This window comes from Anolis carolinensis, chromosome 2 (genome assembly GCF_035594765.1).
Source record: "Anolis carolinensis isolate JA03-04 chromosome 2, rAnoCar3.1.pri, whole genome shotgun sequence".
Classification (NCBI taxonomy): Eukaryota; Metazoa; Chordata; class Lepidosauria; order Squamata; family Dactyloidae; genus Anolis; species Anolis carolinensis.
Window position 1 is genome coordinate 5377459 of NC_085842.1, and position 70619 is coordinate 5448077.

The 70619-nt window shown below is 44.7% G+C and overlaps 4 protein-coding genes across 4 annotated transcripts in view; all 4 read right to left on the reverse strand.

Moving 5' to 3' along the window:
- Window positions 1–1744: 1744 nt before the first annotated feature.
- On the reverse strand, window positions 1745–16954 carry LOC134297175 (uncharacterized). Its single transcript, XM_062974302.1, has 6 exons — window positions 16894–16954; window positions 12905–15032; window positions 11173–11313; window positions 8094–8199; window positions 6336–6531; window positions 1745–3654 (listed from the first exon to the last, which is right to left on the reverse strand). Exons 1-6 carry the CDS (start codon window positions 16952–16954, stop codon window positions 3197–3199), a joined length of 3090 nt encoding a protein of 1029 aa, XP_062830372.1. The 3' UTR covers window positions 1745–3196.
- Window positions 16955–18543: 1589 nt separating this feature from the next.
- Window positions 18544–32911, reverse strand: LOC103281719 (uncharacterized). The gene is made up of 6 exons (XM_062974303.1): window positions 32851–32911; window positions 28862–30989; window positions 26974–27114; window positions 23922–24027; window positions 22148–22343; window positions 18544–19466 (listed from the first exon to the last, which is right to left on the reverse strand). The coding sequence occupies exons 1-6, from the start codon at window positions 32909–32911 to the stop codon at window positions 19009–19011; spliced, it is 3090 nt and encodes a 1029-aa protein (XP_062830373.1). The 3' UTR covers window positions 18544–19008.
- Window positions 32912–33513: 602 nt separating this feature from the next.
- Window positions 33514–54119, reverse strand: LOC134295927 (uncharacterized). Its single transcript, XM_062969424.1, has 5 exons — window positions 50776–54119; window positions 49044–49184; window positions 45992–46097; window positions 44175–44370; window positions 33514–35368 (listed from the first exon to the last, which is right to left on the reverse strand). Exons 1-5 carry the CDS (start codon window positions 54078–54080, stop codon window positions 34965–34967), a joined length of 4152 nt encoding a protein of 1383 aa, XP_062825494.1. The 5' UTR covers window positions 54081–54119; the 3' UTR covers window positions 33514–34964.
- Window positions 54120–65609: 11490 nt separating this feature from the next.
- The window catches only part of LOC134297176 (uncharacterized), a 6450-nt gene continuing 1440 nt past the window's right edge, over window positions 65610–70619 (reverse strand). Inside the window, exons 2-3 of the mRNA XM_062974304.1 lie at window positions 69062–70619; window positions 65610–67091 (exon numbers count right to left, since the gene is read on the reverse strand). The exon at window positions 69062–70619 is cut by the window's right edge and continues 867 nt beyond it. Of these exons, the coding sequence (XP_062830374.1) occupies window positions 66688–67091; window positions 69062–70619 (1962 nt within the window). The 3' untranslated portion in view covers window positions 65610–66687. The remainder of the gene's footprint in view (window positions 67092–69061) is intronic.

Consider the following 70619-nt stretch of genomic DNA (forward strand, 5'->3'; position numbering starts at 1 on the left):
ATCAAACAAAATTTTATTTTCACAAAATCTTTGGAAGACTTGGCACACGTAATTAAGGTTGCAAATATAAACAGTCAACTTATAAAACCTTGCAGATGTTCCTTTTTTGCTTTTCCCCTTTAGTTGCTGGGTTAACTTCCACCAAAGGCGAAGAGATCCTGAGATCCTCTTTACCCTCGCCCTGAGCTATTATCAAAAAGGTCTATAACTATCTAAGCTCAAAGCTAGTTTTTTGAGGCGAAGTTGGTAGGGCTTCTTCCAGTGGCAAAGAAATCCGGAGATGTTCTCTGCCCCAATGCTAAGCTACTATTTTTAGAAAGAACAGGTCTTTCCCTATCTATGCTCGGCACTGGTTCTAAAGGCAGGTCAGTACTTACGATGGCTTTGTCAGAGTTGGCCTGGCTTAGCCACTCAAGCACATCTAAGTTCTTTCTTCTTCAGTCTAGAAGGCAAGAGGCTTCTCAAAATGGAGCCTTCTTTCCCCGGGAAAAGGGGCGGTCTCCAGAACAAATAGATACATTTGCAAGCTACAAGCAGCAAAGCTTAGCAAACTGGCTATAAACTCTGCTAATGGCTAAACTATCAGGTTGCTGCAGAATCTGCAACAGCCCTGGAAGAAATGCAAACAGGTGCTGTTCCTACAACTATGAGCAATTTGTAAAATCAAACTCCTGGGAGATGGAACATGGGGTCCCCAGATGTTTTTGGCCTTTGACTCCCAGAAATCCCAGCCAGTTTACCAGCTGTTAGGATTTCTGTGAGTTGAAGGCCAAAAACATCTGGGGACCCCAGGTTGAGAACCACTGCTCTGGAGCATCAGAGAACAAGCCTGCTGCCCTCTCCTCCCTGTAGCAGCCCTTGAGGTATTGAAAGACTGTGATTATGTCATGCAATGGCTGCAACCTCTCCTTCTACTCCATCCTCCACCCAGCCAAGAGCACCCTTCACTCCCAAGAAAGCCCTGCCACCTTTGAAACATGCTCCCATCAACTCCAATGGCTCTAAACCACTCCTTCTGCTCCTGTTTACTCCCTCCATCACTTTGGTGCCATCGTGCTGGCTCAGAGGTCAAATGGACCCACCGCACAAAATAGGCGAGAAGAACATGACATAATCAGGCAATTCTTCATGGATTTCCCCCATCAATAGCAATTATAGGGAGGAGGAAGACTTGCAATGAGATGAGAACAGCACCATGCAATAGAAGTAGAAAGGCCAGCTTCAAATCTGGTTTGCCTCCTTCATGTGATAGTAGAGTTGCAGTACCTTGGTCAAGCCTCTGGGGTTGTAGATTGATTAGGCACTGCCACTCTGGCTATGAAAGCTAAATATCTTGTAAAACTACAGCTCCTTTGATTCCATAGCACTGAGCCACAGCAGTTAAAGTGGGGTCATTTTGGAAGGGGCTCGAACTTGAATCTGTCGAATCAAAAAATCGGATGAGCAACAGTTTGGAAGCCGAAAAGCCCGTTAAGTAGAGATGCTCATAAGTCAAGGTTCCACTGTATGCATGTGTGAAGATAGATACATAGATAGATAGATATTGGCAGTCATAAAACGTGGAATTATTGAATAATAAATATGGAATAATGGAGCCAAATATTTCCTTACAGAGTTTTTTCTCAGACCAAAACTTGAGTGAACCCAACTCGAAACAATGGTATTTTATTCTGCCTGGGTGAGGCATAAGGCTTCTAAAATTCTGGAACAACAGAAAGAAAGACAAGACTCAACAACCCCAAAATTCACAGCATTGTTGGCATTTATTTCATCACCCAACTAAGGCACATGATGGAGAAGACTTCCCTTTTCTGAGAAAACAAGAGGATATAAATACATATGAAGTAAGCAGTTCCTTTTAAAAAGAAATTAACTTCAACTATTCATCCAGAGTGCTAAAACATGTCATTTAAAATAATCATTATCTTATTCATTGTAGGTTCAGTATTTGTTAACCGAAATGTTTAGGACTGAATGTGTTTTGGATTGTGGATTTTCGCCCAAATGTTGGAATACCCATATATGCATCATGAAAAACTTTGAAGATTGATCCAAGACCAAACCTAAAATGAATTTATCTTCCATATACATCTTATGCACATGGCCTGGAAGTGATTTTATACAACTTTAAAAAAAATTCCGCATGGAATAAAAGTTGTATAAATGGAAAGCAAAGGAGTCACTGTCTCAGCCACCCTACGAGATACTAAACGTGTACTTTTCTGTATTTTTTTTTTAAACAAGAATAGATTATATCTTATAAACCTCTGTTAAAAATTTCTCTAAAAGATATACAAAAGTAGCATAAAAGTAATTAGAAAACATTATTACATAGCAGTATTGCTTGAGTATCTTCAGTAAAAATCCTGTAAGTGAACTCCAATAGGAGAATATTTTAAAATGAGCAATTTCGGGTTAATTTTGATGAACTTTTTCCCGAATGAGAGACAGCCTGAATGAACAAAATACAAATGCAAAGATGACAACAAAGGAATGAGATTGTCTCCCTGAACCTATGCGGGCAATGCCCTCACCCCCAAAAGATGGGTGCATGCCACGTATCTGATAAAATATTACCTGGGACTTTCCACTTGAGAAAATAAACTTTGAATCCATTAATGACTTGGTCAAAGCAAGACAAAGTTTCTTTTTTTTATGAAATATCATTGATTCCATTAAGGAATAATGGATTGGAAGATACAAACGTATAAAAAGCAGTTATTACATCCAACTCTTGAAGACACAGAAAAACTGTTTTTGCAATGAATAAGCAAAAGGCTAAGCTGAACTGGCTTTATAATGTTTGGTCAACGTAGCCCAGTGCTCTCAATTCTGACCAGCACCCATTCTCTCCTGAGCTCCAGGGAGGATTCTTTTCCTAAGAATGGCATCCCTGAGATCATTTAATATAGTCAAGATTTTAAAACAGAACAGTATATGCAGAACAGTTTGTGGGCTTCTCTAGGTCCTCTTCGTGCAATTCTATGGTGTGTTCATGGCCAAAACAAATAGCGTTTCTTTTTATCCACCGTTTTAGGAATCTACACTGGGGTTTTTGAACATATCCCCAGTGCATACAAGGGTCATGCTGGACAGTATTAGTAGAGACAAATTCCTTTCCTAATTTCATGTCTCTAGATTTCTTTCTTAGGTATACAACCCTACCCCCAAACCCATTCAACACCCCAGATTTATATCAGGCATCCTCAAAGAAGGACTTCGAAAGTGCCTGAGCTTTTTCCAAAGCAGCCATCAGGGCTTTTGCTTCTTCTGTATCCTTTAAGGCAGTGCCATGCAACCTGCTCACTACATCGCTCACTTTCTCCATATTTTGGTTTATAGTAAGGGCAACATGCTTTTGGAGAACAGCAAACAGTTCCCAAGTCAAAGAAGGCTCTTGGGTCCCACTGGCAGGATTCACCTTCTGTTTTTTACGGGGAGGTTCTGAATCCTCTCCTTGCAGCGCTGATTCACAGCCAGCAAGACTCTCCCCAGAACTCTCCACACACGTCACCTCTTCTGGCTGTGGTGGGTCCCGTCTCTGAGGTCTCTTTAGACTGGTGGGCTCTTGTATTTGAAGGGCTTTGCTTGGATAGTCTGCCGCCTCAAGTTCGGAAGGAGGTCTCTTCTGAGCTGCAGCACTGGGAACACAGCCTGGTTTTGAGGAAAACACAGCACATGAGACTTCCACAAAAGGAGCCCGCAAACCCTTTTAAGTTTGTAGACATATTAGGCAGCAGCACAACTGGCAAACAAAGCAGTGTGAGAAGTAAATATCACCTGGCCAAAAGACCTTCCCAGATCAATTGTTCTCACTGAGGGCCTTTCCAGACAGGGCCCAAATGATGCCTCCAGTAAAAAAGGATTAATTCGGGACAAAGCAGGTCCCAGGTTTTGATCCCCATAGCCCAGGGGTCCCCAAACTAAGGCCCGGGGGCCGGATGCGGCCCTCCATGGTCATTTACCTGCCCCCCGCCCTCAGTTTTAGACTTAGGCTCGCCCAAAGTCTGCAGTGACTTGAAGGCACACAACAACAACAATCCTAATTAACTTGAGTATCTCATTGGCCAGAAGCAGGCTGACACTTCCCATTGAAATCCTGATAGGTTTATGTTGGTTAATTTTTTAAAAAAATTGTTTTTGTTGTTGTTGTTGTTTTTGCACTACAAATATGACATGTGCTGTGTTCATAGGAATTTGTTCATTTTTTTTCCAAATGATAATTTGGCCCCTCAATAGTCTGAGGACCATGAACCGGCCCTCCACTTAAAAAGTTTGAGGATCCCTGCCATAGCCCATTTTGCTCTTTCCTGGTATGTCATTTCTATGTGCCAGGAGGCCTGTCACAAAGGTGTCATGGCACCCAGTGAGTTTTTACTTATTTTAAGGGCTTTGGGGGAGGAGGGGGTGATCCCATGCCCAGGGCCAGCCCTAGGTAATTTTCAAGTGTAAGCAAACAATATTTTGGTGCCCCAATCCAATCACTGAAAAATAAAAGGTAGAAGGTAGAGCTGAATAGAATAGATAAAAGAGTTACCTTACAAACCAGAAGTTTATTTACATCATTATGTTCATATAGTTACATTACATAGAATTAACACGGCCATCCCCCCGTATCCCGATTCAATGCCAAGGCCTGGCCGTCACTGCTTGGCTCAGACAGCTCAGTGTGGAAGGGAAGGGGGCGGAGCCGCCTGAATGACAGACAGCCAGGGGCTGCCCGTCATTCAGGCAGCTCCTCCCCCTTCCCTTCCAGGCTGAGGCTGAGTGCTCTGAGCCGAGCACTGAGGACCAGGCCTTGGCGCTGAACCGGGATGCAGGGAGGTACCCTCGCAACCCTCCCTGGGCACTCCAGGCTTCGGTGCCTCAACAGCGCCCCTAGCAGATTTTGTGCCACCTGCAGTTGCTTAACCGGCTTATAGGTTCTGCCGCCCCTGCCCTTCCGGGAGAGCATGGGAACACTGAATCAGGAAAGACTGGATTTTTTGGGCAGGTATGGGGATGAAAAACCATATCGAATCGGATTTTTTTTAAACCTGCTTTGGCGTGAGTATTCCCCATGTCTGGAAGCGCCCTGAGTTGAGTTCTTCCCAAATACACAAGGAGCCAAAAGAGGCAAAGGAAATCCCATGGTACCATCTTATGCATTCAGTCTTGAGGGATAAGGAGGAAACTGGCTTATTAACAGTACAGGAGAAACCCTGCACCCATGTGGCTGCTATCTGAGTTTCATCTACCAACATCTAACACAATACGTCCTTTCTAGGAATTTCCTTGGTCTCCAGATCATTCTATGACTGGCTTTGAGCATCCCCTCATGAAGCCGGAAGCTGGAAATGTTAAATTGCCTCTGTGTTTGTCTATATATGTTGCATCTCTAATGGCATTGAATCTTTGCCATGCATATGTGCATTGTGATCCGCCCTGAGTCTCCTTCGGGGTGAGAAGGAAGGGCGGAATATAAATATTGTAAATAAATAAATAATACATAAATAATTCTTCAGGAGTTTTCACAGAGATGTTATGGAGGACCTAATACATTCTTAGAGAGAAAACCGCAAAGAACTGTCTAGGTCTTCCAGGGTAATTTATTTCAGTCGGGCCCATGTTATTCATCTAGACAGAATGATTCACCGTACAAGGCATTTGGATGCTTCTGGTGGATGTAGAAGTCCGTCCTGCAAAACACACCAGACCATGGCTGGCACACTGAGTGTGATCAAGCAAGGTGGGGATCACTTAAGTGTGACAGTACCCATCATTCAGGGGGAGAGGCTAACATGAAATTGAGAAGAAGGAAAACCTCTCTTGCTCCTCCTCTGAAGAAAACAGCAGTGAAGGAAGGTCAAGAGACGAGAAGACTTCCCAGTATTTTCCAAAGCAATGTTTCCATGCCTGGAATCACCTGTCCACTGGACCAAAGACTGAGCCAGTAATGTCAGCAGGGTAGACACCAGTCCCGAGAGCCACTAGAAAAGCAGAGACCAGCAAGACCCAAGCCTGGCAAACACTTTTGCCAGAATAAAATAATCCCTCTGCAAGAAGAGCCAGAAGAGCTGAAGAAATGCTAAGTTCCAATGCAAGGGTCTGATCGTGTGAGGATTTGTGGAAAGGGAAAGAGAGTATAGAAGGGGAAGTCTGGCCCCAGAGAAATAAACACCAGAGCCCACTGCTCACTCAGGCCTGCAAGCCTTGGCCTGCTTTCCACCCCGTGGGCTTCCCCTTACCAGTATCAACATGACCCTGTGAAAAGTGGGAAAGGGCTGCACCATAAGTACAAACAGCAACATGCCGGTCCATTCACCAGTTTATCCAACCCTTCGTTCCAGGCTTACTGGGCAGTTCTGGAGGCTGGACTCTCCCTGTGGTTGTTGCCACTGATGTGACACCAGGAGGCTGAATCCAAGGGCCCTGTAAAGGTGGCTGCTCGTTCCTTCTGATGCCGTGGTTAGATGAAGGAGACCTCAAGGTGTCATCTAGCTTCCTATTCATCGCATTAAGCTTCTCTGCCATTAAATGGTGATATTCCATCTAGAAAGAGGAAAACGTGTGAGAGGGAGGGAGTGAACATTAGACAGTATTGCAGAGTCTTTTAGCAGGTATGGGGTCAGAAGGAGAGGAGGTTAGCAGTGAACAGAGCCTTGAGAAATGCCTGGCAATGGACTACTCCCTCCAATACTCCTTCCAGTAGCACATATCAAAGGAAAACTGCCCATTCAGGTGCAGGAAGCTCAAAACCCATGGATGCACATGCCTCATGATAGATAATCCCATAGTAAAATGGATATATATATATATATATATATATATATATATATATATATATACACACACTAGCTGTGCCCGGCCACGTGTTGCTGTGGCGAAGTATGGTGGTATGGGAAATAAAGTATTGAGGAATTGGTGGTAGTTAAGGTAAAGGGTATGCAAGCAATGTAAACCCATACCTCACAACCTCTGAGGATGCCTGCCATAGATGTGGGCGAAACGTCAGGAGATAATACTTCTAGAACATGGCCTCACAGCCCGAAAGACATACAACAACCCTAAAGGGTAAAGGTTTTCTCCTGACATTAAGTCCATTATAAATGGGTTATATAGCTGTGTGGAAGGGCCTTGAGTCTACACTGCCATATAATCCAGTTAAAATCAGATAAATCTGTATTTTATAGGCAGTGTTGAAAGGCCTAAGTGAGGCCTAACTCTGCCTATCCCCTGGGCTGAGTGGGTTGCTACGAGACCAAGTGGGCGGAGCTTAGCCTTCTAACTGGCAGCAATTGGATAAAAACAATTATTCCTCTCCCTCTAATTAGGACTTTATTTTTCTTTTCTTTTTGTTGTATGAACGTAGAGACATTGATGAGGGGTTGTGCTGCCAAGTTTAGTATTTCTGGGATGTGTAGTTTTGTTGTTTTGTCCTAGGCCAAAATTTCATTACCCGTATGTATGTGTGTGTGTGTGTATATATATATATATATAATGCCAAACCAACAGTCTGCCTTCTGATTCTGGTGGGATCCATGAATATAGGAAGGCCAACCATACTTTTCTTTCCTCCCAAGATCTACCTCTGAACATGCTATTGCCATCGCTTGCAGTGTCTCCCAGGACTGTAGGGTCCTAAGGTAAACCTATCAAAGAGTTTTCTTGGTAAGATTTATGCAGAGTTAGCTTGCCTTTGCCTTCCTCTGAGGCTGAGAGAGGGAGACTTGTCCAAAGTCACTGAGTGTCTTTCCATGGCTAAGCGGGGATTCAACTCCCAGAGTCTTAGTCCAGTACTCAAACCATTACACTAGGCAGGCTCCCAATGCCAGATGCTGAAAAATAGTGACAACTGCCTCCAGGACCGCTCTCGGTTAAGCACAAGGATAAATAGCAGCAGCTAAGGAGACAGAAAGGGAAAAGATGGGAAGGGGAGGAGAGGAGGAAAATGAAGCAAAGGGTCGGGCAGTGGGGTATCACAAGGTCAAGCAGAAATGGCAGGATGAACCTGTGGCAATGCCAAGGAGTGCTGTCAAAAGTGGGCAATATTCAGGAAAACCTGGACTACTACTGTTTCTGAATCCTTCCGTTGCGTGTGGCATATAACATACCTTACTGTCAGCCAAATTGTATACCTCCTCTTCTATTTGCCTGGCATAAGCCTCCAGGATCTTCTTTGCTGCTTCTGAGTCATTATCAGGAGAGATGGTTTTTGCACTGCCAAAAGCAGAGAGAACAAACGCCATTACAAAAAACTATTGGAAGATAATAATAATAATAATAATAATAATAATAATAATAATAATAATAATAATTTATGTATACCCTGCTCCATCTTCCGAAGAACTTGGGCAGCTTACACTGGGACAAGCCCAAAACAATATTACATCAATAAAACCAGTAACACATTAAAATCACAGTATAATAACATATCTTGCTGCTGCTGCTGCTGCTCAGTCGTTTAGTCATCGACGACTCTTGGTGACCTCCTGGACCAGTCCCGGCCAGAGCTCCCTGTCGGCCGTCACCGCCCCCAGTTCCTTCAAGGTCAAGCCAGTCACTTCAAGGATACCGTCCATCTATCTAGCCCTTGGTCGGCCTCTCTTCCTTTTTCCTTCCATTTTCCCCAGCATCGTGATCTTTTCCAAGCTTTCCTGTCTCCTCATGATGTGGCCAAAATACTTCATCTTTGCCTCTCATCTCCTTCCCTCCAGTGAGCAGCCATTGGGCATGATTTCCTGGAGGATGGACTGGTTGGATCTTCTTGCCAAGGTCCAAGGCACTCTCAGGATTTTCCTCCAGAACCAGAGTCCAAAAGCGTCTCTCTTCCTTCGCTCAGCCTTCCTTATGGTCCAGCTCTGGCATCCATAGGTCACTATGGGGAAGACCATTGCTTTGACTATGCGGACCTTTGTTGCCAGTGTGATGTCTCTGCTCTTCACTATTTTGTCAAGGTTGGCCATTGCTCTCCTCCCAAGAAGGAAACGTCTTCTGATTTCCTGGCTGCAGTCTGCATCTGCAGTGTTCTTCACGTCTTGAAATATAAAGTCTGTCACTGCCTCCACGTTTTCTCCTTCTATTTGCCAGTTATCAATAGGTGTAGTTGCCATGATCTTGGTTTTCTTGATATTTAACTGCAACCCAGCTTTTGCACTTTCTTCTTTCACCTTGGTGATAAGACTCCTCAGCTCTTCCTCACTTTCAGCCATCAGAGTGGTATCATCTGCATATCTAAGGTTGCTAGTGTTTCTTCCAACAATTTTAACTCCGGCCTTGGATTCCTCAAGCCCCGCATGTCGCATGATGTGTTCTGCGTACAAGTTGAATAGGTTGGGTAAGAGTACACAGCCCTGCCGCACTCCTTTCCCAATCTTGAACCAGTCTGTTGTTCTGTGAACTGTTCTTACTGTGGCTACTTGGTCTTTATACAGATTTCTCAGGAGACAGACAAGGTGACTTCTTACAAAAGTTAAAATAACGTAAAACATCGGCACTAATCCCAATCAGTAGTCAAGTACCATAGGACATGGGCTATTTTAAGGGGAAATGGAAAACCTAAAGTGCATATTCTTCGGTGACTAGGGATGGGAACTGCTAAAGGTAATAAAGTGTATGGAATGGCCAAGGCCTAGGTAAAGCTCATGGACAATTAATTATGAGTTACGAGAAGGCACCTGTGAACATCCACGTTTTCAGATTTTTCCGGAAGGAATTCAGGGCGGGAGCTAATCTAATCTCCTGTGGGAGGGAGTTCAAGAGCCGGGGGGGCACCATCGAGAAGGCCCTCTCATCCCCACCAACCACGTTTGAGACAGAGGTGGGATCGAGAGGAGGGCCTCCCCAGCAGACCTTAGAGCCCGTGTGGGTTCGTGGGGAAAGATGCATTCATCAAGATCTAAATAAAGATCTAAATAAAGATCTAAATAAAGTTCACATCGACCCAAATCATTCCAAATGATTAAAAAAAACCCCTACAGCCTGAAAATTATTCAAAAGACTGGTCTTCCCTTAGGAATCTATCATCAAAATCTATGAGAGAACCTGGGAGAGAAAGGCTAGAGGGTGGGGCAAAGAAGGAAAACTGGAGCTGTATTTTTCTCCCAAAATACCTTCCAAACAATGAGGTACAAATTAGCCTCGTGTACCTAGTGGCTGTCAGGCGCCCTGACTGATGAGTCAGGTCTCACCTTCTGCGCTTCCGTCAGACCACTTTGCAACGGCTAAAGTGGTACCGACAAAGAACGACAATTTTGTTGATCTTATCTGCTGAACCCAGCGGCACTAAATGCTTTATTTTACAAGATATTTACAATGCTAATAACCAAAGCTGTCTGGACACATCATGCCTCCGCAAGATCAAATCATGGAGTTTTTCTGTGTCTCTCAGAGTCCGTTATCAGTGAACTGAAGCACCTCCCTGCATTCCACAGTCCATGACATATCTTCCTGTCACATAGCACACAAACAGAAGTCTTGGTCCTTTGCCCTTCTAGCCATCAATCAGGGCTCGCTGCAAATAACCTCTTGACTACTGGAATGCTTGCCGGAATGAATACACACACTTCCACAGCAACAACAGATTAAACATTTCACTACACATTACAAATACAGTAACGGTGACACTACCTGAGATGGTGACACCAAAAGGACTGTTTATAAACATGATATATTTCAGTAGAGGCATTTTATAAAAGTATTCCTTGAGTTAGGCACAACCATAAGAACATTTTTCGTAAGCCCTCCTTATATGTTCAATATCAATATACTGATAAGGCTAAAACTCTGTGTTAACTGACTTTTTGAGCCTTCTATTATACCTGCACTCTGGTCAGAACTGTCCTTATTGCCCACTGAGAAGGACACTTCAAACCACACAGTTTCAGCTGCATGTGCTATAAGTACACATTGTTTCTGTTGTTGCTGTTTGGTTAAAAAAGTTTTTGCTACTGTAGTTGCACTATTGTGGTCCAGTATGATGCAGGAGGAAGCCCATGAGGAAGACATCATGGCTGTACTGGATGGCACTAATGCCAATGATGCCACTGGATGCACAAACCAACTCTCAGCTGAAATGTTTAACTTTCCATAATCTGTTCAAAATACACAAGCCACAAAATTCAAGGCCCCACCCTGCCATTTTGGCATGAAACAATGACAATTCCAAAGCATGTGGTGTTCACAAATACTTACAAATTTTGTACTAATAAGCTGCGCTCCTCTGGAGTGACTTCCCTGTGCCAGGTATTCCTCGATCCAGTACACGAATACGATATAAAAGGTGGCACAGAATCATTGAGGTTTCCAGCTCTGCCAGAACATCCACCTGCACTTCTGAAGAATAATTGAAGAAAAGCAATTAAGAAAGCTTTTTTTTTCTTTTGCATTATAAGTTCTTTTTGCACCTTAAGTATCCTCCCTCATTGCTACGAAAGTGGAGAGTAACTGATTGCAACCAAGCACACAGTGACAGTCAATTGCAATTATGCTTTTGGAGAAATAAAAAAAAGTTTGACAAAATGAGAGCTTTTTCAGACCCCTTCTACACTGCCATATAGAATCCACATTACAGTAGAGTTTCGCTTATCCAACGGCAGAACGTTGGATAAGCAAATATGTTGGATAATAAGGAGAGATTAAGGAAAAACCTATTAAACATCAAATTAGGTTATGATTTTACAAATTAAGCACCAAAACATCATGTTATACAGCAAATTTGACAGAAAAAGTTGTTCAATACGCAGTAATGCTACGTAGTAATTACTGTATTTATGAATTTAGCACCAAAATATCACGATGTATTGAAGACATTGACTACAAAAATGTGTTGGATAATCCAGAACGTTGGATAAGTGAGACTCTACTGTATCTGTTTTGAACTGGATTGTATGGCAGTGTAGACATATAATGCGGCCTCACTTCTGCTTTTCCCATCTTTGCATTCAGACCACTCTCTACTCTGTGTGACTGAAGAAATGTCATGTTTGAAGGTTTTTTTCCTCTTGTTTTTGAAACTTAGAAGAAATGGAGTAAGAGCTTAAATCCAATTATTTTCTATCTAGAAATGTAGTTCTTACATATATTTTAAATAAACCTTTTGAAACTTTAAAGACTGAATGCTGCATCTTTGCCTCCTAAAATGAATAATTATTTTACAGCTGTTAGACATTACAGGAATTATGACTAAGCAAGTAACAAGAACGAACAAACAAAAGGACATTACACATAGATGGAAGGACTACTTCAACTGGGTGAAAAATGGAGAAGCCAATGATTACATAAAAGAAAAAATACAAAGACTTTATCTGTGGCTGGACCTGCAAGATTAGTAGGAATATACTGTGGTTGAGGAGGAAGGGTGAGGGAGAGAGGGAAAAATATAGGAAGATTTAGAAGGCAAATGTTAAAGAAAGGGAAGTACAGTAGAGTCTCACTTATCCAACAGGCCGGCAGAATGTTGGATAAGCGAATATGTTGGATAATAAGGAGGGATTAAGGCAAAGCCTATTAAACATCAAATTAGGTTATGATTTTACAAATTAAGCACCAAAACATCATATTATATAACAAATTTGACAGAAAAGTAGTTCAATACGCAGTAATGCTATGTAGTAATTACTGTATTTACGAATTTAGCACCAAAATATCACGATGTATAGAAAACATTGACTACAAAAATGCGTTGGATAATCCAGAACGTTGGATAAGTGAGACTCTACTGTACTACTGTTATGACTATGAATATAAAATCCAATAAAATATTTTAAAAATAATTATTTTATAGCCACAATAATTCACCTTCCGCTTGCTGTAAGCGGACTGCTCAATTCAGTATCCTGTGTGTTCTTTTTGGCTACACTGCTGTTTTGGAGATTTCCCTAACACATTTAACCTTGTTATCATGTCTAGTATTCTGTCCACTTACATCTCTCCATCATCCACCTCAAGGGAGGCATCCGCCTTGTGCAGGGCATTCATCTCCTTCTGCAGGGCAGCCATCTTCCTATGCAGGGCAGCCATCTTGATTTCCCGATATTTCAAATGTGGATGTCTCTGCATGAAATCTAGGTCTTTTTGTAGTTCATCCAGCTCTTCCTGCACCTTGTCCAGCTCTCTATGAGAGGAAACCTCCGAGGACTTCCATAGGTAATTCTGCAACATATCCTCCACCTTCCTAATACATGCATTCACTTTCTCTTCCAGCACCACCAGTTTCTCCACTGGGATATCATGAAGGATGGCCTCCAGGGAAGTCGCCTCCCCCCACAGAAGATGCCGTTCTTCCCGTGGGACATCCTTCAGGTGAACCTTGAGGGGAAGGGCAAGATCACATGCTTTCTTCCATATGGTGTTCCCTTTTTTTGTGGGGCGTGAGGACCATATACGGTATGGCTCATATGTCATTGACAGCAAGGCCATCATCTCCTTCAGGGGGGCTTTCCACAGAAGATCCATGTGTTTCTGAAGAGCGCCCATCTTCACCTTCAATTCACCTGCCTGCTCCGGAGAGATACCCTGCACCGCGTCCACCTTCACCTGCAGGGCATCTGTCTTCTCCCAACTCTGCTCCAGTAGCACAGAGCGCCAGGCATCTATTTCCAGCATGATGTAACCCCCTTCCTTCAGTGGATCACCATGTGGAAGGCCCTTCTTCGGCAGAGGGAGGCCCTGTAGAGCATACACTAAGGTAAAAAGATGGGACAGCTTCGCTAATGTGTCTTGGCTCCAGGCAACATCCACGAAGCCCTTTAAGGAATCAAACTCCACTTTCAAAGCAGCTGCCTCCACTGGCGAAAATTGGCTCAAGGTTTCCCGAAGGGCAGTCACTGCCCGCAATGTATTAAGCCATAGGGCTGACCACAACTCAATCACTATCTTGTTTACAGCTGTTGCCATGTCAAAACAGATGTCATGGTACTCACTCCTCAGATCTTCTGCCTCCTTCCTCCACATGTCCACCGTCTTTTGCGAGGGGTCCTGCAGTGCCTCCATCTCCCGCTCCAGTTTGTTCGTCTCTTTCAACAGAGTATCACACCTGTCACCATTCTCTTCCTCTTCATCACTGTCCTCCCAGAAACTGCCCTCCTGATCCTCATCTCCATCATGATGCTCACCACCACTGCTCCCACCACTTTCTCCATCCCCTTCATGACTGCCACCTCCCTCACTGTCGCTCTCATGCTGGGTGGCTTCGTTCACCTCTTCCCTCAGGGCATCCCACCTGGCATCATCTTTCCCTACATTGTGGTCACCATCACTGTGTTTGCTTCCATCTCCATCCTTACCATGATCTTGACCACCTTCACCACAGTCCATATTTCCTCCTTTGCCGCCTGGCTGTGGGTCTCCCATCTCCAGCTGGCTCCTCTGTGGTTGCAAGGCCCTGCCTTCTCCTCCCTTGGGGCAGATCTCCTCCGGAGCAAAGTTCTTGCCCTGATGTTGCCCTTTCTCTCTTGCTGCATCATGCTTGGCACGGCTCTCTTTTCCCTCATCACTGTTGCCATCACCATCGACTTCATGGTGGTCATCATCTCCAGTTTCCTGACTGCTGTCCTCATCACTTTCATCTCCATCAGAGTTGTCCTCAAGGTCACCCTTTCCCTTGTTTTCCTGAAGTGGGGACTGATATGGTCCTTCCTCCTCCTCCACCTCCAAAGCATCCAGCCCGACACTGCTTGCTTTTCCTTCCTGCCAGTCCTTTCCCTTGCTGTGTTGGGTACCTGGTCCCTCACTGGCTGCACCCTTGTCTTCCTCTCCATCACCATCTCCATCATGAGGCTCATGCTCACTGTCCCCACCGCTGTCTCCATCCCCTTCATGAGTGTGGCTCTCATGGTCCCCATCCTCCTCTCCAGGCTTTTCCTCTGCTTCCTTTTCCTTTCTGTATTTGGTCCCAGGTCCATCCCTGGCTGCACCCTTGTCTTCCTCTCCATCACCGTCTCCATCATGATGCTCACCCTCATTGTTCCCACCGCTGTCTCCCTTCCCTTCATGAGTGTCACCTCCCTCACTGTCTCTCTCATGGTGCCCTTCCTCCTCTCCAGGGTCTTCCTCTGGGCGCAGACAGAGATGGCACTTGGACTCATCTACTCTATGGCATTAATGTTGCTCGATACCATTTGAACTATCCTGGCTCAATGTATGGATCCAGGGGAGTTGTAATTTTACACGGTCTTTAGCTTTTGATGTTGGTGCCTCTCCACACAACTCCCAGGACCACATAGCACTGAGCCACAGCTATTAAAGCGGTGTCAAGATGCCCCACTGGGAGGATTGGGCAGGAAGAGAAATCGAAAGCAATCCTTGAGTAGAAGCAACTCTGCTGCCCCTAGTGGGCAAATCAGGAATAACAAGGTTATAGAGCCACAGAGTTGGAGGAGGCTCAGTGGAGTTCAGTCTTCTGCTCAGTGCAGAATCTCCCATTACAGCATCCCCAGCAAAAAGCTGTCCAGGCTCCTTTGCAGGCATCCAGAGAATGAAGGAGAATCTACCACCAAACTGGAAAAGTGGATCCTTTGCCAAACTGCTTTCAGTGCCAGGAAGTTGCTTTTACTATTCAATCAAAATCTACCTTCCTCTAACTCAGTGGTTCTCAACCTAGGGTCCCCAGATGTTTTTGGCCTTCAACTCCCAGAAATCCTAACAGCTGACTCGAAACCTTTAGACCTGGTCCTACCCTCTGGAGCAGTGGTTCTCAACCTGGGGTATGGCGTCACACCCAGGCACCTTTTAAAGTTTTAAGATGTGCTTTTTCCTTTGCCCAGGTGAACTGCAAGGGCCTTACTTAGAAGCTCTGGAAATCCCAGTAACCAAAGGCACTTCAAGTTGAACAATCAAACAAAATTTTATTTTCACAAAATCTTTGGAAGACTTGGCACACGTAATTAAGGTTGCAAATATAAACAGTCAACTTATAAAACCTTGCAGATGTTCCTTTTTTGCTTTTCCCCTTTAGTTGCTGGGTTAACTTCCACCAAAGGCGAAGAGATCCTGAGATCCTCTTTACCCTCGCCCTGAGCTATTATCAAAAAGGTCTATAACTATCTAAGCTCAAAGCTAGTTTTTTGAGGCGAAGTTGGTAGGGCTTCTTCCAGTGGCAAAGAAATCCGGAGATGTTCTCTGCCCCAATGCTAAGCTACTATTTTTAGAAAGAACAGGTCTTTCCCTATCTATGCTCGGCACTGGTTCTAAAGGCAGGTCAGTACTTACGATGGCTTTGTCAGAGTTGGCCTGGCTTAGCCACTCAAGCACATCTAAGTTCTTTCTTCTTCAGTCTAGAAGGCAAGAGGCTTCTCAAAATGGAGCCTTCTTTCCCCGGGAAAAGGGGCGGTCTCCAGAACAAATAGATACATTTGCAAGCTACAAGCAGCAAAGCTTAGCAAACTGGCTATAAACTCTGCTAATGGCTAAACTATCAGGTTGCTGCAGAATCTGCAACAGCCCTGGAAGAAATGCAAACAGGTGCTGTTCCTACAACTATGAGCAATTTGTAAAATCAAACTCCTGGGAGATGGAACATGGGGTCCCCAGATGTTTTTGGCCTTTGACTCCCAGAAATCCCAGCCAGTTTACCAGCTGTTAGGATTTCTGTGAGTTGAAGGCCAAAAACATCTGGGGACCCCAGGTTGAGAACCACTGCTCTGGAGCATCAGAGAACAAGCCTGCTGCCCTCTCCTCCCTGTAGCAGCCCTTGAGGTATTGAAAGACTGTGATTATGTCATGCAATGGCTGCAACCTCTCCTTCTACTCCATCCTCCACCCAGCCAAGAGCACCCTTCACTCCCAAGAAAGCCCTGCCACCTTTGAAACATGCTCCCATCAACTCCAATGGCTCTAAACCACTCCTTCTGCTCCTGTTTACTCCCTCCATCACTTTGGTGCCATCGTGCTGGCTCAGAGGTCAAATGGACCCACCGCACAAAATAGGCGAGAAGAACATGACATAATCAGGCAATTCTTCATGGATTTCCCCCATCAATAGCAATTATAGGGAGGAGGAAGACTTGCAATGAGATGAGAACAGCACCATGCAATAGAAGTAGAAAGGCCAGCTTCAAATCTGGTTTGCCTCCTTCATGTGATAGTAGAGTTGCAGTACCTTGGTCAAGCCTCTGGGGTTGTAGATTGATTAGGCACTGCCACTCTGGCTATGAAAGCTAAATATCTTGTAAAACTACAGCTCCTTTGATTCCATAGCACTGAGCCACAGCAGTTAAAGTGGGGTCATTTTGGAAGGGGCTCGTAACTTGAATCTGTCGAATCAAAAAATCGGATGAGCAACAGTTTGGAAGCCGAAAAGCCCGTTAAGTAGAGATGCTCATAAGTCAAGGTTCCACTGTATGCATGTGTGAAGATAGATACATAGATAGATAGATATTGGCAGTCATAAAACGTGGAATTATTGAATAATAAATATGGAATAATGGAGCCAAATATTTCCTTACAGAGTTTTTTCTCAGACCAAAACTTGAGTGAACCCAACTCGAAACAATGGTATTTTATTCTGCCTGGGTGAGGCATAAGGCTTCTAAAATTCTGGAACAACAGAAAGAAAGACAAGACTCAACAACCCCAAAATTCACAGCATTGTTGGCATTTATTTCATCACCCAACTAAGGCACATGATGGAGAAGACTTCCCTTTTCTGAGAAAACAAGAGGATATAAATACATATGAAGTAAGCAGTTCCTTTTAAAAAGAAATTAACTTCAACTATTCATCCAGAGTGCTAAAACATGTCATTTAAAATAATCATTATCTTATTCATTGTAGGTTCAGTATTTGTTAACCGAAATGTTTAGGACTGAATGTGTTTTGGATTGTGGATTTTCGCCCAAATGTTGGAATACCCATATATGCATCATGAAAAACTTTGAAGATTGATCCAAGACCAAACCTAAAATGAATTTATCTTCCATATACATCTTATGCACATGGCCTGGAAGTGATTTTATACAACTTTAAAAAAAATTCCGCATGGAATAAAAGTTGTATAAATGGAAAGCAAAGGAGTCACTGTCTCAGCCACCCTACGAGATACTAAACGTGTACTTTTCTGTATTTTTTTTTAAACAAGAATAGATTATATCTTATAAACCTCTGTTAAAAATTTCTCTAAAAGATATACAAAAGTAGCATAAAAGTAATTAGAAAACATTATTACATAGCAGTATTGCTTGAGTATCTTCAGTAAAAATCCTGTAAGTGAACTCCAATAGGAGAATATTTTAAAATGAGCAATTTCGGGTTAATTTTGATGAACTTTTTCCCGAATGAGAGACAGCCTGAATGAACAAAATACAAATGCAAAGATGACAACAAAGGAATGAGATTGTCTCCCTGAACCTATGCGGGCAATGCCCTCACCCCCAAAAGATGGGTGCATGCCACGTATCTGATAAAATATTACCTGGGACTTTCCACTTGAGAAAATAAACTTTGAATCCATTAATGACTTGGTCAAAGCAAGACAAAGTTTCTTTTTTTTATGAAATATCATTGATTCCATTAAGGAATAATGGATTGGAAGATACAAACGTATAAAAAGCAGTTATTACAATCCAACTCTTGAAGACACAGAAAAACTGTTTTTGCAATGAATAAGCAAAAGGCTAAGCTGAACTGGCTTTATAATGTTTGGTCAACGTAGCCCAGTGCTCTCAATTCTGACCAGCACCCATTCTCTCCTGAGCTCCAGGGAGGATTCTTTTCCTAAGAATGGCATCCCTGAGATCATTTAATATAGTCAAGATTTTAAAACAGAACAGTATATGCAGAACAGTTTGTGGGCTTCTCTAGGTCCTCTTCGTGCAATTCTATGGTGTGTTCATGGCCAAAACAAATAGCGTTTCTTTTTATCCACCGTTTTAGGAATCTACACTGGGGTTTTTGAACATATCCCCAGTGCATACAAGGGTCATGCTGGACAGTATTAGTAGAGACAAATTCCTTTCCTAATTTCATGTCTCTAGATTTCTTTCTTAGGTATACAACCCTACCCCCAAACCCATTCAACACCCCAGATTTATATCAGGCATCCTCAAAGAAGGACTTCGAAAGTGCCTGAGCTTTTTCCAAAGCAGCCATCAGGGCTTTTGCTTCTTCTGTATCCTTTAAGGCAGTGCCATGCAACCTGCTCACTACATCGCTCACTTTCTCCATATTTTGGTTTATAGTAAGGGCAACATGCTTTTGGAGAACAGCAAACAGTTCCCAAGTCAAAGAAGGCTCTTGGGTCCCACTGGCAGGATTCACCTTCTGTTTTTTACGGGGAGGTTCTGAATCCTCTCCTTGCAGCGCTGATTCACAGCCAGCAAGACTCTCCCCAGAACTCTCCACACACGTCACCTCTTCTGGCTGTGGTGGGTCCCGTCTCTGAGGTCTCTTTAGACTGGTGGGCTCTTGTATTTGAAGGGCTTTGCTTGGATAGTCTGCCGCCTCAAGTTCGGAAGGAGGTCTCTTCTGAGCTGCAGCACTGGGAACACAGCCTGGTTTTGAGGAAAACACAGCACATGAGACTTCCACAAAAGGAGCCCGCAAACCCTTTTAAGTTTGTAGACATATTAGGCAGCAGCACAACTGGCAAACAAAGCAGTGTGAGAAGTAAATATCACCTGGCCAAAAGACCTTCCCAGATCAATTGTTCTCACTGAGGGCCTTTCCAGACAGGGCCCAAATGATGCCTCCAGTAAAAAAGGATTAATTCGGGACAAAGCAGGTCCCAGGTTTTGATCCCCATAGCCCAGGGGTCCCCAAACTAAGGCCCGGGGGCCGGATGCGGCCCTCCATGGTCATTTACCTGCCCCCCGCCCTCAGTTTTAGACTTAGGCTCACCCAAAGTCTGCAGTGACTTGAAGGCACACAACAACAACAATCCTAATTAACTTGAGTATCTCATTGGCCAGAAGCAGGCTGACACTTCCCATTGAAATCCTGATAGGTTTATGTTGGTTAATTTTTTAAAAAAATTGTTTTTGTTGTTGTTGTTGTTTTTGCACTACAAATATGACATGTGCTGTGTTCATAGGAATTTGTTCATTTTTTTTCCAAATGATAATTTGGCCCCTCAATAGTCTGAGGACCATGAACCGGCCCTCCACTTAAAAAGTTTGAGGATCCCTGCCATAGCCCATTTTGCTCTTTCCTGGTATGTCATTTCTATGTGCCAGGAGGCCTGTCACAAAGGTGTCATGGCACCCAGTGAGTTTTTACTTATTTTAAGGGCTTTGGGGGAGGAGGGGGTGATCCCATGCCCAGGGCCAGCCCTAGGTAATTTTCAAGTGTAAGCAAACAATATTTTGGTGCCCCAATCCAATCACTGAAAAATAAAAGGTAGAAGGTAGAGCTGAATAGAATAGATAAAAGAGTTACCTTACAAACCAGAAGTTTATTTACATCATTATGTTCATATAGTTACATTACATAGAATTAACACGGCCATCCCCCCGTATCCCGATTCAATGCCAAGGCCTGGCCGTCACTGCTTGGCTCAGACAGCTCAGTGTGGAAGGGAAGGGGGCGGAGCCGCCTGAATGACAGACAGCCAGGGGCTGCCCGTCATTCAGGCAGCTCCTCCCCCTTCCCTTCCAGGCTGAGGCTGAGTGCTCTGAGCCGAGCACTGAGGACCAGGCCTTGGCGCTGAACCGGGATGCAGGGAGGTACCCTCGCAACCCTCCCTGGGCACTCCAGGCTTCGGTGCCTCAACAGCGCCCCTAGCAGATTTTGTGCCACCTGCAGTTGCTTAACCGGCTTATAGGTTCTGCCGCCCCTGCCCTTCCGGGAGAGCATGGGGACACTGAATCAGGAAAGACTGGATTTTTTGGGCAGGTATGGGGATGAAAAACCATATCGAATCGGATTTTTTTTAAACCTGCTTTGGCGTGAGTATTCCCCATGTCTGGAAGCGCCCTGAGTTGAGTTCTTCCCAAATACACAAGGAGCCAAAAGAGGCAAAGGAAATCCCATGGTACCATCTTATGCATTCAGTCTTGAGGGATAAGGAGGAAACTGGCTTATTAACAGTACAGGAGAAACCCTGCACCCATGTGGCTGCTATCTGAGTTTCATCTACCAACATCTAACACAATACGTCCTTTCTAGGAATTTCCTTGGTCTCCAGATCATTCTATGACTGGCTTTGAGCATCCCCTCATGAAGCCGGAAGCTGGAAATGTTAAATTGCCTCTGTGTTTGTCTATATATGTTGCATCTCTAATGGCATTGAATCTTTGCCATGCATATGTGCATTGTGATCCGCCCTGAGTCTCCTTCGGGGTGAGAAGGAAGGGCGGAATATAAATATTGTAAATAAATAAATAATACATAAATAATTCTTCAGGAGTTTTCACAGAGATGTTATGGAGGACCTAATACATTCTTAGAGAGAAAACCGCAAAGAACTGTCTAGGTCTTCCAGGGTAATTTATTTCAGTCGGGCCCATGTTATTCATCTAGACAGAATGATTCACCGTACAAGGCATTTGGATGCTTCTGGTGGATGTAGAAGTCCGTCCTGCAAAACACACCAGACCATGGCTGGCACACTGAGTGTGATCAAGCAAGGTGGGGATCACTTAAGTGTGACAGTACCCATCATTCAGGGGGAGAGGCTAACATGAAATTGAGAAGAAGGAAAACCTCTCTTGCTCCTCCTCTGAAGAAAACAGCAGTGAAGGAAGGTCAAGAGACGAGAAGACTTCCCAGTATTTTCCAAAGCAATGTTTCCATGCCTGGAATCACCTGTCCACTGGACCAAAGACTGAGCCAGTAATGTCAGCAGGGTAGACACCAGTCCCGAGAGCCACTAGAAAAGCAGAGACCAGCAAGACCCAAGCCTGGCAAACACTTTTGCCAGAATAAAATAATCCCTCTGCAAGAAGAGCCAGAAGAGCTGAAGAAATGCTAAGTTCCAATGCAAGGGTCTGATCGTGTGAGGATTTGTGGAAAGGGAAAGAGAGTATAGAAGGGGAAGTCTGGCCCCAGAGAAATAAACACCAGAGCCCACTGCTCACTCAGGCCTGCAAGCCTTGGCCTGCTTTCCACCCCGTGGGCTTCCCCTTACCAGTATCAACATGACCCTGTGAAAAGTGGGAAAGGGCTGCACCATAAGTACAAACAGCAACATGCCGGTCCATTCACCAGTTTATCCAACCCTTCGTTCCAGGCTTACTGGGCAGTTCTGGAGGCTGGACTCTCCCTGTGGTTGTTGCCACTGATGTGACACCAGGAAGCTGAATCCAAGGGCCCTGTAAAGGTGGCTGCTCGTTCCTTCTGATGCCGTGGTTAGATGAAGGAGACCTCAAGGTGTCATCTAGCTTCCTATTCATCGCATTAAGCTTCTCTGCCATTAAATGGTGATATTCCATCTAGAAAGAGGAAAACGTGTGAGAGGGAGGGAGTGAACATTAGACAGTATTGCAGAGTCTTTTAGCAGGTATGGGGTCAGAAGGAGAGGAGGTTAGCAGTGAACAGAACCTTGAGAAATGCCTGGCAATGGACTACTCCCTCCAATACTCCTTCCAGTAGCACATATCAAAGGAAAACTGCCCATTCAGGTGCAGGAAGCTCAAAACCCATGGATGCACATGCCTCATGATAGATAATCCCATAGTAAAATGGATATATATATATATATATATATATATATATATATACACACTAGCTGTGCCCGGCCACGTGTTGCTGTGGCGAAGTATGGTGGTATGGGAAATAAAGTATTGAGGAATTGGTGGTAGTTAAGGTAAAGGGTATGCAAGCAATGTAAACCCATACCTCACAACCTCTGAGGATGCCTGCCATAGATGTGGGCGAAACGTCAGGAGAGAATACTTCTAGAACATGGCCTCACAGCCCGAAAGACATACAACAACCCTAAAGGGTAAAGGTTTTCTCCTGACATTAAGTCCATTATAAATGGGTTATATAGCTGTGTGGAAGGGCCTTGAGTCTACACTGCCATATAATCCAGTTAAAATCAGATAAATCTGTATTTTATAGGCAGTGTTGAAAGGCCTAAGTGAGGCCTAACTCTGCCTATCCCCTGGGCTGAGTGGGTTGCTACGAGACCAAGTGGGCGGAGCTTAGCCTTCTAACTGGCAGCAATTGGATAAAAACAATTATTCCTCTCCCTCTAATTAGGACTTTATTTTTCTTTTCTTTTTGTTGTATGAACGTAGAGACATTGATGAGGGGTTGTGCTGCCAAGTTTAGTATTTCTGGGATGTGTAGTTTTGTTGTTTTGTCCTAGGCCAAAATTTCATTACCCGTATGTATGTGTGTGTGTGTGTGTGTGTGTGTGTGTGTGTGTATATATATATATATATAATGCCAAACCAACAGTCTGCCTTCTGATTCTGGTGGGATCCATGAATATAAGAGGGCCAACCATACTTTGCTTTCCTCCCAAGATCTACCTCTGAACATGCTATTGCCATTGCTTGCACTGGACTGTAGGCCTCTGCGGTGACTCTAAGGTAAACCTATCAAAGAGTTTTCTTGGTAAGATTTATGCTGAGTTAGCTTGCCTTTGCCTTCCTCTGAGGCTGAGAGAGGGAGACTTGTCCAAAGCCACTGAGTGTCTTTCCATGGCTAAGCGGGGATTCAACTCCCGAAGTCCTAGTCCAATATTCAGACCATTACACTATGCAGGCTCCCAATGCCAGATGCTGAAAAATAGAGACAACTGCCTCCAGGACCGCTCTCGGTTAAGCACAAGGATAAATAGCAGCAGCTAAGGAGACAGAAAGGGAAAAGATGGGAAGGGGAGGAGAGGAGGAAAATGAAGCAAAGGGATGGGCAGCGGGGTATCACAACAAGGTCAAGCAGAAATGGCAGGATGAACCTGTGGCAATGCCAAGGAGTGCTGTCAAAAGTGGGCAATATTCAGGAAAACCTGGACTACTACTGTTTCTGAATCCTTCCGTTGCGTGTGGCATATAACATACCTTACTGTCAGCCACACTGTAGACCTCCTCTTCTATTTGCCTGGCATAAGCCTCCAGGATCTTCTTTGCTGCTTCTGAGTCATTATCAGGAGAGATGGTTTTTGCACTGCCAAAAGCAGAGAGAACAAACACCATTACAAAAAACTATTGGAAGATAATAATAATGATAATAATACTTTATGTATACCCCGCTCCATCTCCCGAAGAACTCGGGCAGCTTACACTGGGACAAGCCCAAAACAATATTACATCAATAAAACCAGTAACACATTAAAATCACAGTATAATAACATATCTTGCTGCTGCTGCTGCTGCTCAGTCGTTTAGTCATCGACGACTCTTGGTGACCTCCTGGACCAGTCCCGGCCAGAGCTCCCTGTCGGCCGTCACCGCCCCCAGTTCCTTCAAGGTCAAGCCAGTCACTTCAAGGATACCGTCCATCTATCTAGCCCTTGGTCGGCCTCTCTTCCTTTTTCCTTCCATTTTCCCCAGCATCGTGATCTTTTCCAAGCTTTCCTGTCTCCTCATGATGTGGCCAAAATACTTCATCTTTGCCTCTCATCTCCTTCCCTCCAGTGAGCAGCCATTGGGCATGATTTCCTGGAGGATGGACTGGTTGGATCTTCTTGCCAAGGTCCAAGGCACTCTCAGGATTTTCCTCCAGAACCAGAGTCCAAAAGCGTCTCTCTTCCTTCGCTCAGCCTTCCTTATGGTCCAGCTCTGGCATCCATAGGTCACTATGGGGAAGACCATTGCTTTGACTATGCGGACCTTTGTTGCCAGTGTGATGTCTCTGCTCTTCACTATTTTGTCAAGGTTGGCCATTGCTCTCCTCCCAAGAAGGAAACGTCTTCTGATTTCCTGGCTGCAGTCTGCATCTGCAGTGTTCTTCACGTCTTGAAATATAAAGTCTGTCACTGCCTCCACCTTTTCTCCTTCTATTTGCCAGTTATCAATAGGTGTAGTTGCCATGATCTTGGTTTTCTTGATGTTTAACTGCAGCCCAGCTTTTGCACTTTCTTCTTTCACCTTGGTGATAAGACTCCTCAGCTCTTCCTCACTTTCAGCCATCAGAGTGGTATCATCTGCATATCTAAGGTTGCTAGTGTTTCTTCCAACAATTTTAACTCCGGCCTTGGATTCCTCAAGCCCCGCATGTCGCATGATGTGTTCTGCGTACAAGTTGAATAGGTTGGGTAAGAGTACACAGCCCTGCCGCACTCCTTTCCCAATCGTGAACCAGTCTGTTGTTCTGTGAACTGTTCTTACTGTGGCTACTTGGTCTTTATACAGATTTCTCAGGAGACAGACAAGGTGACTTCTTACAAAAGTTAAAATAACGTAAAACATCGGCAGTAATCCCAATCAGTAGTCAAGTACCATAGGACATGGGCTATTTTAAGGGGAAATGGAAAACCTAAAGTGCATATTCTTCGGTGACTAGGGATGGGAACTGCTAAAGGTAATAAAGTGTATGGAATGGCCAAGGCCTAGGTAAAGCTCATGGACAATTAATTATGAGTTACGAGAAGGCACCTGTGAACATCCACGTTTTCAGATTTTTCCGGAAGGAATTCAGGGCGGGAGCTAATCTAATCTCCTGTGGGAGGGAGTTCAAGAGCCGGGGGGGCACCATCGAGAAGGCCCTCTCATCCCCACCAACCACGTTTGAGACAGAGGTGGGATCGAGAGGAGGGCCTCCCCAGCAGACCTTAGAGCCCATGTGGGTTCGTGGGGAAAGATGCATTCATCAAGATCTAAATAAAGATCTAAATAAAGATCTAAATAAAGTTCACATCAACCCAAATCATTCCAAATGATTAAAAAAAACCCTACAGCCTGAAAATTATTCAAAAGACTGGTCTTCCCTTAGGAATCTATCATCAAAATCTATGAGAGAACCTGGGAGAGAAAGGCTAGAGGGTGGGGCAAAAAAGGAAAACTGGAGCTGTATTTTTCTCCCAAAATACCTTCCAAACAATGAGGTACAAATTAGCCTCGTGTACCTAGTGGCTGTCAGGCGCCCTGACTGATGAGTCAGGTCTCACCTTCTGCGCTTCCGTCAGACCACTTTGCAACGGCTAAAGTGGTACCGACAAAGAACGACAATTTTGTTGATCTTATCTGCTGAACCCAGCGGCACTAAATGCTTTATTTTACAAGATATTTACAATGCTAATAACCAAAGCTGTCTGGACACATCATGCCTCCGCAAGATCAAATCATGGAGTTTTTCTGTGTCTCTCAGAGTCCGTTATCAGTGAACTGAAGCACCTCCCTGCATTCCACAGTCCATGACATATCTTCCTGTCACATAGCACACAAACAGAAGTCTTGGTCCTTTGCCCTTCTAGCCATCAATCAGGGCTCGCTGCAAATAACCTCTTGACTACTGGAATGCTTGCCGGAATGAATACACACACTTCCACAGCAACAACAGATTAAACATTTCACTACACATTACAAATACAGTAACAGTGACACTACCTGAGATGGTGACACCAAAAGGACTGTTTATAAACATGATATATTTCAGTAGAGGCATTTTATAAAAGTATTCCTTGAGTTAGGCACAACCATAAGAACATTTTTCGTAAGCCCTCCTTATATGTTCAATATCAATATACTGATAAGGCTAAAACTCTGTGTTAACTGACTTTTTGAGCCTTCTATTATACCTGCACTCTGGTCAGAACTGTCCTTATTGCCCACTGAGAAGGACACTTCAAACCACACAGTTTCAGCTGCATGTGCTATAAGTACACATTGTTTCTGTTGTTGCTGTTTGGTTAAAAAAAGTTTTTGCTACTGTAGTTGCACTATTGTGGTCCAGTATGATGCAGGAGGAAGCCCATGAGGAAGACATCATGGCTGTACTGGATGGCACTAATGCCAATGATGCCACTGGATGCACAAACCAACTCTCAACTGAAATGTTTAACTTTCCATAATCTGTTCAAAATACACAAGCCACAAAATTCAAGGCCCCACCCTGCCATTTTGGCATGAAACAATGACAATTCCAAAGCATGTGGTGTTCACAAATACTTACAAATTTTGTACTAATAAGCTGCGCTCCTCTGGAGTGACTTCCCTGTGCCAGGTATTCCTCAATCCAGTACACAAATACGATATAAAAGGTGGCACAGAATCATTGAGGTTTCCAGCTCTGCCAGAACATCCACCTGCACTTCTGAAGAATAATTGAAGAAAAGCAATTAAGAAAGCTTTTTTTTTTCTTTTGCATTATAAGTTCTTTTTGCACCTTAAGTATCCTCCCTCATTTATCCATACCTCACAACCTCTGAGGATGCCTGCCATAGATGTGGGCGAAACGTCAGGAGAGAATGCTTCTGGAACATGGCCACACAGCCCGAAAGACATACAACAACCCTGTGATTCTGGCCATGAAAGCCTTCGACAACACATCCTCCCTCATTGCTACGAAAGTGGAGAGTAACTGATTGCAACCAAGCACACAGTGACAGTCAATTGCAATTATGCTTTTGGAGAAATAAAAAAAAGTTTGACAAAATGAGAGCTTTTTCAGACCCCTTCTACACTGCCATATAGAATCCACATTACAGTAGAGTTTCGCTTATCCAACGGCAGAACGTTGGATAAGCAAATATGTTGGATAATAAGGAGAGATTAAGGAAAAACCTATTAAACATCAAATTAGGTTATGATTTTACAAATTAAGCACCAAAACATCATGTTATACAGCAAATTTGACAGAAAAAGTTGTTCAATACGCAGTAATGCTACGTAGTAATTACTGTATTTATGAATTTAGCACCAAAATATCACGATGTATTGAAGACATTGACTACAAAAATGTGTTGGATAATCCAGAACGTTGGATAAGTGAGACTCTACTGTATCTGTTTTGAACTGGATTGTATGGCAGTGTAGACATATAATGCGGCCTCACTTCTGCTTTTCCCATCTTTGCATTCAGACCACTCTCTACTCTGTGTGACTGAAGAAATGTCATGTTTGAAGGTTTTTTTCCTCTTGTTTTTGAAACTTAGAAGAAATGGAGTAAGAGCTTAAATCCAATTATTTTCTATCTAGAAATGTAGTTCTTACATATATTTTAAATAAACCTTTTGAAACTTTAAAGACTGAATGCTGCATCTTTGCCTCCTAAAATGAATAATTATTTTACAGCTGTTAGACATTACAGGAATTATGACTAAGCAAGTAACAAGAACGAACAAACAAAAGGACATTACACATAGATGGAAGGACTACTTCAACTGGGTGAAAAATGGAGAAGCCAATGATTACATAAAAGAAAAAATACAAAGACTTTATCTGTGGCTGGACCTGCAAGATTAGTAGGAATATACTGTGGTTGAGGAGGAAGGGTGAGGGAGAGAGGGAAAAATATAGGAAGATTTAGAAGGCAAATGTTAAAGAAAGGGAAGTACAGTAGAGTCTCACTTATCCAACAGGCCGGCAGAATGTTGGATAAGCGAATATGTTGGATAATAAGGAGGGATTAAGGCAAAGCCTATTAAACATCAAATTAGGTTATGATTTTACAAATTAAGCACCAAAACATCATATTATATAACAAATTTGACAGAAAAGTAGTTCAATACGCAGTAATGCTATGTAGTAATTACTGTATTTACGAATTTAGCACCAAAATATCACGATGTATAGAAAACATTGACTACAAAAATGCGTTGGATAATCCAGAACGTTGGATAAGTGAGACTCTACTGTACTACTGTTATGACTATGAATATAAAATCCAATAAAATATTTTAAAAATAATTATTTTATAGCCACAATAATTCACCTTCCGCTTGCTGTAAGCGGACTGCTCAATTCAGTATCCTGTGTGTTCTTTTTGGCTACACTGCTGTTTTGGAGATTTCCCTAACACATTTAACCTTGTTATCATGTCTAGTATTCTGTCCACTTACATCTCTCCATCATCCACCTCAAGGGAGGCATCCGCCTTGTGCAGGGCATTCATCTTCTTCTGCAGGGCAGCCATCTTCCTATGCAGGGCAGCCATCTTGATTTCCCGATATTTCAAATGTGGATGTCTCTGCATGAAATCTAGGTCTTTTTGTAGTTCATCCAGCTCTTCCTGCACCTTGTCCAGCTCTCTATGAGAGGAAACCTCCGAGGACTTCCATAGGTAATTCTGCAACATATCCTCCACCTTCCTAATACATGCATTCACTTTCTCTTCCAGCACCACCAGTTTCTCCACTGGGATATCATGAAGGATGGCCTCCAGGGAAGTCGCCTCCCCCCACAGAAGATGCCGTTCTTCCCGTGGGACATCCTTCAGGTGAACCTTGAGGGGAAGGGCAAGATCACATGCTTTCTTCCATATGGTGTTCCCTTTTTTTGTGGGGCGTGAGGACCATATACGGTATGGCTCATATGTCATTGACAGCAAGGCCATCATCTCCTTCAGGGGGGCTTTCCACAGAAGATCCATGTGTTTCTGAAGAGCGCCCATCTTCACCTTCAATTCACCTGCCTGCTCTGGAGAGATACCCTGCACCGCGTCCACCTTCACCTGCAGGGCATCTGTCTTCTCCCAACTCTGCTCCAGTAGCACAGAGCGCCAGGCATCTATTTCCAGCATGATGTAACCCCCTTCCTTCAGTGGATCACCATGTGGAAGGCCCTTCTTCGGCAGAGGGAGGCCCTGTAGAGCATACACTAAGGTAAAAAGATGGGACAGCTTCGCTAATGTGTCTTGGCTCCAGGCAACATCCACGAAGCCCTTTAAGGAATCAAACTCCACTTTCAAAGCAGCTGCCTCCACTGGCGAAAATTGGCTCAAGGTTTCCCGAAGGGCAGTCACTGCCCGCAATGTATTAAGCCATAGGGCTGACCACAACTCAATCACTATCTTGTTTACAGCTGTTGCCATGTCAAAACAGATGTCATGGTACTCACTCCTCAGATCTTCTGCCTCCTTCCTCCACATGTCCACCGTCTTTTGCGAGGGGTCCTGCAGTGCCTCCATCTCCCGCTCCAGTTTGTTCGTCTCTTTCAACAGAGTATCACACCTGTCACCATTCTCTTCCTCTTCATCACTGTCCTCCCAGAAACTGCCCTCCTGATCCTCATCTCCATCATGATGCTCACCACCACTGCTCCCACCACTTTCTCCATCCCCTTCATGACTGCCACCTCCCTCACTGTCGCTCTCATGCTGGGTGGCTTCGTTCACCTCTTCCCTCAGGGCATCCCACCTGGCATCATCTTTCCCTACATTGTGGTCACCATCACTGTGTTTGCTTCCATCTCCATCCTTACCATGATCTTGACCACCTTCACCACAGTCCATATTTCCTCCTTTGCCGCCTGGCTGTGGGTCTCCCATCTCCAGCTGGCTCCTCTGTGGTTGCAAGGCCCTGCCTTCTCCTCCCTTGGGGCAGATCTCCTCCGGAGCAAAGTTCTTGCCCTGATGTTGCCCTTTCTCTCTTGCTGCATCATGCTTGGCACGGCTCTCTTTTCCCTCATCACTGTTGCCATCACCATCGACTTCATGGTGGTCATCATCTCCAGTTTCCTGACTGCTGTCCTCATCACTTTCATCTCCATCAGAGTTGTCCTCAAGGTCACCCTTTCCCTTGTTTTCCTGAAGTGGGGACTGATATGGTCCTTCCTCCTCCTCCACCTCCAAAGCATCCAGCCCGACACTGCTTCCTTTTCCTTCCTGCCAGTCCTTTCCCTTGCTGTGTTGGGTACCTGGTCCCTCACTGGCTGCACCCTTGTCTTCCTCTCCATCACCATCTCCATCATGAGGCTCATGCTCACTGTCCCCACCGCTGTCTCCATCCCCTTCATGAGTGTGGCTCTCATGGTCCCCATCCTCCTCTCCAGGCTTTTCCTCTGCTTCCTTTTCCTTTCTGTATTTGGTCCCAGGTCCATCCCTGGCTGCACCCTTGTCTTCCTCTCCATCACCGTCTCCATCATGATGCTCACCCTCATTGTTCCCACCGCTGTCTCCCTTCCCTTCATGAGTGTCACCTCCCTCACTGTCTCTCTCATGGTGCCCTTCCTCCTCTCCAGGGTCTTCCTCTGGGCGCAGACAGAGATGGCACTTGGACTCATCTACTCTATGGCATTAATGTTGCTCGATACCATTTGAACTATCCTGGCTCAATGTATGGATCCAGGGGAGTTGTAATTTTACACGGTCTTTAGCTTTTGATGTTGGTGCCTCTCCACACAACTCCCAGGACCACATAGCACTGAGCCACAGCTATTAAAGCGGTGTCAAGATGCCCCACTGGGAGGATTGGGCAGGAAGAGAAATCGAAAGCAATCCTTGAGTAGAAGCAACTCTGCTGCCCCTAGTGGGCAAATCAGGAATAACAAGGTTATAGAGCCACAGAGTTGGAGGAGGCTCAGTGGAGTTCAGTCTTCTGCTCAGTGCAGAATCTCCCATTACAGCATCCCCAGCAAAAAGCTGTCCAGGCTCCTTTGCAGGCATCCAGAGAATGAAGGAGAATCTACCACCAAACTGGAAAAGTGGATCCTTTGCCAAACTGCTTTCAGTGCCAGGAAGTTGCTTTTACTATTCAATCAAAATCTACCTTCCTCTAACTCAGTGGTTCTCAACCTAGGGTCCCCAGATGTTTTTGGCCTTCAACTCCCAGAAATCCTAACAGCTGACTCGAAACCTTTAGACCTGGTCCTACCCTCTGGAGCAGTGGTTCTCAACCTGGGGTATGGCGTCACACCCAGGCACCTTTTAAAGTTTTAAGATGTGCTTTTTCCTTTGCCCAGGTGAACTGCAAGGGCCTTACTTAGAAGCTCTGGAAATCCCAGTAACCAAAGGCACTTCAAGTTGAACAATCAAACAAAATTTTATTTTCACAAAATCTTTGGAAGACTTGGCACACGTAATTAAGGTTGCAAATATAAACAGTCAACTTATAAAACCTTGCAGATGTTCCTTTTTTGCTTTTCCCCTTTAGTTGCTGGGTTAACTTCCACCAAAGGCGAAGAGATCCTGAGATCCTCTTTACCCTTGCCCTGAGCTATTATCAAAAAGGTCTATAACTATCTAAGCTCAAAGCTAGTTTTTTGAGGCGAAGTTGGTAGGGCTTCTTCCAGTGGCAAAGAAATCCGGAGATGTTCTCTGCCCCAATGCTAAGCTACTATTTTTAGAAAGAACAGGTCTTTCCCTATCTATGCTCGGCACTGGTTCTAAAGGCAGGTCAGTACTTACAATGGCTTTGTCAGAGTTGGCCTGGCTTAGCCACTCAAGCACATCTAAGTTCTTTCTTCTTCAGTCTAGAAGGCAAGAGGCTTCTCAAAATGGAGCCTTCTTTCCCCGGGAAAAGGGGCGGTCTCCAGAACAAATAGATACATTTGCAAGCTACAAGCAGCAAAGCTTAGCAAACTGGCTATAAACTCTGCTAATGGCTAAACTATCAGGTTGCTGCAGAATCTGCAACAGCCCTGGAAGAAATGCAAACAGGTGCTGTTCCTACAACTATGAGCAATTTGTAAAATCAAACTCCTGGGAGATGGAACATGGGGTCCCCAGATGTTTTTGGCCTTTGACTCCCAGAAATCCCAGCCAGTTTACCAGCTGTTAGGATTTCTGTGAGTTGAAGGCCAAAAACATCTGGGGACCCCAGGTTGAGAACCACTGCTCTGGAGCATCAGAGAACAAGCCTGCTGCCCTCTCCTCCCTGTAGCAGCCCTTGAGGTATTGAAAGACTGTGATTATGTCATGCAATGGCTGCAACCTCTCCTTCTACTCCATCCTCCACCCAGCCAAGAGCACCCTTCACTCCCAAGAAAGCCCTGCCACCTTTGAAACATGCTCCCATCAACTCCAATGGCTCTAAACCACTCCTTCTGCTCCTGTTTACTCCCTCCATCACTTTGGTGCCATCGTGCTGGCTCAGAGGTCAAATGGACCCACCGCACAAAATAGGCGAGAAGAACATGACATAATCAGGCAATTCTTCATGGATTTCCCCCATCAATAGCAATTATAGGGAGGAGGAAGACTTGCAATGAGATGAGAACAGCACCATGCAATAGAAGTAGAAAGGCCAGCTTCAAATCTGGTTTGCCTCCTTCATGTGATAGTAGAGTTGCAGTACCTTGGTCAAGCCTCTGGGGTTGTAGATTGATTAGGCACTGCCACTCTGGCTATGAAAGCTAAATATCTTGTAAAACTACAGCTCCTTTGATTCCATAGCACTGAGCCACAGCAGTTAAAGTGGGGTCATTTTGGAAGGGGCTCGTAACTTGAATCTGTCGAATCAAAAAATCGGATGAGCAACAGTTTGGAAGCCGAAAAGCCCGTTAAGTAGAGATGCTCATAAGTCAAGGTTCCACTGTATGCATGTGTGAAGATAGATACATAGATAGATAGATATTGGCAGTCATAAAACGTGGAATTATTGAATAATAAATATGGAATAATGGAGCCAAATATTTCCTTACAGAGTTTTTTCTCAGACCAAAACTTGAGTGAACCCAACTCGAAACAATGGTATTTTATTCTGCCTGGGTGAGGCATAAGGCTTCTAAAATTCTGGAACAACAGAAAGAAAGACAAGACTCAACAACCCCAAAATTCACAGCATTGTTGGCATTTATTTCATCACCCAACTAAGGCACATGATGGAGAAGACTTCCCTTTTCTGAGAAAACAAGAGGATATAAATACATATGAAGTAAGCAGTTCCTTTTAAAAAGAAATTAACTTCAACTATTCATCCAGAGTGCTAAAACATGTCATTTAAAATAATCATTATCTTATTCATTGTAGGTTCAGTATTTGTTAACCGAAATGTTTAGGACTGAATGTGTTTTGGATTGTGGATTTTCGCCCAAATGTTGGAATACCCATATATGCATCATGAAAAACTTTGAAGATTGATCCAAGACCAAACCTAAAATGAATTTATCTTCCATATACATCTTATGCACATGGCCTGGAAGTGATTTTATACAACTTTAAAAAAAATTCCGCATGGAATAAAAGTTGTATAAATGGAAAGCAAAGGAGTCACTGTCTCAGCCACCCTACGAGATACTAAACGTGTACTTTTCTGTATTTTTTTTTAAACAAGAATAGATTATATCTTATAAACCTCTGTTAAAAATTTCTCTAAAAGATATACAAAAGTAGCATAAAAGTAATTAGAAAACATTATTACATAGCAGTATTGCTTGAGTATCTTCAGTAAAAATCCTGTAAGTGAACTCCAATAGGAGAATATTTTAAAATGAGCAATTTCGGGTTAATTTTGATGAACTTTTTCCCGAATGAGAGACAGCCTGAATGAACAAAATACAAATGCAAAGATGACAACAAAGGAATGAGATTGTCTCCCTGAACCTATGCGGGCAATGCCCTCACCCCCAAAAGATGGGTGCATGCCACGTATCTGATAAAATATTACCTGGGACTTTCCACTTGAGAAAATAAACTTTGAATCCATTAATGACTTGGTCAAAGCAAGACAAAGTTTCTTTTTTTTATGAAATATCATTGATTCCATTAAGGAAGAATGGATTGGAAGATACAAACGTATAAAAAGCAGTTATTACATCCAACTCTTGAAGACACAGAAAAACTGTTTTTGCAATGAATAAGCAAAAGGCTAAGCTGAACTGGCTTTATAATGTTTGGTCAACGTAGCCCAGTGCTCTCAATTCTGACCAGCACCCATTCTCTCCTGAGCTCCAGGGAGGATTCTTTTCCTAAGAATGGCATCCCTGAGATCATTTAATATAGTCAAGATTTTAAAACAGAACAGTATATGCAGAACAGTTTGTGGGCTTCTCTAGGTCCTCTTCGTGCAATTCTATGGTGTGTTCATGGCCAAAACAAATAGCGTTTCTTTTTATCCACCGTTTTAGGAATCTACACTGGGGTTTTTGAACATATCCCCAGTGCATACAAGGGTCATGCTGGACAGTATTAGTAGAGACAAATTCCTTTCCTAATTTCATGTCTCTAGATTTCTTTCTTAGGTATACAACCCTACCCCCAAACCCATTCAACACCCCAGATTTATATCAGGCATCCTCAAAGAAGGACTTCGAAAGTGCCTGAGCTTTTTCCAAAGCAGCCATCAGGGCTTTTGCTTCTTCTGTATCCTTTAAGGCAGTGCCATGCAACCTGCTCACTACATCGCTCACTTTCTCCATATTTTGGTTTATAGTAAGGGCAACATGCTTTTGGAGAACAACAAACAGTTCCTGAGTCAAAGAAGACTCTTGGATCCCACGGGCAGGATTCATCTTCTGTTTTTTATGGGGAGGTCCTGAACCCTCTCCTTCTGTCAGAGCTGACTCACAGTCCTGTCTTTGGGGTCTATTTAGACTGGTGGGCTCTTGTATTTGAAGGGCTTTGCTTGGATAGTCTGCCGCCTCAAGTTCGGAAGGAGGTCTCTTCTGAGCTGCAGCACTGGGAACACAGCCTGGTTTTGAGGAAAACACAGCACATGAGACTTCCACAAAAGGAGCCCGCAAACCCTTTTAAGTTTGTAGACATATTAGGCAGCAGCACAACTGGCAAACAAAGCAGTGTGAGAAGTAAATATCACCTGGCCAAAAGACCTTCCCAGATCAATTGTTCTCACTGAGGGCCTTTCCAGACAGGGCCCAAATGATGCCTCCAGTAAAAAAGGATTAATTCGGGACAAAGCAGGTCCCAGGTTTTGATCCCCATAGCCCAGGGGTCCCCAAACTAAGGCCCGGGGGCCGGATGCGGCCCTCCATGGTCATTTACCTGCCCCCCGCCCTCAGTTTTAGACTTAGGCTCGCCCAAAGTCTGCAGTGACTTGAAGGCACACAACAACAACAATCCTAATTAACTTGAGTATCTCATTGGCCAGAAGCAGGCTGACACTTCCCATTGAAATCCTGATAGGTTTATGTTGGTTAATTTTTTTAAAAAATTGTTTTTGTTGTTGTTGTTGTTTTTGCACTACAAATATGACATGTGCTGTGTTCATAGGAATTTGTTCATTTTTTTTCCAAATGATAATTTGGCCCCTCAATAGTCTGAGGACCATGAACCGGCCCTCCACTTAAAAAGTTTGAGGATCCCTGCCATAGCCCATTTTGCTCTTTCCTGGTATGTCATTTCTATGTGCCAGGAGGCCTGTCACAAAGGTGTCATGGCACCCAGTGAGTTTTTACTTATTTTAAGGGCTTTGGGGGAGGGGCAGGGCCGGCCGGAGATAAATTTTAATGTTAAGCGGGGGTGCTGAAAAGCGCCCCCCCCACCGGCGCCGCCTCCCGTGCCCTGGCCCCGCCCCCCGCCCAGCGTGCCCTGGCCTCGCCTCCCACGCAGCATGGGGCAGCGTGGGAGGCGGGGCCAGGGCACGCTGGGCGGGGGGGCGGGGCACTGCCCTGACGGTGCCCCGCCTCGTGTCCAGTGCGCCCTGGCCTTGTGGCAGCTGGCCGGGCAAGCCTTGTGGCCTGGCTGGCCTTACCCAGCTGGCAGCCGGCCGGGCAAGGCCAGCCAGGCCAGGGCGCACTGGGCGGGAGGCGGGGCACCGTCAGGGCGGTGCCCCGCCTCCCGCCCAGCCTGACGGCGCCCCCCCGGACCTGCGCCCAAGGCGGCGGCCTCACGGGCCTCCATGGTGGGGCCGGCCCTGGGGAGGGGGTGATCCCATGCCCAGGGCCAGCCCTAGGTAATTTTCAAGTGTAAGCAAACAATATTTTGGTGCCCCAAACCAATCACTGAAAAATAAAAGGTAGAAGGTAGAGCTGAATAGAATAGATAAAAGAGTTACCTTACAAACCAGAAGTTTATTTACATCATTATGTTCATATAGTTACATTACATAGAATTAACACGGCCATCCCCCCGTATCCCGATTCAATGCCAAGGCCTGGCCATCACTGCTTGGCTCAGACAGCTCAGTGTGGAAGGGAAGGGGGCGGAGCCGCCTGAATGACAGACAGCCAGGGGCTGCCCGTCATTCAGGCAGCTCCTCCCCCTTCCCTTCCAGGCTGAGGCTGAGTGCTCTGAGCCGAGCACTGAGGACCAGGCCTTGGCGCTGAACCGGGATGCAGGGAGGTACCCTCGCAACCCTCCCTGGGCACTCCAGGCTTCGGTGCCTCAACAGCGCCCCTAGCAGATTTTGTGCCACCTGCAGTTGCTTAACCGGCTTATAGGTTCTGCCGCCCCTGCCCTTCCGGGAGAGCATGGGAACACTGAATCAGGAAAGACTGGATTTTTTGGGCAGGTATGGGGATGAAAAACCATATCGAATCGGATTTTTTTTAAACCTGCTTTGGCGTGAGTATTCCCCATGTCTGGAAGCGCCCTGAGTTGAGTTCTTCCCAAATACACAAGGAGCCAAAAGAGGCAAAGGAAATCCCATGGTACCATCTTATGCATTCAGTCTTGAGGGATAAGGAGGAAACTGGCTTATTAACAGTACAGGAGAAACCCTGCACCCATGTGGCTGCTATCTGAGTTTCATCTACCAACATCTAACACAATACGTCCTTTCTAGGAATTTCCTTGGTCTCCAGATCATTCTATGACTGGCTTTGAGCATCCCCTCATGAAGCCGGAAGCTGGAAATGTTAAATTGCCTCTGTGTTTGTCTATATATGTTGCATCTCTAATGGCATTGAATCTTTGCCATGCATATGTGTCATGGAACCCAGTTACAGGGCTTTGGTAATTCAGCCCTGTAACTGGGAGTCATAACATAAACAATCCCAGGAGCACCTGGCAGAAGAAGATAGAATATGCCTGGGAACTTGGGGCTGAAAGTATAAACAATTATAATTGGTCTAGTGTGTGAAAATAGTAAAGTAGTAATGTGATATTGTGGGGTGGGACTTGATGATGATATTTACGTGTGGTGTTACGTAGCATCAAAAGTTATAAAAATAGTTGTATGTAAACATTGGGTCATTCCTGACTTTTCCAAAGTCATGTGTTCTTCAATAAAGATTGGATTTGAGAGCAGCCATCTCTGATCTGCGTTCAGACTGATCCTTTGAAGTGAGCAGGACAATTAAGTCAGGAATCCAGTTCTCACCCTCCTGCAAATTTGCAGTGAAGTGATAATGAGCAGGGAAGGAGATCAAAGCCATGACGGAGCAAAGGGGCCTCCGCTGGGAGCTCTGCCGTTGGCAGAAGAAACATTGCAAGCCATAGCTTCCTCTACGGGGTACCCCAAGCCGGACGGCGTGACCCAGAGGATTCCCAGAGGGGGAAGAGGCGTTCCGGCGGCGGCAGAAACCAGTTGGGGATCTGGAGGAAGCATGCCGGAGACCGTGGCCCTGCGGTTATCCATCCTGGAAACTCACTTATCCAGGCTGTCGGATACCGTGGGGAGAATAGTGCCAATATTGGAAGAGAATCTCCAAAAAGAGCACAACCGATATGGCGCCGAGAGAGAGCCAAGCAAAGAAGGCGATTGGAGCCAGAGGGGAGCTTCAATGCAGAGTCCCGTGGCGGCAAGGGACGAGGGAGATGAGGAATACTGGCGGGAGCTGGAGTTCCGGGACAGAATGGCGCGAGAAGTGGAGCGTCAGCGAGCCCTGGGAACTCTGAGGCCGCCATCTCCAACAGAGCTCCCAACCCCCCGAATGGGCGTCGGGGTGGAAAGGCCACTGGGGCCAGGGATCGGGTCCAGTGGATTTGCAGACGAAGGCGGAGAGGAGCGGGGGATCCAGGAAGAGGAGGAGGATGTGCCGTACGACGAGGAAAGGCGAGATGAGGGGGCTACAGCAAGGCCAGTATGCGGATGGGCGGAAGAGCCGACAGCGGCGGCAGACTTTCGGGAGCCGCGCAGAATGACCACCGGAGTGGGGCGCGGCGTGTTCCAAGGAGCCGCCCGAGGAAACCTGATGCAACCCTTCCCCATGCCTCCCAGACAGCATCAACGAGCTGCAGAATGGATGCCTAGAAGGGAAGACCTCAAACTAGAATACGGAGGGGAATCAGATGAACTGAACTTTTTTCTAATTAGCATCAGAGGATACATGGAAGACAATGCACACACATTCCCCTCCGAGGCAAGCAGGGTTCGAGCCATCGGCAACACACTAAAGCGAGGAGCAGCCAGCTGGTATGTGCAGCTTCATGCCAGACGCGACCCATGCCTGAGGTCAGTGCCCCGCTTCCTCGCCGCACTGGAAAACCGGTTCAGAGACCGGCTAGAGCAATTGAGGGCTCGAGACCAGCTGAAAGGAATAAAGCAGAGGGACAAAACAGTGCCCGAGTACGCAGAGGAATTCCTTCACCTCGCTGAAAGGGTACCAGAATGGTCTGAAGTGACCAAAGTGGAATTATTTAAAGAGGGACTGCGCCCCGAGATTTTCAGCTGGGCAGCGCACAGAGACGACCCCGAAACGCTCCAGGGATGGATTCAACTAGCGGGGCGCGTCGAATCCACCCTGGCCCAAGTAAAGCGCTTCAGGAGCGGCAGCGGCCAGCAAAGACCGGTGGCGAGGGGCCGAGGAGAAACGAGGAAGCAGGAAAGACCCGGAGGGAGGCCGGGGATTCCCTCCAGAGGAGATGACAACAAACCTAAACCGGGATGCTTTGTATGTGGGAAGACGGGCCATCGAGCAGCAGAATGCTGGGCCCGGAAGGGGGAGCCGCCAAAAGCCCCAAAGCCCAAGCCAGCAACCGGGAGGCGCGCGGAAGAGGAGGTGCAGGCCCCAGAATCTTCAGAAAAACTGGTGAGTCGGGACAACCGCATGATAGTAGTGCCAATCTGCCTCTCAGGGCTAGAAAATCGGGCCACCTGCAAGGCATTTGTGGATTGTGGGTGTTCTAGAAATATCATAACCCCGGAGTTAGCAGGAGCGCTGAAATGCCAGCAGATGGCGCTTGACTCCCCAATTGCATTTTCGCAGCTAGATGGATCAGTCGCTGCTGGGGAAGTATCTACAAAGGAAATACGAGGAATCCCATGTAAAATAGGCAAATGGGAAGGAAGAATATCCTTTGTGATAGCCCCTATTGCCACATACCACGTAATATTAGGGATACCATGGCTCGAACAGGCAAATCCTGAAGTAGATTGGAGAGGAAAAAGCCTAGCATTCAAAGAACAGCAGATGCAATGGGAGATAAGCAAAATTGCAGAAGAGGAGGACGAGGAAGATGAAGCAGGGGAAATAGACCCACAGCTATTGCCACCTGAATACAGGGACTTTGTGGATGTTTTCAATCAGAAAGAGGCCAGTAAATTGCCTCCTAAAAGGAATATAGAAGTAGAAATTGAAATAACCCCAGGAGCAAGCTTACCCAAACCAAAAGTGTATCCCATGTCTGTGCAGGAGAAGGAGGAATTGAGGAAATACATTGATAAAAACCTGGCGCGAGGCTTCATTAAGCCATCCAATTCTCCTCTCGGGGCCCCAGTGTTATTTAGGAGAAAGAAAGACAACTCCCTAAGATTGTGCATTGATTATCGAAATTTAAACGCAATTACTAAGGACAATAAATACCCTATGCCCTTAGTCAAGGATTTAATTACCGTATTGAAGAAAGGGAGCATATTTACTAAACTGGATTTAATTGAAGCGTATCATAAATTAAGGATCAAACCGGAGGATACTTGGAAAACTGCATTTTCCTGCGCATTCGGCCATTTTGAATACGAAATTTTGCCTTTCGGGTTAAAAAACGGAGGCGGCTGCTTTATGCAGCTTATAAATGAAATACTACACCCGTTATTGTACAGAGGGGTATTCATATTTCTTGATGATATCTTGATCGTAACTGAAGATAAGGAAAAGCACGTAAAATTGGTCCGGGAAGTTTTGCAGAGACTAAGAGAAGCAAAGCTGTACGCAAAACTGTCCAAATGTGAATTCAATAAAACTCAAATTGACTTTCTGGGGTATCGGATATCTCCAGAAGGGTTAGCTATGGATCCAGCTAAAGTAGCAGATGTAAAAGAATGGGGAGTGCCTCAAACAAGGAGGCAATTGCAATCGTTTCTGGGGTTTGCAAATTTTTATAGATCCTTCATAAAAGGCTTCGCGCAAATAACTGCACCCCTTACTGAGCTTTTAAAAACAAAAGGGAAAGGAGAGACAGCAAAAGTAAAAGCTCCTGGCGCCAAACTGAGTTGGACGCCAGAATGCCAAAAGGCATTTGAAACCCTAAAAGAATGCTTCACAGAAGGACCCATTCTAAAACACCCCGATATCAGGAGCCCTTTCATAATCCATTGCGATGCCTCAGACTGTGCGTATGGGGCAGTACTATTGCAAAAGGATCAAAATGGGAACTTAAAACCCTGTGGATATTTGTCCCGGAAGTTCAGCGAAACTGAAAAATGTTGGCCGATATGGGAAAAAGAGGCACTAGCCATATTAAAAGCCTTAGAATGCTGGCGACACTTCCTCGAAGGAAGCGGAATCCCATTTGAAATTTGGTCTGACCATAAGAACCTACAGTATTTAAAGTCTCCTAGAAAATTGTCCCCCAAACAAATTAGATGGGCGCAATACTTCAGCAGATTCGATTTCCAATTAAAGTTTTTTCAAGGGAAGCAGAATGTCTTGGCGGATGCTCTTTCACGCATGCCTCAACACGAAGGAATACCCACAGCAAAAGAGGGAACAATATTCTCTGACAAACAATGGGGCTTAGCTGTCAGGACAAGAGCACAAACCCAAAAAGAGAACACTGCTATGGTTGAACTCGACGGAAAAGATAATTGGGGAAACGAGCTGAAACAGTCTTATGAAGGAGACCAGTGGATCGCATCCAATGCAGAACAGGGGGAGCAGAAGGGGGGATTTTGGTTTGTGAACAAAAAACTGTATATCCCAGCAACATTAAGGATCAAGATTTTGCATCGTTTTCACAACAACCAGAGCGCTGGTCATACAGGAATTACAAAAACAACAAAAGCAATAGCAAAACATTGCTGGTGGCCAGGGATGAGGAAGGACATAAAAAATTATGTTGTTCAATGTGATGATTGTGCCAGAAATAAATCGAGAGGAGGGAAGCCAATGGGATTATTACAAACAGTAGCAGAACCTACCAGACCTTGGGAATGTGTAGCTATGGACTTTGTGGGGGAACTACCGGTTAGCAAAGGACATCGTTATATTTGGACAGTATTGGACCTGTTTTCTAAACAGGCCCACTTCATAGCACTGACGAAACTACCATCAGCCGAGAAACTAGCTGAATTGTACATAAACCACATTTACAAACTGCATGGATGTCCCAGTAGAATTGTCAGTGACAGAGGAGTACAATTCACAGCAAAATTTTGGGAAAAATTCCTGGAAATGCTAGGAGCAGAAAGGAGTTTAAGTTCTGCTTTTCACCCCATGACAAATGGGGCGGTAGAACGTACTCAGCAGACACTTGGGCAGTTCCTTCGAATGTACTCTAACATGAGACAAAATGACTGGTCTCGGTGGTTGGCTTTTGCAGAACTAGCTTTTAATTCGACTATACATTCAGCAACAAATAAAACCCCCTTTGAGGTAGTTTACGGGTATGAAATACAGCCTCTGCCCCAGCTGCCGAGATGGACAGAGAATGAGGGAACAGAGGCAGGGAAATGGAAAGCGCAAATGATGGAATGCTGGAGTCAAGTGACTGCATCCTTAAAAGAAGCACATAAAAAGTATAAAGTATTCGCAGACAGAAAGAGGGTGGAAGGTGATAAATTGGAGAAAGGAGATTTAGTGTGGCTAAGTACCCAAAACATCAAACTGGGGCTACCTTCGGAAAAATTGGGCCCTAAATATATTGGACCATTTAGAATACAGGGTGTTATCAACGAGGTGACTTTCCAGTTGACATTGCCAAAAAGTTTAGGGAAAATACACCCTGTATTCCATCGTAGCTTACTGAAAAAATATATGGGTACTTTGGACAAAATGGACACATAGAATTATTGTTTTGTTTCAGGCTTGTGATGAAAGAAGAACCGAAGGGGAGGACGAAGAAAAGGAGGGCACCATGTCATGGAACCCAGTTACAGGGCTTTGGTAATTCAGCCCTGTAACTGGGAGTCATAACATAAACAATCCCAGGAGCACCTGGCAGAAGAAGATAGAATATGCCTGGGAACTTGGGGCTGAAAGTATAAACAATTATAATTGGTCTAGTGTGTGAAAATAGTAAAGTAGTAATGTGATATTGTGGGGTGGGACTTGATGATGATATTTACGTGTGGTGTTACGTAGCATCAAAAGTTATAAAAATAGTTGTATGTAAACATTGGGTCATTCCTGACTTTTCCAAAGTCATGTGTTCTTCAATAAAGATTGGATTTGAGAGCAGCCATCTCTGATCTGCGTTCAGACTGATCCTTTGAAGTGAGCAGGACACATATGTGCATTGTGATCCGCCCTGAGTCTCCTTCGGGGTGAGAAGGAAGGGCGGAATATAAATATTGTAAATAAATAAATAATACATAAATAATTCTTCAGGAGTTTTCACAGAGATGTTATGGAGGACCTAATACATTCTTAGAGAGAAAACCGCAAAGAACTGTCTAGGTCTTCCAGGGTAATTTATTTCAGTCGGGCCCATGTTATTCATCTAGACAGAATGATTCACCGTACAAGGCATTTGGATGCTTCTGGTGGATGTAGAAGTCCGTCCTGCAAAACACACCAGACCATGGCTGGCACACTGAGTGTGATCAAGCAAGGTGGGGATCACTTAAGTGTGACAGTACCCATCATTCAGGGGGAGAGGCTAACATGAAATTGAGAAGAAGGAAAACCTCTCTTGCTCCTCCTCTGAAGAAAACAGCAGTGAAGGAAGGTCAAGAGACGAGAAGACTTCCCAGTATTTTCCAAAGCAATGTTTCCATGCCTGGAATCACCTGTCCACTGGACCAAAGACTGAGCCAGTAATGTCAGCAGGGTAGACACCAGTCCCGAGAGCCACTAGAAAAGCAGAGACCAGCAAGACCCAAGCCTGGCAAACACTTTTGCCAGAATAAAATAATCCCTCTGCAAGAAGAGCCAGAAGAGCTGAAGAAATGCTAAGTTCCAATGCAAGGGTCTGATCGTGTGAGGATTTGTGGAAAGGGAAAGAGAGTATAGAAGGGGAAGTCTGGCCCCAGAGAAATAAACACCAGAGCCCACTGCTCACTCAGGCCTGCAAGCCTTGGCCTGCTTTCCACCCCGTGGGCTTCCCCTTACCAGTATCAACATGACCCTGTGAAAAGTGGGAAAGGGCTGCACCATAAGTACAAACAGCAACATGCCGGTCCATTCACCAGTTTATCCAACCCTTTGTTCCAGGCTTACTGGGCAGTTCTGGAGGCTGGACTCTCCCTGTGGTTGTTGCCACTGATGTGACACCAGGAGGCTGAATCCAAGGGCCCTGTAAAGGTGGCTGCTCGTTCCTTCTGATGCCGTGGTTAGATGAAGGAGACCTCAAGGTGTCATCTAGCTTCCTATTCATCGCATTAAGCTTCTCTGCCATTAAATGGTGATATTCCATCTAGAAAGAGGAAAACGTGTGAGAGGGAGGGAGTGAACATTAGACAGTATTGCAGAGTCTTTTAGCAGGTATGGGGTCAGAAGGAGAGGAGGTTAGCAGTGAACAGAGCCTTGAGAAATGCCTGGCAATGGACTACTCCCTCCAATACTCCTTCCAGTAGCACATATCAAAGGAAAACTGCCCATTCAGGTGCAGGAAGCTCAAAACCCATGGATGCACATGCCTCATGATAGATAATCCCATAGTAAAATGGATATATATATATATATATATATATATATATATATATATACACACACACACACACACACACACACACACACACACACACACACATACATACATACACACACTAGCTGTGCCCGGCCACGTGTTGCTGTGGCGAAGTATGGTGGTATGGGAAATAAAGTATTGAGGAATTGGTGGTAGTTAAGGTAAAGGGTATGCAAGCAATGTAAACCCATACCTCACAACCTCTGAGGATGTGGGCGAAACGTCAGGAGAGAATACTTCTAGAACATGGCCTCACAGCCCGAAAGACATACAACAACCCTAAAGGGTAAAGGTTTTCTCCTGACATTAAGTCCATTATAAATGGGTTATATAGCTGTGTGGAAGGGCCTTGAGTCTACACTGCCATATAATCCAGTTAAAATCAGATAAATCTGTATTTTATAGGCAGTGTTGAAAGGCCTAAGTGAGGCCTAACTCTGCCTATCCCCTGGGCTGAGTGGGTTGCTACGAGACCAAGTGGGCGGAGCTTAGCCTTCTAACTGGCAGCAATTGGATAAAAACAATTATTCCTCTCCCTCTAATTAGGACTTTATTTTTCTTTTCTTTTTGTTGTATGAACGTAGAGACATTGATGAGGGGTTGTGCTGCCAAGTTTAGTATTTCTGGGATGTGTAGTTTTGTTGTTTTGTCCTAGGCCAAAATTTCATTACCCGTATGTATGTGTGTGTGTGTGTGTGTGTGTGTGTGTGTGTGTGTATATATATATAATGCCAAACCAACAATCTGCCTTCCGATTCTGGTGGGATCCATGAATATAAGAGGGCCAACCATACTTTGCTTTCCTCCCAAGATCTACCTCTGAACATGCTATTGCCATTGCTTGCACTGGACTGTAGGCCTCTGCGGTGACTCTAAGGTAAACCTATCAAAGAGTTTTCTTGGTAAGATTTATGCTGAGTTAGCTTGCCTTTGCCTTCCTCTGAGGCTGAGAGAGGGAGACTTGTCCAAAGCCACTGAGTGTCTTTCCATGGCTAAGCGGGGATTCAACTCCCGAAGTCCTAGTCCAATATTCAGACCATTACACTAGGCAGGCTCCCAATGCCAGATGCTGAAAAATAGAGACAACTGCCTCCAGGACCGCTCTCGGTTAAGCACAAGGATAAATAGCAGCAGCTAAGGAGACAGAAAGGGAAAAGATGGGAAGGGGAGGAGAGGAGGAAAATGAAGCAAAGGGATGGGCAGCGGGGTATCACAACAAGGTCAAGCAGAAATGGCAGGATGAACCTGTGGCAATGCCAAGGAGTGCTGTCAAAAGTGGGCAATATTCAGGAAAACCTGGACTACTACTGTTTCTGAATCCTTCCGTTGCGTGTGGCATATAACATACCTTACTGTCAGCCAAATTGTATACCTCCTCTTCTATTTGCCTGGCATAAGCCTCCAGGATCTTCTTTGCTGCTTCTGAGTCATTATCAGGAGAGATGGTTTTTGCACTGACAAAAGCAGAGAGAACAAACACCATTACAAAAAACTATTGGAAGATAATAATAATGATAATAATACTTTATGTATACCCCGCTCCATCTCCCGAAGAACTCGGGCAGCTTACACTGGGACAAGCCCAAAACAATATTACATCAATAAAACCAGTAACACATTAAAATCACAGTATAATAACATATCTTGCTGCTGCTGCTGCTGCTCAGTCGTTTAGTCATCGACGACTCTTGGTGACCTCCTGGACCAGTCCCGGCCAGAGCTCCCTGTCGGCCGTCACCGCCCCCAGTTCCTTCAAGGTCAAGCCAGTCACTTCAAGGATACCGTCCATCCATCTCGCCCTTGGTCGGCCTCTCTTCCTTTTTCCTTCCATTTTCCCCAGCATCGTGATCTTTTCCAAGCTTTCCTGTCTCCTCATGATGTGGCCAAAATACTTCATCTTTGCCTCTCATCTCCTTCCCTCCAGTGAGCAGCCATTGGGCATGATTTCCTGGAGGATGGACTGGTTGGATCTTCTTGCCAAGGTCCAAGGCACTCTCAGGATTTTCCTCCAGAACCAGAGTCCAAAAGCGTCTCTCTTCCTTCGCTCAGCCTTCCTTATGGTCCAGCTCTGGCATCCATAGGTCACTATGGGGAAGACCATTGCTTTGACTATGCGGACCTTTGTTGCCAGTGTGATGTCTCTGCTCTTCACTATTTTGTCAAGGTTGGCCATTGCTCTCCTCCCAAGAAGGAAACGTCTTCTGATTTCCTGGCTGCAGTCTGCATCTGCAGTGTTCTTCACGTCTTGAAATATAAAGTCTGTCACTGCCTCCACGTTTTCTCCTTCTATTTGCCAGTTATCAATAGGTGTAGTTGCCATGATCTTGGTTTTCTTGATATTTAACTGCAACCCAGCTTTTGCACTTTCTTCTTTCACCTTGGTGATAAGACTCCTCAGCTCTTCCTCACTTTCAGCCATCAGAGTGGTATCATCTGCATATCTAAGGTTGCTAGTGTTTCTTCCAACAATTTTAACTCCGGCCTTGGATTCCTCAAGCCCCGCATGTCGCATGATGTGTTCTGCGTACAAGTTGAATAGGTTGGGTAAGAGTACACAGCCCTGCCGCACTCCTTTCCCAATCGTGAACCAGTCTGTTGTTCTGTGAACTGTTCTTACTGTGGCTACTTGGTCTTTATACAGATTTCTCAGGAGACAGACAAGGTGACTTCTTACAAAAGTTAAAATAACGTAAAACATCGGCACTAATCCCAATCAGTAGTCAAGTACCATAGGACATGGGCTATTTTAAGGGGAAATGGAAAACCTAAAGTGCATATTCTTCGGTGACTAGGGATGGGAACTGCTAAAGGTAATAAAGTGTATGGAATGGCCAAGGCCTAGGTAAAGCTCATGGACAATTAATTATGAGTTACGAGAAGGCACCTGTGAACATCCACGTTTTCAGATTTTTCCGGAAGGAATTCAGGGCGGGAGCTAATCTAATCTCCTGTGGGAGGGAGTTCAAGAGCCGGGGGGGCACCATCGAGAAGGCCCTCTCATCCCCACCAACCACGTTTGAGACAGAGGTGGGATCGAGAGGAGGGCCTCCCCAGCAGACCTTAGAGCCCGTGTGGGTTCGTGGGGAAAGATGCATTCATCAAGATCTAAATAAAGATCTAAATAAAGATCTAAATAAAGTTCACATCGACCCAAATCATTCCAAATGATTAAAAAAAACCCTACAGCCTGAAAATTATTCAAAAGACTGGTCTTCCCTTAGGAATCTATCATCAAAATCTATGAGAGAACCTGGGAGAGAAAGGCTAGAGGGTGGGGCAAAGAAGGAAAACTGGAGCTGTATTTTTCTCCCAAAATACCTTCCAAACAATGAGGTACAAATTAGCCTCGTGTACCTAGTGGCTGTCAGGCGCCCTGACTGATGAGTCAGGTCTCACCTTCTGCGCTTCCGTCAGACCACTTTGCAACGGCTAAAGTGGTACCGACAAAGAACGACAATTTTGTTGATCTTATCTGCTGAACCCAGCGGCACTAAATGCTTTATTTTACAAGATATTTACAATGCTAATAACCAAAGCTGTCTGGACACATCATGCCTCCGCAAGATCAAATCATGGAGTTTTTCTGTGTCTCTCAGAGTCCGTTATCAGTGAACTGAAGCACCTCCCTGCATTCCACAGTCCATGACATATCTTCCTGTCACATAGCACACAAACAGAAGTCTTGGTCCTTTGCCCTTCTAGCCATCAATCAGGGCTCGCTGCAAATAACCTCTTGACTACTGGAATGCTTGCTGGAATGAATACACACACTTCCACAGCAACAACAGATTAAACATTTCACTACACATTACAAATACAGTAACAGTGACACTACCTGAGATGGTGACACCAAAAGGACTGTTTATAAACATGATATATTTCAGTAGAGGCATTTTATAAAAGTATTCCTTGAGTTAGGCACAACCATAAGAACATTTTTCGTAAGCCCTCCTTATATGTTCAATATCAATATACTGATAAGGCTAAAACTCTGTGTTAACTGACTTTTTGAGCCTTCTATTATACCTGCACTCTGGTCAGAACTGTCCTTATTGCCCACTGAGAAGGACACTTCAAACCACACAGTTTCAGCTGCATGTGCTATAAGTACACATTGTTTCTGTTGTTGCTGTTTGGTTAAAAAAAGTTTTTGCTACTGTAGTTGCACTATTGTGGTCCAGTATGATGCAGGAGGAAGCCCATGAGGAAGACATCATGGCTGTACTGGATGGCACTAATGCCAATGATGCCACTGGATGCACAAACCAACTCTCAGCTGAAATGTTTAACTTTCCATAATCTGTTCAAAATACACAAGCCACAAAATTCAAGGCCCCACCCTGCCATTTTGGCATGAAACAATGACAATTCCAAAGCATGTGGTGTTCACAAATACTTACAAATTTTGTACTAATAAGCTGCGCTCCTCTGGAGTGACTTCCCTGTGCCAGGTATTCCTCAATCCAGTACACGAATACGATATAAAAGGTGGCACAGAATCATTGAGGTTTCCAGCTCTGCCAGAACATCCACCTGCACTTCTGAAGAATAATTGAAGAAAAGCAATTAAGAAAGCTTTTTTTTTCTTTTGCATTATAAGTTCTTTTTGCACCTTAAGTATCCTCCCTCATTGCTACGAAAGTGGAGAGTAACTGATTGCAACCAAGCAGACAGTGACAGTCAATTGCAATTATGCTTTTGGAGAAATAAAAAAAAGTTTGACAAAATGAGAGCTTTTTCAGACCCCTTCTACACTGCCATATAGAATCCACATTACAGTAGAGTTTCGCTTATCCAACGGCAGAACGTTGGATAAGCAAATATGTTGGATAATAAGGAGAGATTAAGGAAAAACCTATTAAACATCAAATTAGGTTATGATTTTACAAATTAAGCACCAAAACATCATGTTATACAGCAAATTTGACAGAAAAAGTTGTTCAATACGCAGTAATGCTACGTAGTAATTACTGTATTTATGAATTTAGCACCAAAATATCACGATGTATTGAAGACATTGACTACAAAAATGTGTTGGATAATCCAGAACGTTGGATAAGTGAGACTCTACTGTATCTGTTTTGAACTGGATTGTATGGCAGTGTAGACATATAATGCGGCCTCACTTCTGCTTTTCCCATCTTTGCATTCAGACCACTCTCTACTCTGTGTGACTGAAGAAATGTCATGTTTGAAGGTTTTTTTCCTCTTGTTTTTGAAACTTAGAAGAAATGGAGTAAGAGCTTAAATCCAATTATTTTCTATCTAGAAATGTAGTTCTTACATATATTTTAAATAAACCTTTTGAAACTTTAAAGACTGAATGCTGCATCTTTGCCTCCTAAAATGAATAATTATTTTACAGCTGTTAGACATTACAGGAATTATGACTAAGCAAGTAACAAGAACGAACAAACAAAAGGACATTACACATAGATGGAAGGACTACTTCAACTGGGTGAAAAATGGAGAAGCCAATGATTACATAAAAGAAAAAATACAAAGACTTTATCTGTGGCTGGACCTGCAAGATTAGTAGGAATATACTGTGGTTGAGGAGGAAGGGTGAGGGAGAGAGGGAAAAATATAGGAAGATTTAGAAGGCAAATGTTAAAGAAAGGGAAGTACAGTAGAGTCTCACTTATCCAACAGGCCGGCAGAATGTTGGATAAGCGAATATGTTGGATAATAAGGAGGGATTAAGGCAAAGCCTATTAAACATCAAATTAGGTTATGATTTTACAAATTAAGCACCAAAACATCATATTATATAACAAATTTGACAGAAAAGTAGTTCAATACGCAGTAATGCTATGTAGTAATTACTGTATTTATGAATTTAGCACCAAAATATCACGATGTATAGAAAACATTGACTACAAAAATGCGTTGGATAATCCAGAACGTTGGATAAGTGAGACTCTACTGTACTACTGTTATGACTATGAATATAAAATCCAATAAAATATTTTAAAAATAATTATTTTATAGCCACAATAATTCACCTTCCGCTTGCTGTAAGCGGACTGCTCAATTCAGTATCCTGTGTGTTCTTTTTGGCTACACTGCTGTTTTGGAGATTTCCCTAACACATTTAACCTTGTTATCATGTCTAGTATTCTGTCCACTTACATCTCTCCATCATCCACCTCAAGGGAGGCATCCGCCTTGTGCAGGGCATTCATCTTCTTCTGCAGGGCAGCCATCTTCCTATGCAGGGCAGCCATCTTGATTTCCCGATATTTCAAATGTGGATGTCTCTGCATGAAATCTAGGTCTTTTTGTAGTTCATCCAGCTCTTCCTGCACCTTGTCCAGCTCTCTATGAGAGGAAACCTCCGAGGACTTCCATAGGTAATTCTGCAACATATCCTCCACCTTCCTAATACATGCATTCACTTTCTCTTCCAGCACCACCAGTTTCTCCACTGGGATATCATGAAGGATGGCCTCCAGGGAAGTCGCCTCCCCCCACAGAAGATGCCGTTCTTCCCGTGGGACATCCTTCAGGTGAACCTTGAGGGGAAGGGCAAGATCACATGCTTTCTTCCATATGGTGTTCCCTTTTTTTGTGGGGCGTGAGGACCATATACGGTATGGCTCATATGTCATTGACAGCAAGGCCATCATCTCCTTCAGGGGGGCTTTCCACAGAAGATCCATGTGTTTCTGAAGAGCGCCCATCTTCACCTTCAATTCACCTGCCTGCTCTGGAGAGATACCCTGCACCGCGTCCACCTTCACCTGCAGGGCATCTGTCTTCTCCCAACTCTGCTCCAGTAGCACAGAGCGCCAGGCATCTATTTCCAGCATGATGTAACCCCCTTCCTTCAGTGGATCACCATGTGGAAGGCCCTTCTTCGGCAGAGGGAGGCCCTGTAGAGCATACACTAAGGTAAAAAGATGGGACAGCTTCGCTAATGTGTCTTGGCTCCAGGCAACATCCACGAAGCCCTTTAAGGAATCAAACTCCACTTTCAAAGCAGCTGCCTCCACTGGCGAAAATTGGCTCAAGGTTTCCCGAAGGGCAGTCACTGCCCGCAATGTATTAAGCCATAGGGCTGACCACAACTCAATCACTATCTTGTTTACAGCTGTTGCCATGTCAAAACAGATGTCATGGTACTCACTCCTCAGATCTTCTGCCTCCTTCCTCCACATGTCCACCGTCTTTTGCGAGGGGTCCTGCAGTGCCTCCATCTCCCGCTCCAGTTTGTTCGTCTCTTTCAACAGAGTATCACACCTGTCACCATTCTCTTCCTCTTCATCACTGTCCTCCCAGAAACTGCCCTCCTGATCCTCATCTCCATCATGATGCTCACCACCACTGCTCCCACCACTTTCTCCATCACCTTCATGACTGCCACCTCCCTCACTGTCGCTCTCATGCTGGGTGGCTTCGTTCACCTCTTCCCTCAGGGCATCCCACCTGGCATCATCTTTCCCTACATTGTGGTCACCACCACTGTGTTTGCTTCCATCTCCATCCTTACCATGATCTTGACCACCTTCACCACAGTCCATATTTCCTCCTTTGCCGCCTGGCTGTGGGTCTCCCATCTCCAGCTGGCTCCTCTGTGGTTGCAAGGCCCTGCCTTCTCCTCCCTTGGGGCAGATCTCCTCCGGAGCAAAGTTCTTGCCCTGATGTTGCCCTTTCTCTCTTGCTGCATCATGCCTGGCACGGCTCTCTTTTCCCTCATCACTGTTGCCATCACCATCGACTTCATGGTGGTCATCATCTCCAGTTTCCTGACTGCTGTCCTCATCACTTTCATCTCCATCAGAGTTGTCCTCAAGGTCACCCTTTCCCTTGTTTTCCTGAAGTGGGGACTGATATGGTCCTTCCTCCTCCTCCACCTCCAAAGCATCCAGCCCGACACTGCTTCCTTTTCCTTCCTGCCAGTCCTTTCCCTTGCTGTGTTGGGTACCTGGTCCCTCACTGGCTGCACCCTTGTCTTCCTCTCCATCACCATCTCCATCATGAGGCTCATGCTCACTGTCCCCACCGCTGTCTCCATCCCCTTCATGAGTGTGGCTCTCATGGTCCCCATCCTCCTCTCCAGGTTCTTCCTCTGCTTCCTTTTCCTTTCTGTATTTGGTCCCAGGTCCATCCCTGGCTGCACCCTTGTCTTCCTCTCCATCACCGTCTCCATCATGATGCTCACCCTCATTGTTCCCACCGCTGTCTCCATCCCCTTCATGAGTGTCACCTCCCTCACTGTCTCTCCCATGGTGCCCTTCCTCCTCTCCGGGGTCTTCCTCTGCTTCCTTTTCCTTCCTGTATTTGGTCCCAGGTCCATCCCTGGCTGCACCCTTGTCTTCCTCTCCATCACCGTCTCCATCATGATGCTCACCCTCATTGTTCCCACCGCTGTCTCCATCCCCTTCATGAGTGTCACCTCCCTCACTGTCTCTCCCATGGTGCCCTTCCTCCTCTCCGGGGTCTTCCTCTGCTTCCTTTTCCTTCCTGTATTTGGTCCCAGGTCCATCCCTGGCTGCACCCTTGTCTTCCTCTCCATCGCTGTCTCCATCCTGAGGCTCACCCGCACTGTCTCCATCCCCTTCATGAGTGTGGCTCCCATGGTGCCCTTCCTCCTCTCCGGGGTCTTCCTCTGCTTCCTTTTCCTTCCTGTATTTGGTCCCAGGTCCATCCCTGGCTGCACCCTTGTCTTCCTCTCCATCACCGTCTCCATCATGATGCTCACCCTCATTGTTCCCACCGCTGTCTCCATCCCCTTCATGAGTGTCACCTCCCTCACTGTCTCTCCCATGGTGCCCTTCCTCCTCTCCGGGGTCTTCCTCTGCTTCCTTTTCCTTCCTGTATTTGGTCCCAGGTCCATCCCTGGCTGCACCCTTGTCTTCCTCTCCATCGCTGTCTCCATCCTGAGGCTCACCCGCACTGTCTCCATCCCCTTCATGAGTGTGGCTCCCATGGTGCCCTTCCTCCTCTCCGGGGTCTTCCTCCCCTTCTTCTCCTTGGCTGTGCCTGGTCCCAGCTCCATCCCTGGCTGCGCTGTCTCCAGAGCGCTCCCCTCCTCCAGGGTCCTGCTCCTGCCCTTCCCCGCCCTTCTCCTTCCTCCTCGGGCTCCTCCTGCTCTTCCTCTCCCGCAGGGCCTCCACCCTCTCCACCAGGGCCAGGCCCTTCTCCAGGAGGTTCAGGAGCGTCACCTGGGCCTCCTCACTCGGCGGAGTGCCCTCTCCTCGGACCTTGGCCTCCCACTGGCGCCGGGTCTGCTCCAGCTGCCTCAGGCACTCTCCCAGCGGGGTCCGCCCCACCGTCACCCTCCTCCGGAGCCTCTTCCTGCCCCGCACCGCCGCCGAGACCAGCCTCTCCCGCAGCCCCTCCGCCTCCGCCCGCAAGACACGCAGCGCCGAGGCCGAGAAGCGCTCCTCCAGCACCGCCTTCAGGCTCGTCTCTCCGGCCGCGCAACTCTCCATCTGCCCGGAGCGAAACTTCCGAGACTGAGCCACGCGCCACTCTCTCCGCCCTCCCTCCCTCCACGCCCACTGGCGAGTTAACCCTCCCCTATGCTGGGCAAAGCTTATCTGTCAGCGCCTTCTTCCTCTTTCTTTTTCATTCGCTCAGTCCTTTCTGATCTCCTGGACCAGTCCACGCCAGAGCTCCCTGTCGGCTGTCGCCGCCCTCAGTTCTTTCATGGCTGTAGCGCCACAGGACTGTATTCTTTTGCCAGCTGATTGTGTTCCCTTCCCTAAAACGAAAGACCAAACCAGCAGGTGCAGTTCCTGACTCAATCGCCCCAGCAGAGGAACACAATCAGCTGGCAAAAGAAGGCTCGTAGTTTGGTTTCTCCTCCAGAGGACAGACCTGGAAGAGCAAGATTCCTATTCTAGTGTTTGAATTTATTTATTTATTTATTTATTTATTTATTTATTTATTTATTTACAGCATTTATATTCTGCCCTTCTCACCCCGAAGGGGACTCAGGGCGGATCACATTACACATATAGGCAAACATTCAATGCCTTTTAGCATAGAACAAAGACAAGACAAACATAGGCTCCGAACGGGCCTCGAACTCATGACCTCCTGGTCAGAGTGATTCATTGCAGTTAATTGCAGCTGGCTTGCTCTCCTGCCTGCGCCACAGCCCGGACTTCTGAAAGGCTCAGACCAGGAGTGGCTTGGCTTGGCCGGTCTCCCTAGCCCAAGACTGCCTCCTGGGGCTGCAAATAGGATTCTAGAGCCTCACTTTCCAATGAATACCTAGTGAGGATGGCTGTTGTTTCAGGCTTAGGACGACCCAAAGGTGACCCCATCACAGAGTTTTCTTGGCAAGAGTTATTCCAAGGCAAGAGGTTGAGAGAGTGAGATTTGCCTAAAGTCACCCAGTGGGTTCAAAGCCATAGTCTGAGGTCCAAAGGCGGGCAACTAAAATGGTCAAGGGTCTGGAGAACAAGCCCTATGAGGAGAGGCTTAAAGAACTGGGCATGTTTAGCCTGCAGAAGAGAAGGCTGAGAGGAGACATGATAGAATCATAGAATCATAGAATAGTAGAGTTGGAAGAGACCTCATGGGCCATCCAGTCCAACCCCCTGCCAAGAAGCAGGAAATCGCATTCAAAGCACTCCCGACAGATGGCCATCCAGCCTCTGTTTAAAAGCCTCCAAAGAAGGAGCCTCCACCACAGCCCGGGGAAGAGAGTTCCACTGCCGAACAGCCTTTCTCACAGTGAGGAAGTTCTTCCTGATGTTCAGGTGGAATCTCCTTCCTTTCCTGTAGTTTGAAGCCATTGTTCCGTGTCCTAGTCTGCAGGGCAGCAGAAAACAAGCTTGCTCCCTCCTCCCTATGACTTCCCTTCACGTATTTGTACATGGCTATCATGTCTCCTCTCAGCCTTCTCTTCTGCAGGCTAAACATGCCCAGCTCTTTAAGCCGCTCCTCATAGGGCTTGTTCTCCAGACCCTTAATCATTTTAGTCGCCCTTCTCTGGACGCTTTCCAGCTTGTCAACATCTCCCTTCAACTGTGGTGCCCAGAATTGGACACAGTGTGATTCCAGGTGTGGTCTGACCGAGGCAGAATAGAGGGGGGTCATGACTTCCCTGGATCTAGACGCTATTCCCCTATTGATGCAGGCCAGACTCCCGTTGGCTTTCTTAGCAGCCGCATCACATTGTTGGCTCATGTTTAACGTTGTCCACAAGGACTCAAAAGTTTTTTTCGCACACACTGCTGTCAAGCCAGGCGTCCCCCATTCTGTATCTTTGATTTCCATTTTTTCTGCCGAAGTGAAGTATCTTGCATTTGTCCCTGTTGAACTTCATTTTGTTAGTTTCGGCCCATCTCTCTAGTCTGTCAAGATCGTTTTGAATTCTGCTCCTTTCTTCTGGAGTGTTGGCTATCCCTCCCAGTTTGGTGTCGTCTGCAAACTTGATGATCGTGCCGTCTAACCCTTCGTCTAAGTCGTTAATAAAGATGTTGAACAGAACCGGGCCCAGGACGGAGCCCTGCGGCACTCCACTTGTCACTTCTCTCCATGATGAAGACGACGCATTGGTGAGCACCCTTTGGGTTCGTTCGCTTAGCCAATTACAGATCCACCTAACCGTACTTTTGTCTAGACCACATTTAACTAGTAGGCTTGAGCAAATTTTTTTGTTAGTTCGTTAAATTCGTTAAAAATTCGTTTTGCAAGTACTTTTGAATTTATATTTGAACCATCTGCTCACTGCCTTACAAATATTACAAATTTGAATAATAAAAGTACCTTTTTTCGTTTGTTTCTGATGTCTTCGGATGTAGCTGTAGCCCCTCTGAGAGGAGAAGCCATGTTGGCATGCCTCTCAGCCAATCAGAGCGGAAGAGGGAGGGAGGGAGAGGCATGGCCATCGATCTGCTAGCATTTTAAAAAAAATGTTGCTTCAAAAATCCCCAAAAATCAGTGGATGGGTCAAACATTATGAAACTTGATAGGCTAAGAGTGGTTAATTTTTGCTTCCATTCTGGCAAATTTCATCATAATAGCTTTCATAATGCAGGAGAACGAAGCCTCTGAATATTGACCATTCTTTTAAGTGGAAATGAAGCAATTCGCCATAACGAGAGAAAAAACTCCATTTCCCAGAAGCCTTAGCAAGCCAATCAAAGTGGAAGGAAGAAGGACAGGGAGGCGTGGCCATCGATCTGCTAACATTTTAAAAAAATGTTGCTTCAGAAATCCCCAAAAATCAGTGGATGGGTCAAACATTATGAAACTTGATAGGCTAAGAGTGGTTAATTTTTGCTTCCATTCTGGCAAATTTCATCATAATAGCTTTCAAAATGCAGGAGAAGGAAGCCTCTGAATTTTGACCATTTATAAAAGCATTGGGCTGAAGCAAACGTTTCTCCAATAGTACTATGCCCACTTGCAAACTACAATTCCCAGGTGTTCCAGGCCCTCTCTCCTCTTAACATTCCCCACCCCCTTTTGTCCTCACTTAGAATCATAGAGTCATTGAACACTGGTAGAGTTGGAAGAGACCTCGTGGGCCATCCAGCCCAACCCCTTCTGCCAGGCAGGAAGACACCATCCAATCCCTCCCAACAGATGGCCATCCAGCCTCTGCTTAAAAGCCTCCAAAGAAGGAACCTCCACCACAGCCCGGGGAGAGAGTTCCACTGCCGAACAGCCCTTCTCACTGTGAGGAAGTTCTTCCTAATGTTCAGGTGAAATCTCCTTTCCTGTAGTTTGAAGCCATTGTTCCGCATCCTAGTCTGCAGGGCAGCAGAAAACAAGCTTGCTCCCTCCTCTCTATGACTTCCCCTCACATATTATACATCATGTCTCCTCTCAGCCTTCTTTTCTGCAGGCTAAACATGCCCAGTTCTTCAAGCTGCTCCTCATAGGGCTTGTTCTCCAGACCCTAGATCATTTTAGTTGCCCTCCTCTGACCATCTTGACCAAACTTTCATACAGTATGTGAATTCTTGGAAGGTATGAGAAGTTTAGAGAGAAGGAGGGAGGGAGAGGTTTGAATTTTGGACTCCAATTGTGGCATGATTCCCCACTCAGCCTCCCACTTGGGCAAGTCACACACTCTCAGCCCAGAAAAGCCAATGAAACAGGAAATAGCACTTTCAAACCAGGAACTAATTTCCTTATTCAGAGGCTGATGGCCATCTGTCAGGAATGATTTGATGGTGTACTATGATTTCTGTTCCTGGGTGATAAATGTCATTTCCTAATTGGTTCTGTCATAGAAACATGGCAAAATCTATGACACTGCCTGAACTTTGTGCAAGCGACATGGATGGAACATATTATGGTTTGGTCCACCAATTTAACAAAGTTTCAGCCACAAAAACAAAGTTTCTGAAGTAGAACAATGACTTTCACAGTAAAGACAACCCAATGAAACAGGAAATAAGACTTTCAAACCAGGAACAGATTTCTGCAATTATTAAAAAATGGTTTATTATAAAAGCTATGAAAATTCGCCAAAGATCAGAGGATAAGGGAAACATTCCAAATTTTGGTGAGCTATCAGTGTTAAATGTGTTCTACCACTGTACCAAGTTTGAAGAAGATCACTCAAAAAATGAGGGCGGGAGAGTCCTGTAAAATCTCCCCTCGTGCTGTTTTTTTTTGCCACTGCACATGCGCGTCCGCCATTAACGAATTACTTTTGAAACTAACGAATTTTCGTTAAATTTCAAAAAATTTTGAGGGCAAAATTCGGAAATGACATCAGAAACGAAACACTGGCGCCCCCTACTTTTGAAACGAGTTTAGAATCAATTTTTTCATGGATCGCTCAAGCCTATTAACTAGTTTGTTTGCCAGAAGGTCGTGGGGGACTTTGTCGAAGGCCTTACTGAAATCCAGGTAGGCTACATCCACAGCATTCCCTGTATCGACCCAACTCGTAACTCTATCGAAAAAAGAGATCAGATTAGTCTGGCATGACTTGTTTTTGGTAAATCCGTGTTGACTATTAGCAATGACCGCATTTGTTTCTAAGTGTTCGCAGACCACTTCCTTGATGATCTTTTCCAGAATTTTGCCTGGTATCGATGTGAGGCTGACCGGACGGTAATTGTTTGGGTCGTTCTTTTTTCCCTTCTTGAAGATAGGGACTACATTCGCCCTCCTCCAATCTGCTGGGACTTCTCCCGTTCTCCAAGAACTCTCGAAGATAATTGCCAGTGGTTCTGAAATAACTTCCGCTAGTTCCTTCAATACTCTTGGATGTAGCTGATCTGGCCCTGGCGACTTGAATTCGTTTAGAGCGGTCAGGTGTTCCTGGACAACTTGTTTCCCTATTTGGGGTTGGATTTCCCCCAATCCTTCATCCATTCCATGTTGCTGAGGTTGAAGATGGCTTTCTTTTTGTGAGAAGACCGAGGCAAAGAAGGCATTGAGCAGTTCTGCCTTTTCCCTGTCCCCTGTCGCCATCACCCCATCTTCTCTTTGCAGAGGCCCTATCGCCTCCTTTTTCTTCCTTTTCCTACCAACGTAAGCAAAAAAGCCTTTTTTGTTGTTTTTTATGTCCCTGGCAAGCCTGAGCTCATTTTGCGCTTTGGCCTTGCGAACCTTTTCCCTACAGGTGTTGGCTATACGTTTGAATTCTTCTTTGGTGATTTCTCCCCTTTTCCACTTCTTGTGCATGTCACTTTTGAGCTTTAGCTCAGTTAGAAGTTCTTTGGACATCCATTCTGGCTTCTTTGCACTTGTCTTATTTTTCTTCTTTGTTGGCACTGTTTGCATTTGCGCCTTGAGTATTTCACTTTTGAAAAACTCCCATCCATCCTTAACTCCCTTGTTTTTTAATATTGGCGTCCATGGAATGCCGCTCAGTATTTCCTTCATTTGTTGGAAGTCAGCTCTCTTAAAGTCCAGAATGTGTGTTTGACTTGTCTTAGTTTCAGCCTTCCTTTGTATGGCAAACTGCAAGAGCACATGGTCACTTGCCCCTAAGGATCCAACCACTGCAACTGTGTTGATCAGGTCTTCCACATTTGTTAAGATTAGATCAAGAGTTGCTGATCCCCTTGTTGCCTCTTCTATTTTCTGGACCATAAAATTGTCTGCAAGGCAAGTGAGGAATTTGTTGGACTTGGCTGAGTTTGTTTTCCAGCAGATATCGGGATAATTGAAATCGCCCATGACTACTATATCTCTTCTTTGTGCCTGTTTGGTCAGCTGTTGACAGAAGGCTTCATCAAGTCCTTCATCCTGACTCGGAGGTCTGTAGTAGACACCCACGACAAGATCTTTTTGAGTCCCGGTTCCCTTGATTCTTATCCAGATGCTTTCAAGCTGGTTTCCCGGATTACAGTCTTGCATTTCTTCTGCAACGTAACTGTTTTCGACATATAAAGCTACTCCCCCTCCTCTCCCCTTTGTTCTATTTCTGTGAAAGAGGTTATAGCCCTCAATGGCTAAATTCCAGTGATGGGAGTCATCCCACCAGGTTTCAGTGATGCCTATGACATCGTATGTGTGGTGCTGTGCTAGGAGTTGGAGTTCGTCTTGCTTATTTCCCATGCTCTGAGCATTGGTGTAAAGACATGTAAGCCCCTGTGACCTCCCCTTGAGCTGTTTATTTGGGATTATTGTGCTCTCTGTACTTGGTCCTTGCTGTGTTTGTGCAGCCCTCCGTTTAGCCTTTTGGCAGTTCCCTGTGGTCGTGGGTAATATAGTGTTTGCCAGGCTGTTGTTCCCCTCCCCCAGTGGATCTAGTTTAAAGTGCGCCTGATGAGGTTTGTGAGTCTGTGTGCAAAAAGATGTTTTCCTACTTGTGTGAGATGCACCCCATCACTTGCCAGTAGTCCATCCTCTTGGAAGAGTAGACCATGGTCAAGGAAGCCAAAATGCTCCTCTTGACACCATTTTCTGAGCCAGTTATTGACCTGTACTATTTTTCCGGCCCTTGTAGAGCCACGTCCTACAACGGGGAGGAGGGATGAAAAGATCACATGTACATTATACAGTTTTAGCTTTGTTCCCAGAGCTCGAAAATCATTTGTGATCTTTTGAAAAATATGCCTAGCGGTGTCATTGGTACCTACATGAATCAACATAAGGTGGGGAGGGTGAAGGGGCTTTAGGAGCCTGCTGAGCCTCTGAGTGATATGGTGTATTTTTGCCCATGATAGCCATGTACAAACATGTGAGCGGAAGTCATAGGGAGGAGGGAGCAAGCTTTCTTTCTGCCGCCCTGGAGACTAGGACACGGAACAATGGCTTCAAACTACAGGAAAGGAGATTCCACCTGAACATTAGGAAGAACTTCCTCACTGTGAGAAGGGCTGTTCGACAGTGGAACTCTCTTCCCCGGGCTGTGGTGGAGGCTCCTTCTTTGGAGGCTTTTAAGCAGAGGCTGGATGGCCATCTGTCAGGGGTGCTTTGAATGCGATTTTCCTGCTTCTTAGCGGGGGTTGGACTGGATGGCCCATGAGGTCTCTTCCAACTCTTCCAAGATATTTCCTTCTTGGGAGGAGAACAAGGACCAATCTTGAAGGTCTGTGACGTTAAGGCAATGGTATTGCCCGTAGTAACCTTTTTCGAATACCTTTCTCGAATTGTAATGCTCAGTCAGATCTATACAATTGACCACCAAAATGGACATGGCTGAAATAAAACATCATCCATTTTGGAAGAAGCTTTCAAATAGTCTCAAAATGGTTCAATATAATTTTTAAGGCAAGATTTGGATAAACAGTTTGTCGAAGCCTCCTGAAGTGCTCTTCTTTAGCCAGTTTCTCCATAAGGACCAAAGACCCGAATTTTTTTATTCCAACTAGAAAGTGGCAAATTCATTGCATTCATTTGGTGGAGTAGAGATCTATCCCTATTCAAAACCTGTGTGCTAAATATGTCTACAAGGAGAAAGACAAGGAGGGGGAAAGTAACCTAAGCACTAGACATGTCCAAAAAATCGTTTTGAATCATATATCGGAATTATTTCGGATTGTTCTCCCTTTTTGATACGCATTCCGAGACATTGTAATGTAATTCGAACCATTGTTGGCCCATTCTCTAATTGTCTCTTAATGTTTCATTAATCCCCCCCCCCCAATTTTTTAAAATATATTTTAAAAAATATTTAATTTTTTTTTTGTTTCTGCAATCTACCTTGTATGGGAGCTTAGCACAGCCTAACATGGCTGCCGCTCCCCGGCCAATCAGAAGCTTCCACGATGGACGCAAAGGTGGGGGTTAACGTCCTCTGCATCCACATGGAAGATTGCCATACAAGCCCGGTGTGTAGCGATTGCGCATGTGCGTCCGCCATTTTAGAAACATTTAGAATCGTTACAAATTTTCGGAAATATCCAAAATTTTGGGGTGAAAAAAATCGGAAATACTTTCTATATCGAAGCGCCAGCGCCCCCTACTTTAGAAACGAGAATCGAAACATTTTTTTCATCGATCGGACATGCCTACTAAGCACCCATAGACATATGTGTCTTTTTGTGTCTGTGGATTGATTTGCACCACAAATAAAAGTGGACCAAGCTCCTCTAAAGTTATATTTATGTCTATGGCTACATCTACATTGCCATATAATACAGTTTGAAACCATGGCCAAGCTAGACTCGTAATGCACTGCACTGAACTGCATCATATGAGCTTACACTGACCATATAATACAATTTCAAACAGCATTATATACCAGTGTAGATGGGGACCCAGTCTTCATTCAGCACCTTGACTCTTTCCTGGAGGCTTTTAAACAGAGGCAGGATGGCCATCTGTCGGGAGTGCTTTGATTGTGCTTTTCCTGCTTGGAAGAAGGGGGTTAAAGCTGGATGGTTCATGGGGTCTCTTCCAACTCTATGTTTTTATTATTCTTCTGAAACAGATAACTTCCACATTTTTGCATACCATGAAGTGATATTTGATATACAATTTTCCAACACTCGCTTATCCAACGTTCTGTATTATCCAACGCTTTTTTGTAGTCAATGTTTTCAATAAATCGTGATATATTGGTGCCAAGTTTGTAAATACAGTAATTTCTACATAGCATTTCTGTGTATTGAACTACTCTTTCTGTCAAATTTGTGGTATAACATGATGTTTTTGGTGCTTCATTTGTAAAAGCATAACCTAATTTGATGTTTAATAGGCTTTTCCTTAATCCCTCCTTATTATCCAACATATTCGCTTATCCAATGTTCTGCCGGCCCGTTTATGTTGGATAAGTGAGACTCTACTGTACTTGGTTCAGTTAAATATTAATTCTGAAGACCGGATTGTATCCTGTAGCTTGCATTAATGCTTTGCAAGGCTGCAGTTTGTTTGTAGATTTTGTTTCTTTTATAGATTGCGTTTTGTGTTCATTTTTTAAATACAGTAGAGTCTCACTTATCCAAGCCTCGCTTATCCAAGCTTCTGGATTATCCAAGCCATTTTTGTAGTCAATGTTTTCAATATATCATGATATTTTGGTGCTAAATTCGTAAATACAGTAATTACAACATAACATTACTGCGTATTGAACTACTTTTTCTGTCAAATTTGTTGTATAACATGATGTTTTGGTGCTTCATTTGTAAAATCATAACCTCATTTGATGTTTAATAGGCTTTTCCTTAATCCCTCCTTATTATCCAAGATATTCGCTTATCCAAGCTTCTGCCGGCCCGTTTATATTGGATAAGTGAGACTCTACTGTACTTGGTTCAGTTAAATATTAATTCTGAAGACCGGATTGTATCCTGTAGCTTGCATTAATGCTTTGCAAGGCTGCAGTTTGTTTGTAGATTTTGTTTCTTTTATAGATTGCATTTTGTGTTCATTTTTTAAATAAAAGCTCTTTTAAAAATGTAAAAAGAAAAGGCTATATCCACGGTTGTATGCCTGTACTGGAACCAGCTCCAGTATAGAAACAGATTGGCAGGAAATAAACTCTATGCATCTCTGTCTGGGGAAAGCCCTTGGTCATGTTACACACAAATTCAAAAATAGCAACACAAGAACTCAGGACAGCTATTAATCACTCCATTTGAACTGCCATGACTGGTTCAATGCTTTAGAATCCCTGGATTTATAGTTTGGTGGGCCATCAGCCCACTTTGGCTAAATACCTTGGCAAACTACATCTCCTTGTCTATCAACAAAGCGTTAACATTTTAAAAAATATCACAAGCAGTCAGAACAAGGAAATGTCACTTTCAAAGCCTTGTCTGAATTTTCTGTTAAATCTGTGGGCAGGCAGGAAGCCCTTGATGTATGCACAAAATAGATTAGACTTGCACGCCACGGATTGGCTGGCATTTCAGTCATACATGCTCTGTCATTTCTGGGAAATCAGCTGAGAATCAAGAATTGACAAATTGGTCATATCCTCTTTGGCCACTAAAGGGCGCTGCTGTACTATCAGAACTGCCTCTGCAAAGCTTATTCCTGCATGTTTTGGAAGTTCGGTGCTTAAAATCATAGGGTGTACCTACATCGCAGAATTCATGCATTTTTAAAATATTTTATTTATGATTTTAAACATACATACATAAAAAGTGGGGGGGGAACAAATTAAGGAAAAGAAAAGAGAAAAAAAATATAAAGCAATTAAAAAAAAACCCCAAACCAAACAAAACAAAACCCCGACCCACCCAGTTGTTTTCCCCTTCCAGATCCTCTGCATCACAATATACAACTTCTTCATCTCAAAATGATTGCCGGCGAACATTCATACATGTCCTAAGGCCTAGGATTGCTTATTAACATATTTCATACAAATTCGATTTTTTTTTCCCTTAACAAATATTGTCTCAACTTACTCCAATCTGTACATTGTCTTGGTGGCATGTTCTGTGATATTGTTTGTGTTAATAAATCCATATTTTGGATATCCAATAGTCTCAGTAGCCATTTTTCAATTGAGGGAATTTCTTGCATTTCCATGGTTTTGCTAGGCATATCCTAGCAGCCGCATGCATTTTGACACCACTTTGCCAGTCAAAATGTACAACATATTGCTTCAAAAAGATATATATAAAAGATATATAAACATAGAGTTGTGTGTTTCCGGGCTGCATGGCCATGTTCCAGAAGCATTCTCTCCTGACGTTTCGCCCACATCTATGGTAGCCATCCTCAGAGGTATTGAGGTATATACCCTTGACCCTGTGTTAGCCGCCCTGAGTCCCCGCGGGGAGATGGAGGCGGGATAGAAAAAAAGGTATTATTATTATTATTATTATTATTATTATTATTATTATTATTATTATTATTGTTACTACTACAGTAGAGTCTCACTTATCCAAGTTAAACGGGCTGGCAGAAGCTTGGATAAGTGAGTATCTTGGATAATAAGGAGGGATTAAGGAAAAGCCTATTAAACATCAAATTAGGTTATGATTTTACAAATTAAGCACCAAAACATCATGTTATACAACAACTTGGACAGAAAAAGTAGTTTAATAAGCAGTAATGTTATGTTGTAATTACTGTATTTACTAATTTAGCACCAAAATATCACAGTATATTGAAAACATTGACTACAAAAATGGCTTGGATAATCCAGAAACTTGGATAAGCGAGGCTTGGATAAGTGAGACTCTACTGAATATACCCTTGACCCTGTGTTAGCCGTCCTGAGTCCCCGCGGGGAGATGGAGGCGGGATAGAAAAATAAAGGTATTACTATTATTATTATTATATTATATGACACAGCAAACAAGATAGATATGCTGGATTTTGTATCACAAAATCACAAATCAAACACTTCCCAAGTGTCTAGGACTGTGTGATGTATTTTCGGATGATGCGCACAGATCCCAGTAGGGTGGCCTTTTGCAGTTGGCAGATCATAATTTTGTCAATGTCTATTGTTTCCAAATGCCGACTGAGATCTTTTGGCACGGCACCCAATGTGCCCATCACCACCGGGACCACCTGTCCTGGTTTCTGCCAGTCTTTGAAGTTCAATCTTGAGGTCCTGAGAGCGGCTGAGTTTTTCCTGTTGTTTTTCGTCAATGTGACTGTCAGCTGGGATGGCAACATCAATGATCCAAACCTTTTTCGTTTCCACAACTGTGATGTCTGGTGTGTTGTGTTCCAGAACTTTGTCAGTCTGGATTCGGAAGTCCCACAGTATCTTTGCGTGCTCATTTTCCAATACTTTTGCAGGTTTGTGATCCCGCCAGTTCTTTGCTGCTGGGAGGTGGTACTTGAGGCATAAGTTCCAATGAATCATTTGGGCCACATAGTTGTGCCTCTGTTTGTAGACTGTCTGTGCCGTTTTCTTACAGCAGCTGAGGATATGATCAATGGTTTTGTCGATTTCCTTGCACAGTCTGCATTTTGGGTCATCAGCTGATTTTTCAATCTTGGCCTTAATTGCCTTTGTCCTGATGTCTTGCTCCTGGGCTGCAAGGATCAGGCCTTCTGTCTCCTTCTTCAGGGTCCCATTCGTGAGCCAGAGCCAGGTCTTCTCCTTATCAGCTTTTCCTTCAATTTTGTCAAGGAACTTTCCATGCAATGTTTTGTTGTGCCAGCTGTCAGCTCTAGTTTGTAGTGCGGTTTTCTTGTACTGATTTTTTGTCTGCTGTGCTTTGAGGAGTTTCTGATTTTTGACTTCAATCAAAGCAGGTTCTTCACTTTGCTTTACATATTCTGCCAGGGCATGTTCTTCTTCTTCTTCTTCTTCTTCTTTTTTATTATTATTATTATTATTATTATTATTATTATTATTATTATTATTAATATTGTAGAGTCTCGCTTATCCAACATAAACGGGGTGGCAGAACAGATAATAAGGAGGGATTAAGGACAAGCCTATTAAAGGTCAAATTACATTATGTTTTTACAAATTAAGCACCAAAATATCATGTTTTACAACAAATGGACAGAAAAAGCAGTTCAATATTTGGTAACGTTATGTAGTAATTACTGTATTAATGAAATTAGCACCAAAACATTGCAATGTATTGAAAACATTGACTGCAAAAACATTGACTACTAAAAGGCAGACTGTGTGGGATAATACAAAATGTTGGATAAGTGAAGGTTGGATAAGCGAGACTCTACATTATTATTATTATTATTATTATTATTATTATTATTATTATTATTATTCACCCCAGATTCATATCAGGCATTCTCAAGGAGTAACCTCAAAAGTGCCAGAGCTTTTTCCAAAGCAGCCATCAGGGCTTTTGCTTCTTCTGTATCCTTTAAGGCAGTGCCATGCAATTTGCTCACCATGTTGCTCAGTTTCTCCATACTTTGGTTTATAGTAAGGGAAATGTGCTTTTGGAGAACAGCAAACAGTTCCTGGGTCAAAGAAGGCTCTTGGGTCCCACCGGTGGGATTCATCCTCTGTTTTTTACGGGGAGGTTCTGAACCCTCTCCTTCCGTCAGAGCCGGTTCACAGCCAGCGAGACTCTCCCCAGAACCCTCCACACACGTTGTCTCTTGAAGAGCTTTGCTTGAATCATCTGTCACCTGAAGTTCACAAGGAGGTCTCTTCTGAGCTGCAGAATGGGGAGCACAGCCTGGTTTGGAGGAAAACACAACACATGAGACTTCCAAAAGAGAGCCACAAGCCCTTTTAAACTCTTAGACGTATTAGGCAGCAGCACAACTAGCAAACACAGTGGTTTGATAAATAAATATCATCTAGCCAAAAGACTTCCCCAGATCCATTGCTCTCACTGGGTAGAGTTCCTCCCAAATACACAAGGAGTCAAAGGAGGCAAAGGATATCCCATAGCACCATCTCAGGCATTTGAGGGATAAAGTCTTGAGGGATCAAGGAAAAACTGGCTTGTTAACAGCACACACAAATCCTGTACCCATGGGGCTGGTATCTGGGCTTCATCTACCAACAACCAACACAATATGTCATCTCTAGGAATGTGCTTGGTCTTCCAGGTGATTCTATGATTTGCTCCTTCAGGAGTTTTCACAGAGATGCTATGGAGGACCTGGCACATTCCTAGAGAGAAAACCTCAAAGAACTGTCTAGGTCTTCCAGGGCAATTTATTTCTGTAGAGTTCACTTATTTTCCATAGTTTCCTGTTTCCATGGTAAATTCAAGAACATACACTATGGAAGTTGTATTGTACTTTCAAGCGGATTGTGATTAATTCATAATTATGTTCCCTACATAATTATGTTCCCTACAACCAATTTTTAATTAATGATTGTAGAATTTATGTTTCCAAAGCTAAACAGCCCAAATTTAACAGGTGGGGCCTTTCAGGAGTATTGGGGAGAAAACTATTCAGAAGTTAGGGACTTACATAGGAGTGACTTGCTTTAAAGGCAGTGGTCCTCAACCTGTGGGTCCCCAGATGTTTTGGCCGTCAACTCCTAGAAATCCTAACAGCTGGTAAACTGGCTGGGATTTCTGGGAGTTGTAGGCCAAAACACCTGGGGATGCTTTACTCCCTCCCTCTGTCCTCCCCTCCTGCAGCTCTGTTGATTTTAATCTATTAGTAAGATCTAGAACCGGGATTAGAAAACAACGGGTAATGAACAAAGGAGGAAAGCAGTCTGGAAAATCAACCAACCACTTCATCACATTAGGCAGGGAAGTGTGCGGCAGAAAAGAGCTCAGTCTTACTCCTTTTTTAATGAAATAGATGTTTTCCATGGAGACATGGCATAAGAAGAAGAAGAAGAAGAAGAAGAAGAAGAAGAAGAAGAAGAAGAAGAAGATGATGATGATGATGATGATGGCATTTAAAATGGTTTCCAACTGCATTTATTTTCCAGTGCAGATCCATCCAGAGAAGGGTATGGACCTTGGGAAACTATAACTCCCAGGACCCCATAGTATGGAGCTATGGTATTTATAGTGGGGTGGAAGGGCATTCATTCCATAGAATAAATGCACCAAGAGAAGAGTATGGACCTTGGGAAACTATAACTCCCGGGACTGCACAGCATTGAGATATGGCATAATGATAATGTTAATAATAATAATAATTATCATCATCATCATCATCATCATCATCATCATCCTTCTCTTCTGGCTTTCCCATGCCATATGAGGCACAGACGTATAATGGGAGGAAGGGAAGGGAAGGACATGGAAAGGCTATTTTTTTTAAAAAAAAGAAATTATTCTGGCAAAGTAAAAACTCGGTGAGCAAAAGATAATCCTTTCCCTAACAAGGGTACTTTTGGCTCCTCCCACAATCTCCCCTCCCACAAATTGGGGAAATGTTTCATTTTAAATTTGGGAGCAAAACATTAGAGGATTCGGGCGCCATCCCATTAGAGAATAGGCCATACATCCAGATCATTACCAAAAATCCAGCTCCCCACCATGTCCTGAAATGTTTGAAAAGGGTGCTGGCCCCCACACTTAAAATATCATCCAACTGCAGACTTTGGATTTCTTCTTACAGACCTATGACCTTGTCTATTTAGGCTTCTGCAAAAAATATTTAGGCTCCACGCACTTCCAACTCTAATAAGAACCAGGGAATGGGAAAGTCTTCTAGGGAAACATACCTGCATCTTGAGCATTCAACATCTCTGGGAATCCTGTTTTGTCCCCTTGCATGGCTTCATCACCTTCTTCAAGGGGGGCACCTGCCTTCTGGGGGACGTTCATCTTCTTCTGCAGGGCATTCACCCTCTTTTTCAGGGGGGCACCTGCCTTCTGGGGGACGTTCATCTTCTTCTGCAGGGCATTCACCCTCTTTTTCAGGGGGGCACCTGCCTTCTGGGGGACGTTCATCTTCTTCTGCAGGGCATTCACCCTCTTTTTCAGGGGGGCACCTGCCTTCTGGGGGACGTTCATCTTCTTCTGCAGGGCATTCATCCTCTTTTTCAGGGGGGCACCTGCCTTCTGGGGGACGTTCATCTTCTTCTGCAGGGCATTCACCCTCTTTTTCAGGGGGGCACCTGCCTTCTGGGGGACGTTCATCTTCTTCTGCAGGGCATTCACCCTCTTTTTCAGGGGGGCACCTGCCTTCTGGGGGACGTTCATCTTCTTCTGCAGGGCATTCACCCTCTTTTTCAGGGGGGCACCTGCCTTCTGGGGGACGTTCATCTTCTTCTGCAGGGCATTCATCCTCTTTTTCAGGGCTTTCACTGCTTCCTTTAGTGGATAAGTTTCAAATGCCATCAGTTCAACCAGGTTGTTTTGTAATTCATACAGCTCTTCTTGGAGCTCGCCAGGCTCCTTCTGTGAGGAATCCTTCAGGGAATCCAATTTCTCCTCCAGGATTTCCAGCTCTTCCTTCAAGGGCTTCCATATTTTCTCCTGCAACACATTTGCCTTCCTTATACACAACTTCACTTTCTTTTCCAGCATCATCAGTTTCTCCACAGGGATATCATGAAGGGTGGCCTGCAAGGCAGACACTTTCTTCCACAGAAAGACGTCCTTCAGGTTAACCATTGGGGTAACTGCGAGACCACATGCTTTCTTCCAGATGGTGTCCTCTTCTTTTGTGAGACCTGAGCTCAGTTTACAGGACAGCTTATATGCCATTGCCAACATGGCCGTTATCTCCTTCAGGGGGACTTCCCAGAGGAGACCCATCTGTTTCTGGAGAGCGTCCATCTTTGCCCTCAGTTCACCTTTCTGCTCCAGAGAGATACCCTGCACAGTGTCCACCTTCTTATGCAGGGCAGTTGTCTTCTCCTGACCCTCCTTCAGCAGGACACGCAGCAGCGCAGAGCACCAGGTGTCCTTTATAGCATCCCCCTCCTTCAGGAGGTCACCATATGTAGGGTCCATCTTCAGCAGAGGGGACTCCTGCAGAACATCCAGTGAGCAATAGAAGTTGGACAGCTCTGCCAATGTTTCTTCCCTCTGGGCAGCCTGCAGGAAGCCTTGTAGGAAGTCAGACTCTGCTTTCAATGAAGCCACCTCCACTGCTGAGAATTGGCTCAAGACTTCCTGAAGGGCAGTCATGGCCTGTAATGAGTTAAGCCATAGGGCCGACCACAAGTGCAGCACCTTCTCCTTTAGGACCTTTTCCATGTCTAGACTGATATCCCTGTACCACTCCCTCAAAAATTCTGCCTCTTTCCTCAAGGTGTCCGCCTTCTTCTGCGA

Excerpts from the sequence above, each read along its gene's own strand:
- LOC134297175 (XM_062974302.1), bottom strand. The coding sequence starts at position 16,954 with ATGGGGGAAATCCATGAAGAATTGCCTGATTATGTCATGTTCTTCTCG. Across the intron at positions 15,033-16,893 it reads CTTCTCGCCTATTTTGTGCG|AGGAAGACCCTGGAGAGGAG; the intron begins GTGGGTCCATTT and ends GTCTGCGCCCAG. Across the intron at positions 3,655-6,335 it reads CCAGCCTCCAGAACTGCCCA|GCTGTGTTCCCAGTGCTGCA; the intron begins GTAAGCCTGGAA and ends CCTCAAAACCAG.
- LOC134295927 (XM_062969424.1), bottom strand. The coding sequence starts at position 54,080 with ATGGAGAGTTGCGCGGCCGGAGAGACGAGCCTGAAGGCGGTGCTGGAG. Across the intron at positions 49,185-50,775 it reads GAGGTGGATGATGGAGAGAT|AAGTGCAGGTGGATGTTCTG; the intron begins GTAAGTGGACAG and ends ATTATTCTTCAG. Across the intron at positions 46,098-49,043 it reads AGCTTATTAGTACAAAATTT|TGCAAAAACCATCTCTCCTG; the intron begins GTAAGTATTTGT and ends TGCTTTTGTCAG.
- LOC103281719 (XM_062974303.1), bottom strand. The coding sequence starts at position 32,911 with ATGGGGGAAATCCATGAAGAATTGCCTGATTATGTCATGTTCTTCTCG. Across the intron at positions 22,344-23,921 it reads ACAGTGTGGCTGACAGTAAG|ATGGAATATCACCATTTAAT; the intron begins GTATGTTATATG and ends TCCTCTTTCTAG. Across the intron at positions 19,467-22,147 it reads CCAGCCTCCAGAACTGCCCA|GCTGTGTTCCCAGTGCTGCA; the intron begins GTAAGCCTGGAA and ends CCTCAAAACCAG.